This window comes from Lathyrus oleraceus, chromosome 6, assembly GCF_024323335.1.
Source record: "Lathyrus oleraceus cultivar Zhongwan6 chromosome 6, CAAS_Psat_ZW6_1.0, whole genome shotgun sequence".
In the NCBI taxonomy this organism is placed as follows: domain Eukaryota; kingdom Viridiplantae; phylum Streptophyta; class Magnoliopsida; order Fabales; family Fabaceae; genus Lathyrus; species Lathyrus oleraceus.
Window position 1 is genome coordinate 502,255,111 of NC_066584.1, and position 72,089 is coordinate 502,327,199.

At 38.9% G+C, this 72,089-nt stretch overlaps 1 pseudogene; it reads right to left on the reverse strand.

The window, feature by feature from the left end:
- Window positions 1–21,005: 21,005 nt before the first annotated feature.
- Window positions 21,006–60,529, reverse strand: LOC127096443 (uncharacterized; annotated as a pseudogene).
- Window positions 60,530–72,089: the final 11,560 nt, after the last annotated feature.

Sequence of the window (72,089 nt, forward strand, 5' to 3'; positions counted from 1 at the left end):
ATCTCAGATGGGTACGCGCCAGAGCTCGTGAGCTTACCATGCCATATCTTGCAATCGGACCTCTGATTGTCGAACCAAAAGTTGAAGGAGGTGCCCCTCAGATCATTCCTTATCCAGATATGCCTACCAATGTTGAAGAATTGAAGAAATCCTGGATCTAGTTGAGAGAGGAAAGGGATACTTTTGAAACTCAGTTCGGTGCAGAAAGGAAGAAAGTGTTGGAGCTCACCAGCCAGCTTAATGAGGAACGAAGACTCAATGCATATCTCCGCCCAAAAAGAAGCCGTCCCTGGGAGACTTGAGCTTTCATTGTATTTTTATTATTATTTTTTGTAATGAACATTTATTAAATAAATTATTAATAAAAGTTTCCCTCTTTTGGTGGTTTACGCAAAGTTAAAATTCCAAAAGTCCTTGAAAACAGTTCATACATTGCATAACATAACATAACATTGCATAACAGGTATTCTAAAGGGTCAATGTTCTCACGGTCTTCCTTCTAAACAGAAAGATGGCTCTCGAACAAACTGTCAAAGATCTCCAGACTCAGAATGCTCAATTCCAGGAGATGATCTTGAACTTATCCAAGGGGCAGGAGGAGCTGAAGGCTCTCTTGCTCGAGAAGAAGAAAGACAAGAAAGCTGTGAGTTACATTAACCCGGGAAGAAGGCTTAAGGGACAGGCCGCAGGAGTCAAGATTAGAAAACCGAAGAATCAAGAAGAGGAGACAGAAAATGATTCGGAAGAGGAGAATGTTGATCCCTTCAACCCCGAGGACGACGATGAAGATTATGAAAATGAACAGTACTCTCCAAAAGATGATAAGTATAGGTTGTTGGAAGAACGTATGCTAGCTATGGAGGGTCAGGAGGCGCCCGGTCTGGATTTCGAAAGCTTAGGTCTGGTCTCTGATGTGGTCATTCCCCGCAAATTCAAGGTCCCCGCTTTCACTAAGTATGATGGTGCATCTTGTCCTCAGATGCATCTGAGAGCTTATGTGAGAAAGATTCAGCCGTATACCACTGATAGGAAGCTATGGATCCATTTCTTCCAAGAGAGTCTGTCTGGCACACAGTTAGAGTGGTATTATCAGCTCGAGAGCTCTAACATCCGCACCTGGACTGATTTAGCGACAGCTTTCTACAAGCACTACCAGTATAATTATGAATTGGCACCTACTCGGCTACAGTTGCAGAATATGACTATGGGATCTAAAGAAAGCTTCAAAGAATATGCTCAAAAATGGAGAGATTTGGCTGGCAGAGTCAAACCCCCTATGACTGATCGAGAATTAGTGGACATGTTCATGGGTACACTGACTGGCCCATTCTACAGCCATCTATTGGTAAGTTCCTCATCGAGTTTCACTGAACTTATATTAACAGGTGAACGTGTTGAAAGCGGCATTCGAAGTGGAAAGATACAGGTGGCTACCTCTGCAAGCACCAAAAAGTCCTATCAGGGGAGGAATGAATCAAATGCTGTGTACGGTCAAAGGGGTCATAACAAGAAAAATCGTGACCATACTGTTGGAGCAGTTACGATTGCAGCACCGCCATCTCAAAACTTCCAACACAGACAAGACAGGCCAAGAAGACAATTTACGAAGATCAATATGACTTTAGCACAAGCACTGCAGGGTATGCTAAAAGCAAATTTAATTACCCTCAGATCCTGCAAATCCCAACACTACTTCTCCTCGTTATAATCCCAATGCCAAATGTGCATATCACTCCGATAGCCCCGGGCATGATACAAACGATTGTTGGTTGTTGAAGAATAAGATTCAGGATATGATCGACGCTGGAGAAATTGAATTTGATCCTCTGGAGACTCCTAATGTCATCACTGCTCCTCTGCCTAATCATGACAAGACTGTTAATGCTGTAGAAGATGCTGATAGTAATTACGACCTGGATAGCTGGAATTTCCCAACAATTGGTGACAAACTCAATAATTGGAAGGCTGAAGACACTATCCCGATTTCCTTTAGTCAGGAGTAATTGTTATTCCTATTTTAGTGTTTCAAATTTTGTAATTTTTTAAAGCATTGTGTCTGTGCCCGGGGCACAATAGCTAACTTTTTTTAAGGGTTTTGTCATTTTCATAAGCATATTCACATTCAATAAATCAATGGACTTTTTGCATTCAAATATTGCGCTTTTTATCTCTCCTGTCATCTTTTAAACAAGCTATGCTTTCTTACACACACTCACGTAACAAGTTGCAGATCCATATCCACTCTGGATCCTGTTGATAATAATTTTTCTACTATTCATTATGACTTTGAAAATCCGATCTACCAAGCCGAGGATAGAAGTGAGGAAGATTGTGAAGTACCTGGAGAGCTTGCCAAACTGTTACTGCAAGAAGAAAAGACCATACAGCCGCACGAGGAATCCATCGAAATTGTAAATCTGGGTACTAAAGTGGACAAGAAAGAAGTCAGAGGTTTCTTGGGACGCTTGAATTACATTGCCCGATTTATCTCTCATTTGACTGCTACTTGCAAACCCATCTTCAAATTACTGAGAAAAATCAAGAGATAATATGGAATGATGAATGTCAAGAAGCTTTTGACAAAATTAAGAAGTGTCTCCAAGAACCTCCAATTCTGATGCCACCAGTTGAAGGAAGACCTCTAATCATGTATTTGACCGTGTTAGAAAATTCAATGGGGTGTGTGTTGGGGCAACATGACGAGTCTGGTCGAAAAGAGCATGCCATATACTACCTTAGCAAAAAGTTTACCGACTGTGAAACAAGATACTCATTGCTCGAGAAAACTTGCTGTGCTTTGGCTTGGGCTGCTCGCCGACTAAGACAGTATATGTTGAATCATACCACTTTATTAATTTCTAAGATGGGTCCTATCAAATATATATTTGAGAAACCTGCTCTCTCCGGAAAAATAGCAGGATGGCAGATGATTCCAACAGAGTATGATATCCAGTATACTACCCAGAAGGCAATCAAAGGAAGCGGGGAGCCATGATGCTAGCTACAATGGATGACGAAGAGTCCCCGCATCCCGTGAACACGGACATAGTTAAAAAATACTACGCATGTACACCCGGCAAGTCGAAAACCTGAAAAGGCGGCTTGGGCAAAAAAGGGTATCCTGGTGGACTGAAAACCTGAAAAGGCGGTCCAGGCAAAAATTAGGGATTAAAGCGTATGACTATGTCCCGTTCTCGGTCAGCTTCACCCAAATCAAAGGGACTGAACAAGCCAATCACCTCTATCTGACAGCAGGAGATGAGAGGCTTGAAGACATAATGACAGTAGTGGAATTAAAATCAATAGGACTTTTCCTTCATAGTTTTTCTTTGTTTTCTTGACAATTTCCTCTTACTAGGATTTCTGTCTCCTTGTACTCAAATTGCCTGTTTATAGGCCCTCTTTCAAAATCAATACAATTTTATTTCCAAAAAGATGCTTTTGTTGGATTTTCTCTGTTTTGTTTGCATAAACGTCCATTGATTTAATTCGAATTAATATATGCATTTGAACATGATTGATGTTTACTGAAAATACATGCATAAAATAGAAATAGCAGTTACTAAAAGACTTTAGGGTCGAGGATAAAGTCTAACCATGCTTTCCGATGAATCCGGTTGCTAATCCTATTCCCCAGCAAAAACCAGTTACTCCCCAGAAGAAATTGGCATCACTAGACAGACTGGTCATCTCTTCCATCCCCAGCCAGGCTCTGTTGAATGTTTCTACCATCAGACAGAAATCAAGTATCCCCAGCTAAGAAAGGGTCATCAATACAAATGTCTCCAACCAGAATATTGGGATTTAATTTCCCCTAGAAAAACTTTTCAGGCGCATAATTCATTCATTACATCATTTCACAGCATACGCATGCATACAATGTTCGCATTTATTTTCGAAAGCATAAAACATCTCATGCATCATGACATGGCATGAAGCTAACTTTATTTTTCAGGTTAATTATCCTTCTGATACAGTCAAAATAAATATCCATTCAGACGGATATCTTTATCGATTACATTCAAGATTCAAATACATCTTTTAGATATAATCCATATGAACATCCATTCTGACAAGCACTCTGATATCCTCCTAATGGTGGCATCTTTAAGCCCATCCCAGACATTTATTGCAATACAACATATACCAATATTATCAGATATAGCCTAACGTACGGTTCATTCTGATTCAGCCCAACATATGATTCCTTCAACTATTCCAATACGGTCTAGCGTACGACCCATTTGGATGTTCAGTTCCTCAGATACTACCTGGCGTACGGTACATTCCGAGGTGTAGTCTAGCGTACGACTACTTTTTGTCAGATACAGCCTAACATACGGCTCATTCTGCAACTCAGATACGATCTAGCGTACGATCCATTCTGATTCTTACTTCGTCAGATACAACCTAAAGTACGGCTCATTCTGCAACTCAAATACGATCTAACGTACGATCCATTCTGATCTTCATTCCTCAGATACAGCCTAAAGTACGGCTCATTCTGCAACTCAGATACGATCTAACGTACGATCCATTCTGATCTTCATTCCTCAGATACTACCTGGCGTACAGTACATTCCGAGGTGTAGTCTAGCGTACGACTACTTTTTGTCAGATACAGCCTAACGTACGGCTCATTCTGCAACTCAGATACGACCTAGCGTACGATCCATTCTGATTCTTACTTCGTCAGATACAGCCTAAAGCACGGCTCATTCTGCAACTCAGATACGATCTAGCGTACGATCCATTCTGATTCTTACTTCGTCAGATACAGCCTAAAGTACGGCTCATTCTGCAACCCGGATACGATCTAGCGCACGATCCATTCTGATTCTTATTTCGACAGATACAGCCTAACGTACGGCTCATTCTGCAACTCAGATATGATCTAGCGTATGATCCATGCTGATCCTTTATCCCCAGCGAAGTCGACAGCCTAATGGATGACTCACTATACGGTCTAGCGTACGACCCAGTGTGGCACCCATGTCTTCAAATTGGTCTGATGTACGACGCACTCTGAAGCTCTCATCATCAAACTTTCTGGATGGCATATTTAAGCCCATCTCCATCAAGACTAACTTTTAATTAACAAGTGCAAATTTTTGGGGCATTCTAAGTGTTCAATAATCTTCCACCTCCAGACCACGAAAGGCGTACATACCATTCTAACTCTCTCGGTTTAAGAATATTGAACAGGGGCAGCTGTCATACCCCAAAATTTGCCCGTTAATCTTGCAAGACATTTTTCAAGGCACTCCAACTCATTTTTCAAGACATTGATCTTAAAGGAACAAAGACCCAGCACACAGGTGGCCAAATCCAGAAAATGACTTAAACTGGCTTGCTCGCTAGGCGAGCAAAATCCTTCGCCTAGCGAACTCTTCGCTGCATCACTCGCCTAGCGAAGCTTGCGAATACCAGAAATTTTGGGCTTTATTCTGAGCCCATTAGGTCACAAAAACTATTATAAATACCAAGACCTCATTCAAAAAAGAGGACAGACACAAAGACAGAGAGAGGGAACAAGAAAACCCTAACAGAGACAACCGGAAAAACCCTGGAGGCTAGCCAAGAGAATTCAGAACAACCCTAAAGGAAACCCTGAAGGAAACTCATCTGCACAAAGGTTACCTCCGCCCAATTCAATCCGACACCAACCCTAAGAGTGATCCGCCAATTCAACATTTCAATTTAATTGCAAACAGGTTTGCACTACCCCTACCGCTTTATGCTCTCAATTTACATGTGGCATTATGATTGAGTTTATAAGTGTATCTTAGGTTTTGCATGTGGATTTAAGTATGCATGGATGTCTTGAATGTTTAACCATGTAATTTCTGTAATGGATGCCATAGGGTTTGGAGCTTGCTGAAATCGTACTGTTATTAAACTCAAAACCCGCAGCCGTTCGCTAGCACATCGCTAAGCGAACATGTAGCGAGTGTTCGCCAAGCCTTCGCTAGGCGAGGCAGTAGCGAACATGACAGTCGCTGATTTTTTTTCCGTTCTGTTTTGTGCTTATCTGACATGTTCTATCATAGCTATGTATTATTTGCCTGACATTATTACTGTTGCGATTCCTTTGTTCGGTGCAACTATTGATCGCACCCCATTTGGTATTCTGACCTGTTTGCTGAATTTTGTGAGGGCTCACATACTCCCGAAGAAGGTAGCTTGCTAGGTATTCCACTTTATTTGTGGGATACCCTTGTGGAGATTCATCCTAATTACCTAACTGATTACAAATGTTGCCTTTGAATATATGATCTTGGCCCTCTCTTTGTTGCCTTACGGTATTACGGTCATGTCCCACGAATGTAAGGATACCCTTAGCAAAGACCCTTCGGTTAAATCATCATAGTCCCTCGAATGTTGCCTTCGAATACATGACTTTGTCCCTCGATGACCCTTCGTGGTAGCCTACGGTTAAATGATGATCGTCCCTTCGAATGCTAAGGTATCCTTACAAATGTTGCCTTCAATGACCAATCGACGACCCTACGATGTCCCTTTACATCCAAAGGATAAGACTACTTACTTCTCAATAGTAAGGACAGTTTCACCTTCATAAGGATAGGAAATACCCATAAAGACCTTGGGTAGGTATAACTCTTAAATGCTGACTCACAACTTAAAATACTTTTCACACCTCACACTTGGCAAAACATCTATTAGAAAATCACCACTTGGTATACATTCGTGCTAGAATCATTGTCAAGTTATATTTTTCTAAACAACTTTCAAAATTAAACGAGATAAATACTTTGTATACATTCGTACAAGAATCATTACAAAAGTTAAACTCTCTTTTCAAAACATTAAACGGTTCTCAAACACTTTTTCGGACAAGAAAAACATAAGTGATTAAGCAATTAAGAGCCCATGGATAACCATGGATACAAAGGGTGTTAACACCTTCCCTTTGTATAATGTACCTCCCGAACCCAAAATCTAATCAAGGTCTTTCCTGTTCTTTTCCGCCTTTCCTTATTGGATAAAAGAAAAGTCAGTGGCGACTCTTGCTATCCGCGACATTTGCTTTCCAAAGCAAAAACTCCAAAGTCAGTTCACCGTATAACAGGATTCCATGAAACAGTTGTGGGAGAAAAATCTTTCAATGAACTTCTCTTCCAACACATTCCAATCCGTCATGACTGCAGGTGTTTGATCCAAGTACCAATCTTTTTCTTTGCCGAGCAAAGCGTGGGGAAATAATCTTTTGAACAACGGTAGCTCTTGAGCTTGATCAACTCCGGCCGCCAATGCTATCTCATAAAATTTGGTGAGAAAAGCAAAGGGGTCTTCATGGTCCATTCCGGTGAATGGACTTCCATATAGTAGGTTAAGAGTTCCCGTTTTCATCTCGGCTTGCCTTCCCGTGTGGTTGGCAAACTGAACAGTATTCCTTGGACTGTTGACACAAGGTGTGGACATGGGCGGTGGTTGTGGTGGTTGATCCATGATAGGTATGAAAGGTGGTGGATGTGTTGTAGAAGAACTTTCTCCTTGTTCTTGTCATTGTCTAGCTTGTTGCCTCCTTCGTCTTGTTCTGCTATTCAGTCTCCTGGCGGTTCTTTCGATCTCAGGATCAAAAAGAAGTTCGTCCTCAGGAACCTGCCCTCGCATAAAACGAAAGTTGCACACTAAACCAAACAAATTACAAGCACAAGTCAAAAATTCAAAAGTTAAAAATTAAGCAACTATTGTGATGCTCGCAATATCAATTCACAATCCCCGGCAACGGCGGCATTTTGTTGAGTGTAGTTTTGGTGTCGGGTTTTTGTTATCGTCTCCACAGGGATTGTGAGATATCGCCGCCTTTCGACAGTTGTTTTAATTCTTAACTCGTAGTAACAAGGGGGGTTTGGTTTAGTCAAGGTAGCTTGCATAAAAGTGTAAGAAAATGCGGTAAAAGTTTTGGTTTTTCTATTTGAGAAAGATTGTCAAAGTTAGGGTTCGACGATCACTTTGCATGTATATGTTCGATCAACAAAACTTATAAACTCCTTTAGATGACAAACTATTTCACAAAGTCCTCCCAATGTGTTTATCTCTAACACACATTGTGGGTTTTCCCATTTTGCTCCATTGTTTATCTCCAACACAATCTATCAAAATGACAACTTTTTGGTTCAACCTTATGGTGAACAAAATCATTCATTACTATCTCTAGCTAACAAACAAGATTGGATGAAAACCTAGGTAAAAAGTTGGTAAACATCTCTCGATCATAAACCAACACAAAGAGTTTTCAATAAAACAAAGTTTTCACCATATATTCATCATTAAAGAGTTTACAAATGAAGATCATCCCATTTACACACAAAGCTAATGATCATCTACATCTAACCTTGACAAAATGAAAAACTTAGCCACTCATTTTCATGGTGGCTTGCACAACAAGTCTCGGTTGAAGGTTGATCAACATCCAAGTCGAAGAATCGAGATTGGATGGGAATCCACCTTCTTTTTGTAGAATAATGTTAAGAGATGAAGAAAAATGGGTTTCTAGGTTACAAAATATCTCTAGAGCAATGCTGAAAATATCTAAAAAAAGTACAAAGTATGGAAGTGTAAAAGTATGGCTCCAAAAAGTAGCCCCTGCTACTTATAGTGCTGCTACTGAGCTGTCATGCTCGCTAGGCGAGCAGAATGGTTCGCCTAGCGAGCCCCTAAAATAGGCACCAGAGGCATCTGCGCCCAGAGAAATATCCTTTGCCAGATTTGCATGTTCGCTAGGCGAACAAAACCTTCGCTAGGCGAAGCCCACGCTTCAACCTTCGCTCCAGCGAGCTTAGGAGGTTTTGCTACTGGAATTTCTCGCTGGGAGCTCGCTAATGGCTCGCCTAGCGTGTGAGTGCTGGTTGCGCTTTTGACCAAGTCTGGGCGTGTTCGCTACCACCTTCGCTGGCTGCTCGCCTAGCGAGTTTGTTGATGTTTGTACTATAAAATACTGGAGATGTTCGTTGGATGCTCGCCTAGCGAGCACTTCGCCATAGCACTCGCCTAGCGAGCATGCTGATGAATGCTTTCTTCTCTTGGTCCCTTTGTCAACTTTCTTGTGCCTTCATTTTCTATTATTTCATGCCTAATTCATGCACAATAACGCACAAATCAAAGGTACCAAGATCATTTAACATTGTATTGCGATTCATCTAAAACAAAGGCGGTTTCGAACGCTTTAGTAACAAAAAGGAGTGAAAGATGCCCACATTTGATAGCTCAAATAAGCACTTTTGGGCATCTAACAAAGGGGGAATCCAAAAAAAATATTTAACAGGTATGTAAACCGAAATTCACACATTGTAGGGGGTAAAATGTATTTAGCCCTTTCTTTTTCATTAAGTGTTTAAGAATATTTAGCTTAGAAGCAAGTGTTGATGCAACTACTTAGCTCATTATAAGTTAAACTCTTTTATGTTTAGCAATGTAGAGCTTAATATGAATTATTCTTTTGTGTTATTTGATGTGATGTTAGTGGTTGATTTTATCATGCATTATATTGTTATAAATTTAATTCTTTGGTTGATCATCTTATGAAAAGATAAAGGCTCAGTAATGTGAGGAATCCATCAAAAAATGGATCTTAAGATAAATATGATTGAAAATAGTAGGATAGACATATTCACTAGGATAAATACTTTAGAAATAAAGAGCTACAATCATATGGAAAACTTTGAATTAAACTAGACATGCATTAAAGTTAAATGTGAGGCTTAGGAATTTATCCCCTTGCTTTCTTGTATATGTATCGATATTGTAGGAATACACCATAAGATCATGTTTTGATCTTATATGTCACAACATATCACATCATATACACACATAAGATAAATCATATTAAATGGATCATTCACCAACATATATTCCATAATTTATTGAACTTGTTTACTATCATTGTTTACTTAAAAGTTGAACCTGTGACAACCATCAGTTATTGTTACCATTGCTCATGCATATTCATAAAAGATAGTTTTGCAAATTATTTTAAGTTATTACACTCCCTTTAGGGACGATATTCTTACTTTTAATCACTTTCTACTATGAACTATGTCTACTTGTGTGTTTTATAGTTTTCATCCAATATAAGCGTTTGTATACAAAGTTGTGTGAGGATATTGTGATATTTCTTTGTCTCTATGTTAATTACATGTTGGTCATTAGCAACCAGATTAATGGAATTTTAAAAACAAGGTGGTTTATAATTTTCATGTTTAAGACGAAAGATCTTTGACTAGTTGACACTCCTTTTAGGATCAAAGTAAAGTGAAATGGTGGGGTTATGAACTTAGTCAAACACGATATGTTGAGAAAACTTCCACATTAAATATGAAAGATATTAGAATAGTGGACACTCTTTTGGATATCAAAGTAAAGCGAAATAATGGGGGTTTGAACTTAATCAGACACATTATGTTTAGAAAGTAATTGATAAGTTCAAACATTTACATTTCCAGGAAGTGAGTACTCCATGTGATCCTAGTGTCAGACTTTAAAAGAATGATGGAAGAGTTGTGACTCAATTAGAATATGCAAGTTAAATTAGTTGACTAATGTATTTGATACAATGTATTAAACCTAACATAACATTTACCGTTAGTAAAATGAGTAGATTTACTATAAATCCAAATGGTGAGCAGTGCAAGACCATTACAAATAATTTTAGTTATCTTTTGAAAAAAAAACAATTTTGAACTCCATTATAGTACATTTACTGGCCTAAGGATATACCGATAAGAGTTGGATATCGAGTGTCGGAGATCATAAGTCTATAACTAGGTGAATATTTACACTAGTTGGGGGTGTAATTTCTTGGAAAAGCAAGAAATAAACGTGTATCACTCTCTCGACCTTGGAATCAGAGATCGTGGATCTTGCTTCCACTAGTCAAGAAGTTGAATGGTTGAGGAACATTTTGTTGGAACTTCAATTGACTAAGGACAATTTTCAATGACACATAAGTCATAGACATTCCTTTAAAACTAATTATGGATAGAATCATTTCACTCACACACACACACACATACACACACACACACACATATATATATATATATATATATATATATATATATATATTCAAGCTATAATGTAATTGATCCATTTATTAATTCACTGGTCATTGATTTAGTAAAGACCACCTCGAGAGGTGTGAGATTGAAACTCCTGAAGTAAGAGTTTCAATAATGGTTGCAACTCCATCTAACATTAATAAAATATTAGCCTCGAGATTCAATGAATAAGAACAAGTTGTTGATTTGGATGATTATGCAACATTATGTAATAATGTAGACTATTGTATTTGGAAGGTTGAGTTTTTGAACTCTTAATAAAGTTCAATATCGAGAATATGTATCTCAAGTATGGTAGATACCATATGAACTTCACCTATGTGAATTTTGAGATGGTGCAGTCTCAAAGTGAGAATTGGAGTTTCTGTCACGATAAATTCACGAAACAAGAAAAGAACATGACCATAAATAATGCTAGACGAGAGATGTATGGGAAGAACCATTAAGAATGTGTGTAAGGTAACGTTGGTCTAATAACAAGGGATAACAGGTTCAAAGTTTTTCTATATAAAATTACGATTAGACTTTGTGTTATCTTTACTAAGGTTAAGTTCAAATCGAAAGATACTTTACTATATTGATATTCTTTATTTTATTTTTCTAAAATTGATCTTATCATTATTAGAATAAGTGGAGGATTATTGGAATTAATAATAATAATTAATGATCATGGATGTGTTCCAAAATAACAAGAAAATATGCAAGTGAAGTTTTTCTTTTAATTCAGAAATAGGCAACGACTGTAAAGTGTTGTAGCAGGAAAACGGTTGCAACGTTGCTTAATATTTTTTTAAAGCAACGCTTCGTGAAGTGTTACAGTAAGCAATTGAAATAGGAAACGCTTTTGAAATGTTGCAGTAGACAAAAGTTTGTAACACTTAGTAAAAAGTGTTGTTGAAAGGGCGTGTTTCATCAAGGTCACGACCTTGTGAAACAACACTAATTGACATATAAATTAATCATTTTGAATTCATAAAAAATACATAACAAAAGTACATCCTCTTCGCTACAAATTCCATATTTCATCTTTCCTACATTTGAGTTTTCACCGGTCTTACTCAAACTCGAAATAGGCTTAATTATCTTAGGTATTCCTACGTGTTTACTCTAAGATAAATGTAGAGTGCTTGAAATATTATTAAAAAAGTGATCACGTTCACGATTCCAACCTTGATCCATTTAACTATCAATCTATTTCTAACACCAACAACAAAACAACAATCAAATCAAATATAAAAAAAATAGTCTCAAATCACGAAAACTCAAAACCAAAATCTATCAAACACTAATAATAAAATATAAGCACAAACGAGTCACCACTAAGCCAAACATACTCAAAATTTTGGAAAAGCAATCTCACGAGGCTTTATTGATTTAGACAAGGAACATGATTCTTCAATCACTCAATAGAAATACATGAGATACAAAAAAAATTATCAAGATATCATTTCAACTACTTCCATTGCTAACATTATTTTGTTAGAAAATATTTCATAACTTTGATATTTTCAATAGTCTGCACCACAGAGTGTCAAATCATATTCAAGGCAAACGAAACCTTATCCATACCCTCTAGCATCCTAAACAACTCAAACACGTCCCAAGCTCCCTAGACAGAACCTAGTGTCACCCTAACTACTTAAAGATTCTACACCACACACCAGCTGTCACCTCAAAGGCGACCAAAAGATAATGGACATACTTCATCAATTTTTGACAGAATATACATGAAATGTCACCTTGATCAACAATCAACATAAACTTAAAAAGGCTTTTTTTACTAGAGATCCAAAAGAGTTGTCAAGAAAAGACAATAATTTTAGAATAAAAAAAACAACAATCTTTTAATTTAGATGCATAAGTTGACTGACTATATTTGAAGGGAATCGTCATGTAACATGTTAACTAGAAGGGAAAGATATGACCTCAAAAAGGACTTGTTACTTTTTTTTCACATACACATACATCAAGATGTCTATTTGATTTATAAAGATATAAATATCATTTTAATCCATACAAAATCTCAAATAGTAATCAAAATAGTTTATAATTTAGATAAGTATCCTTAAAAATGTCATCGAAACGACTAATTAAATTTACTTAAATAAATTCTTACCTCCGGTTTTATTTAAAAGAAAATTTGTTTTTTAAGTTTATTAAATAATCAATGTATCTAAATTGTATCATGGACCAAATATATTAAATATTTAATGAATCTAAAAAATCATCTGTCTCTTATAAATATGACCAAAAGAAGTAGTATTTTTATTGTCGAGGATCAAATATAGTTGTTGAATTTTTGTTGAAACTAATTTGGATATTTCACTTAAAAAATATTAAAAGTAAATTTTAATATACCCTCTGGTCACTATTATAGGCAACAAATTTTTTTAGATTCATTGAATAATTTATGTATCTGATATATAATAATGACCAGATACATCATTTATTCATTAAATCTAAAAAGCTTTTATTTGCTTATAATAGTGATCGGAGGGTGTAAATATTTTTAAGAGTTTAATAATCAAACATAAATATTACAATTAATGTGAACTAAAAGTGTGTATAATTAAATGATACGAGTTCAAACTATAGTAAAAAGATATAAAATAAAAGAAGAAGATATAACTCAATTTGACCTAAGATCTAAGCATTATATTATAGATTCAATCCTTAGAAATAATAAAATTTATAATTGTGTGACCTTCACCTTATCCCTGTTGGAATTAGACCCAAGACTTTGATTAATTCCGAGTTAATCTTGATGAATAAGATTCAATCGCACTGATCAAATTCCCTCTTGTTCTTCACTCTTCACTCGAGTGAATCAATCAATCTTGGTTGCAAGATCGTATCGGTGCACAATGATGATGAAAACAAGAAAATAAAATTGAATTGGGGAAAGAAAATGGTTAGGGTTTATCGAGAGAGGGAAAAAGATGAATTGATTCTGCAGAGTTTCTCTCTACTCATAAACTGTGATTCTTTATTCCTTTTGCAACTTCAAAACTCAAGTGTTTACAATAATAGGGGTTACTCCCTATTTATAGATTTTAGGATTGCTTGCTTCTCAAGAAAGGCCCAAAACTAACCTAACTAACTCAGTTAAACAAACAAATAAATCCAAGTCTAACATTACTGTCGAGATACTCTTTGACATTTCGACACCTGGGTGATTCAACACTTCCTTGCTTATGTCGAGTAACCTGCTTTGACACAAGGAATTACAATTCATCACACCACCTAATTCATTATGTCTAAGCTACCTACATTCATCCTAAACCTTAACTTCTTAAACACTTCGACCTGCACTCCCTTCGTCACGATATCTGCAATCTGATTCTCAGTTCTGCAGTGTTCCAAGTTTAGCTTCGCTTATGCCACTTCCTCTTAAAGATAATGGAACCTTATTTCGATGTGCTTGCTTCGTTCATGCGCTATCGGATTCTTCGCCAGATTGATAGCAGACATGTTGTTGATCTTCATGGTAATTGCTTCAGGATTCTTCCTTGTAATCTCTTCGACCAAATTCACCATCCAAGTTGCTTGACGTGCACAATGAGAAAGAGCTATGTACTTTTCATCACACGACGATAGTGCCTCTACTAGTTCCTTTATCGAACTCCAAGCAACGGGTGCACCACCTAACATAAACATATAACTAGTTGTGGAGTTTCTATCCTCAACATCACTACACCAACTTGAGTCGGTGTATCCCATTAAATTGTATTACTTTCCTTCATCGGCTACAGGAAATAAAAAAATTTCATAGTCGAGAGTTCCTTTCAGATAACTTAGTATCCTCTTCATCGCTGCTAGGTGTGATACCTTTGACTTCTGCATGAATCTACTTACCATACCTACATTGTATGCTAGACCAGGCCTTATGTGACAAGGGTATCAAAGTGATCCAACGAGTCTTTTGTACTGCATTGGATCAACATCATCTTCATTTGTGTCTTTCGACAGTTGCAATCAGGGCTCACCTGGAGTCGAAGTTGGGTTGCAATATTGTATCTCAAATATTTTGAGTATTTCACCTGCATGTTTTCTTTGGTGCATCATCAAGCCTCTACCAATCTTTTAGAATTCTATGCCAAGGAAATATGAGAGATTTCCCAAGTCTGACATTTCAAACTCCTCACTTAGGTCATGTTTGAAATCTCCGAACGCCTTCTCACAACTTCCTGTTATTAATAGGTCATCGACATAGAGACATAGTATAAGTAATTCACTATTGATTCTTATTACGTATACTTCATGCTCAGTTGCGCACTTCACAAATTCCTTTTCCCTTAGGAAATTGTCTATCTTCTTGTTCCAAGCTCTTGGAGCTTGCTTAAGTCCATACAGGGCTTTATATAGCATGTATACCTTTCTTTGTTCGCCTTGTTTCACAAATCCAGCTGGTTGTACAACATACACTTATTTATCTAAGGGTCCATTCAGGAATGAATATTTCACATCCATATGACATGTGTGTTAGTTGTTCGTGTTTGCTAAACCAACAACCAACCTTATTGTTTCGATCCTAGAAATAGGTGCAAAAACTTCATCTAAGTCAATTCCTTCCTTCTGAAGAAATCCTTTCACCATAAGTCTTTCCTTGTGTCGAGTTACTTCACCTTTGGGATTCAACTTCACCTTGTATACCCTCTTCACATCGATTGTCTTCTTGGCTTGAGGCAACTCGACAAGTGGCCAGGTGTCGCTGTCTTCGATGGACTTCAGTTCCTCATTCATTGCTTTTACCCACTTCAAATTCTTCAATGCCTCAACTATATTGATTGGTTCAACAGATACATAGAAAGTATAGTGTACCAGCTCACCTTTATCATCAACCACATCATCTAATATAATCACACATTCTTGCAATATTACAAGCATATGTCTGGTTCTTTAAGGTTTTCTTGTGCTTGCTTGACCTTCGACTTCTTCCTGTCAAACTTATATTTCGACTTCACTTATTGGTTCTTCACATAAGACTCTCACTGAATCCTTCATTACATTTTTAGTCCAATCTCATTCCTTAAGATCATTTATGATCACGTCCCTGCTGATCAATACTTGCTTGTTCATTGGGTCAACAACTTGTAACCTCCAGCTGAATGATATCCTATTAGGATTATCTGAATCGATTTCTCATCATGTTTTCTTCTCAACTGATCTGGCACATGTCTATGTGTTATAGATCCAAATACCTTCAAATGACTTAAGCTAGGCTTGACACCAGACCAACATTCTGCTGGCATAATTCCTTCTAGCTTCTTCGTCGGGCATCTGTTCAAAATATATGTTGTTGTCGACACAACTTCTCCCCATAAGTCTTTTAACATATATTCTCCACCGCCATCAGTCCTCAGAATCCTGAGTTTTTGACCACTTTGTCTTTCGACCATAGATTTAAACTTGGCAAATACCTCGATCACTTTACTTTTCTTTTTGATCAGGTAAGTCCATAGTTTTCAATTGAAATCATCTATGAATGTGACAAAGTATTTGTTACCTCCAATCGAGTCCACTTGGATAAGACCATACACATCAGAGTATATGATTTCAAGAATTGCCTTCGACTTGCTTCCTGCATCCTTGGTGAAGTTGTTTTTGTGCTACTTATCCTGCATACATTCTTCACACACTTCATTTGGAATATCAGTTTCTAGTAACCCTAAAACCATATTTATTCTTTTTAGATCTATGATGTCTTTGAAATTGAGATGACCAAGTCTATAGTGCCATATCCATTCATTCATGCTAGCTGCAGTTGCAAGGCACTTGTGCTCCATCACAGTAAGTTCAATCCTAAAGGTTATATTCTGAGACACAAGTTCCTTCAATATTAACCTACCACCTGAGTCGAGGACTCTCATCATTTTGTCTTTGATCGACACTTTGTAGTTCTCTTCGACTAACTGCCCTATACTGAGAAAATTACTTTCCATGCCTGGTATGTACAATACATTGGAAATTATTGACCTTTTGCCATCTTTACTCATAATCATAACATCACCAATACCTTCATCTTCTAGAGTATTGTCATTTGCAAATTTTACCATGTTCTTCATTGAGGGTTTTATGTTGATAAACTAATCTTTCCTACCAGTCATGTACGATGAGCATCTTGAGTCCAAGTACCATTGGTATTAGAATCTTTATCCATCTCTTGTTGTGATCATCAACAACATCTCTTCCTCTTCATGCTTTGCAAACTTTGCATCAGTTTCCTGATTCTTCTATTTTTCAGGATAATCACTTGAATAGTGACCATACTTCTGACAATTGAAACACTGAATGTGACTTTTCGTTAGGTTTTCGACCACCACCTCATCCTCTACCTATGACACCGCCTCTTTGGTTACTTTGATATGAGGGTCTTCTCTGATTTGACCAGCCTCCTTCTTGTCGATTTTGACCAGTCAAATTATTGTAGCCTCATTTACCTTTGTTGTCGAGCCATTTCCCTTTGTCTTTCTTTTCTCTTGTTGTTTGCGCCTGCAAAGCCACATCACTCTTCGACTTGCTTGCAACTCTTTTAGCCATTCTTTATTCATGGGATCCAAGTGTCCCTTGAAGCTCTTCCTTTGTCAATGTTGATAAATCTTTCGACTCTTCTATGGCTACTACCACGTGGTCGAACTTTGGAGCCAATGACCTTAAGATCTTTGAAACAACTGATCTTGATGTCAACACTTCTCCACATACCTTAATTTGATTCACCAGTTTTATAACCCTAGTGAAAAAATTAGTTATGCTTTCATTGTCTTCCATCTGAAGCAATTCATACGTTCTTTTGTGAGTTTGTAACCACACATCTTTCACCTTCTCTCCGTCTCCAAACGATTTTTCAAGAATTTTGCATGCTTCTTTCGCTGATTCAACATCACTAACATTTTTAAAATTATCAGAATCAACACATTGATGGATTATAAAGAGAGATATATACTCTTTTTTCTTCAATTTTTTATGTGCAATCTTTTCTTCATCCGTCGCCTTTGCTATAGGTGGTGTCACTCCCTCCTTCACAAGATCCCAAATATCTTGATAGCAAAAGACAACCTTTATCTGTTTTCACCAATTTTCATAATTTTGATTCTTCATAATTAGGAGACTCGCCGGAAAATGCCAGTTCTCATGCTATGCTTCCAAGAATCGCTCAGTCAATGCTCTAGATACCAGGTGTTGGAATTAGACCCAAGACTTTGAGTAATTCCGAGTCAATCTTGATGAACAAGATTCAATCGCACCGATCAAATTCTCTCTTGTTCTTCACTCTTCACTCGAGTGAATCAACCAACCTTGATTGCAAGATTGTATCGCTGCACAATGATGATGAAAATAAGAAAAGAAAATTGAATTGGGGAAAGAAAATAGTTAGGGTTTATCAAGAGAGGGAAGAAGATGAATTGATTATGCATAATTTCTCTCTGCTCACAAACTGTGATTTTTTATTCCTTTTACAACTACAAACTTTAAGTGTTTACAATAATAGAGATTACTCCTTATTTATAGATTTTGGGTTTGCTTGCTTCTCAAGCACCGCGCAAAACTAACTTAACTAACTCAATTAAAAAACAATAAAGTTAAATCTAACATTACTGTCGAGATACTCTTTGACATTTCGACATGTATGTGATTTAACACTTCCTTATTTCTATCAAACAACTTGCTTCGATACAAGGAATTATAATTCAACGATCCCTAAATTGACTCAAACAAACCAAAAATATATAAAAGTATGCCAAACCCTTGTAAGCTTGTGATATATCTTTTTTAAGATAGTGTACAATTTGTCGAACTATACCGTAGACTTTCTCATTTTTTCTAAGTAGGCAATTGCTTTCTTTTAATTCAATGCACCCTATCATTTGAGGACTCAAAATGCTAAAACCACGCACGTGTTGTTCATACCACATATTTTATATATTTATTATGCATAAACCAAAATGAAGTTTGACATTCTTTGGCATACACATCATTTTGTCAAAAAGTTGATGGTGAATCCAAATGTATACCCCATGTTCTTTCTTATTCTTTCCACACTTAACTTCCTTGATTCAAGGAAACCTAACCATAAATCATTTTCCATCACAAAATTTCTAAAAGTAACACTTAAATCAAGGTATCTTTAAACTCCATGTCAAACCCTGTCCAAATCTATGAAATCAAATTGTTTAGAAAAGTATGATAGGGTATTTATTAAGATTAGGTGATACTCTATATAAATTATCTCTGAATTTCATCTACAATTAATGTAATATTTTGTTCCAATAATTTTAGTAGTTATTATCATTTGATATATAAAAAATACATAAATTTGCACTAATTATGGCTAATTCTTGTTGGAAAAGACAATGACCTCTTAATGTCCACTAATTTTGACAAAGTGCAAAATAATTAATTAGGTATAGTTAACAAAAGACAAACAGACGTCAAATTTGAAGTGTATTATTGAAATGTGAAAAAGACATTTGTCCGCTTCTAGAATCATTTAAAATTAATACTCCCTTAATGCTGACTAATGAGAATGAAGTTGCACCATATGATTTTTAGGGAAAATTATTTGTTTTACTAATGTAGTGTATGTTTGGTTTTATTTTTTGAAAAGACAACAAAGATTTTAGAGAAGTATAATTTTTTTATATGTTTGATTTTTTTAAGTCTTTAAAGTTAATTATATTTATAATTTAATGTTATTTAATATCGTAGAGATAATAATTGATTTTGAATTAATTGATTCTAATTAAAATTAAGTGAAACTGTATTTTTGGATACATTCATGCAAAAATAAATTGAATAAAAAATTTCAATGTAGAATCACATTTAAATTTAAAAGCTACTTATCTTAAATAAAATCAAATTTTAAAGACATAATTAACTTTGTTTTAGAATAACCAAACACATCAAAATTAATTGAAAAGCATCTCTACACCTCTAAAACTATTTTTAACTCTTCTAAAATGGCAATTAAACATACACATTTGTAAATTTTGAGTCTAAAAGTTATTTTTACATTAAATTTACCGTTTAACTCATGTTTGCATTATCCAAAAATAAATCAATTTATCTTCGATTCAGTTTTAATCATAATTAATTTTACATAGTCAATTCATTCAAAATCAATATTTATCACTACAAAGCCAAACATGTATTTAATTTATGATAGTCATCGACATAATTGAAATTTTGCGATAATTATATGGTTCTTTAAAGATAAGTGACATTGACTTTATTTTGGTAATTATATAGTTCTTTAAGAATACGTAGGGTTGCTAAAAACATTAGGACTATTCAAGAACCCTAAAAGTATAAATGGTATACAAACATGCCCCATATTTAGGTTTGCCTGTAAAGGCCCACAAAATGGGGCAAAATGGGGTAGACCATTGTGTAGGGCGCGGAGTTAGAATTTTTCCGCGCAAAAAAATAAGTGTGATGCAGGGTAGGATGAGCCTGAGGGCACTGCATCTTTTTAGCCTGAAAATTACAAAAAAAAAATTATGTTAATATCTGCGATCACAAAAGCTCGTAAAAATGGGATGGGGTAGACAAACATATTAGAGGATGTGGGTCTAATATTTTGGTCTGCCCCGTAAAAAAGTGCAGACAAAATGACATGCTCAACGGGTCAAACTCGTTTTTCCACCCTACCTAAAAGTACAAACAACACAAACAAAAAGAGCAACAAGATCCAAAAAACAAAACAAAGAGACAACCATACACGAGTAAATTTGACAGAACACAAGGCAATTAATTGATTCCTAACAAACCAAACAACATCGTAGGCAGTGGCGGAACCAAGAAAAAAATGCGGGTGGACCACTAATAAACTATAATATTTAAATTAAATACAAAAAATATATTGCATATAAAAGGTTAAATCGTAATAAGCATAAAGTTTATTGCTAAAAAAATAAACTACATACTTTAAAATAATACTCTACGTGTATTGAGTGACTTGAAATCATCAATAATGGAATATGAACTAATACATGCACTAATTTCTCTTTCAATGTAAACAGTCATGTTATCTACTAGAAACTGGCATTTCATCTTGTTTTGAAACTTAGTCTTGATAATTTTTATTGCCGAAAAAGATCTCTCAGTTGTGGCAGTAGAAACTAGAAGAGTCAGGATAAGACGGAGTAGTCTATCAATTAAGAAGTAAATTTTATTCATGTTAGTTGCAACCAAACACGAACATAATTTTTAAATAGTTGATAAATTCTTCAAATATGCTGATTAACGGGAATTAAGAAGAAATTATCCAAGCTGAAATTGCAGAGTAATCTTCTCTTGTTCATTGAAATCTATAGGATAATATTTTTCAACTATAGTGAAAATAGTATCAATGTCAAAAGCTTTATAACTACCCTTAGGATTCAAAGCACAACCTAGAGTTAAAAAATCCATTGCTTGCTCACTGAATCTACTATTTAACTCTTGTAGTTGTTGGTCAATAATAGCAAAAAAATATTTTTACTTTAAAGTAATGTTCTAGTGTGACCTGATTCTCTGCAAGACAAGAGAGTTCATATCTTGTGCTGAATGAGTATCATCAAGATTAGGAATCTCAATATCATGTCTCACACAATAAGATGTCACATTATCATACAACTTATCCCAACCATTTTTTCTCAGCTCTTGAATAAGAGTTTTTGTTGCACGAACTAAAATCATAACATTAAGCACATCCTGAGATTCTTGTTGTAAAGCTTGACAACACACATCTGTTATCCTCATAATTTGTTTTATCAAATGCAAGATCAATATAAAATCAAATTCCTTCAAGTAATTTTAACCACTATCATCATCCCCACGTATATTATAATTTTCTCATTCATTTGATAATGTTTTTGAAACACGAAAAGTTGCTTCATACATATTCATCAAGCTACAAATAGAATTAAAATGTGATCTATAATGAGTAGTCCCAACTCGTTTCAAAGTACCAATTTGATTTTCATCTGTACCAGTAATGATATCATCAATCTCCATCAAATGTTCAATTTTTTTTAATTAGGCTTCTTGTAACTCATCATGTCACTTTGGTGAAGAACAAACAACATTGACCAACTAAGTTAGCTTTTCAAAGAATTTATTTATTGGTTTGATTTCTCTTGAAGCATAAACTAAATCAAGTTGCAATCGATGAGCAAAATAATGGACGTGATATGAATAAGGATAATCTTTCATAAATAGTACTTGTAAACCATTTCATTCTTCTCTCATATTGTTTGCACCATCATACCCTTAGCCACGAAGGTTAGAAACATCAAGGTTATGTTGAGAAAGTATATCACATACTTTTTTCTCAAGAGTTAATGTCGTCGTGTCATTCACATGTGCCACATAAAAAAACACCCTTGTATTAAACCAAATTTATCCAACAAACAAGAGTTTTACAAACATTATCCAACATAACTTTTTCTACTTCATCATTATAAGATGCCAAGAGTTTTACCAACTCAAGAAAATTACCTTGGTTTTTTGACTCGCTAGATTCATCATAGCCCCTAAAAGCACAAGCTTGAAGTGTCAACCAACAAACAATGTCAGTTGAAGCCTTAAAACATAGTCAATTCTTCTTTCTTTGATTTGAGCTTTATTTTTGGAAAACAATCTCAATATGTGCCTGTTTACTGTGGAAATTGGTAAACAACCGCTGGTCCTCCCTAGGCTTTAAAACAAAGGGTTACTTGCAGGATCGACCAGTTGATCCCAGGACATGTGCTAGTGCAAGTGAAGCTTGTCCAACTCGACAGAATGACTTTGTGAGTAACGGTTCCTAACAAAGTGTCGAACAAGCGTAGGGTTTTTCCACACAAACGGTTTAGACAATGTTACAGCCTATAGGTGACTCGTGACCGACAGCGCTATAACATTCAAAAAAGGTATACGACGAACACGCTTTTGGTGAAATCTATTATCATAATAGAATTAGTGTCGACAGCGTAAACAACAACGTAAAATGATAACTCAAAAGTAAATGAAATTAAGATAAAATGTTCAACGGGAACAATTGAAAAGTAAGGAAGTTGCATTGAAATAAATAGGAAGTTTTCTTACAAGTGATTTTCAGTACAAAGTGAACACCTTGAGCCCCTCGTGGGATCTTCTATTTATACTAAACTAAAGGAATTGCTCCTAAGCTAAAACTCCTAGAAACCAGCAGATGTTATGTCACACGATCTGCCAAACCGCTGCTCTCACGTTTTGCCAACTGCTCCAGATTCTGGCGCTCTTTATTCTTCTTGTAACCGCTGGCTATTCAAATTTCAAATTTCTCCCGCCCAGATGCTAGGAAGACGTTGTCTTCTACGCCTTTGGCATAAAGGAAAAATTCTTTAAGTTTGACTTCACCTTAATCGACAGAATGGTTTGTCGACCAAAACACGCTCTCCTGTCGACTTCAACCCTTGACTTGTGTTTTTCTCACTCTTATCTGCCTCAGACACCTCTTCATCCCTTGATGGGGTACAACCCCCAAATTCACAGGACTCTATCACTAACTATGCTTTCAACATCCTTTAGAGATTTTTTGTGGCAACAAAATGCCCCCCAGAGATGCCATTTTCGACTGTCGATGCTGGTGAGATGATGACATCTTTGAAATGTCGACTTACTTCTTACTGCCTCCACTTCTACTTAGTGGGTCCTCTGTTTACCCCACGTGGGTGACGTCATATAATCATGACGAACGTTTCCTTTTTCCCTCGAGACGCACAAAATCACGTCTACATCATTTCACGTCTTTATGACTGAACGTGTTTGTCTTTTCGCTTGCCTTCTCTCCTCCACGTGTCTGTAAGCGTGGGAACATGAGAATACGTGTCGAAATGGAAGCTCAACCGCTCCCTCTTCTCTGCTCAGGGTTTAACCTCTATAAAACCCTCACTCCTTCTTCTTCTTCTCTTTTTTCGCCCTCTTGCTTCAGCATTTATTTGTCTCCTGCGCTCTGTGAAAATTCTTCTTCTCCCAAACGAAAATCTTCCATTTTCTCCATGGCAAGCTCTAACAGACCCTCTGCTGCTAAACTCACACATCCTATCAACATTGATGGTAGGGAATATGTTCCTGAGCCTCCGTTTGCAGAAGAGAAGGAAAAAATCTGGAGTTCTCAAGTATTAATTCCTCTTTCTTTGGCTGATGAACCTTTAGCGTTCTTAGGTCCTCTCCCTGAAAACAGACACCCAGAGGTTACCAGAACCGCTTCTTCCCTTTTCCCCTCCAGTCACATTTCTGAACCTGTGATTTCTGCTCAACAACCTTTCTCCCTTCGCTACGTCGACAGGAACTTCAGGACTGCTCCTCCCAGAAATTGTCCTAAGTTTTGCGCTTGGATGGACCGATTGGAATCAGAAAAAATCAACCATTGGAAAAGGACAGGCATCTATACCCTTTTACAGATTGCCCGTTGTGGCCCTCCCCAGTCTTGTGGCATGTTATTAGCTGCCCTTCAATTCTGGGAGAGTTCGACCAACTCCTTCCATACCAAGTGTGGCATGATCACGCCGACACTTCTGGACATTGTTGCCATCACTGGCTTGAAACCGACTGGCGAAGTCTTCGACTGCGAAGCTGTAGCGCCAATTTCCTTGAGGTTCGATGTTGGTGACTCTCGCAAGCCAACATACAACAATTTTATTGATCATCATGCCACCTCTGCAGGCCCTGTGACCGACGAGGAACATGTGGCTTTCTTGACCCTCTGCCTGTCCCACTTTGTCTTTTGTTCTAGATCTATGCAGGTAGCCAAGCATTTTGCTCTCCTGGCAACCCAACTGCACCAAGAGCGTGACATTGCCTTGGGCCAACTGATTTTAGCTTATCTCTATGAGTCTCTATCTGAGGTTGTCTACCAAATTAGGCTCTTCGAACCCGAGAACTCCAGAAAGAAAAACGTGTTGGTCCATGGCCCTTTCTGGATTTTGCAGTTGTGGCTCAATGCCACTTTCTCCAAAGATATAGCCCCCTACGGAATGAGGAGGGTTGCGTGTCCCCCAGAGGAACGACACCTTATCTGGAAACGGTTGATCCCCCTGACGCCTATCGACAAAAACTTCCCGGACCTTCAAGTATTTCGACTTTTATTCAACATCATGTTGACTCGTGTCGATTTTCTACCTTCTATGGACCCTTTCAGTCGTCGAACTAAGGGTCCTGAGTGGCTCACCAGATCTTTCCCTCTGGCTGACGGGGAACATAAAGATGAAACCTTCCTCTTTTGGAGGCGTTTTCTGGTCCCTCGATTCCTGTCGGCTGAGACCTCCAGCAACAATCCTGGCTTAGTGGCTTATCAGCCTAACCTTGTGGCCAGGAAATTTGGCCTTTGCCAATTCATTCCCAAGTCTCTTTTCTCCTCCCAAGAATTGCTTGCCAATATCCTCTGCGGTCAACCTTGGAGCGAGATCGAAGAGGAACTTGAAACCATTTGGAATAACCGACCACGTCTCCCTTCTCTTCCTTTTCAACCAGCCTACTACTGTACCAAAGAATTCCATGATTGGTGGCAGTCGTATTTTACCCTTTATGTTGGCGCTCCTGATGCCAAACTATCTGAATTAATTTAGGCTTTTGTTTGTTTGCAGGCGAAGTCGACCAAGTGTAAGGCTCTTCATGTCAAACAAATTCGTGCTTTCCAGAATTATTTCCAAGTTGTGTATCGACCAGATAATCTTTGTGGGACCATCTGGGAGGATGTGGTCGAACTAAAGGCGAAAGTAACCGACAAGCTTTCAAAACTCAAAACGCCTCTAAGAAAAAGGCCGACAGAGTGGTCCCGACGAAGTATTATCTGCCTGACTACTCGGGGCCGCTTCATATTGATCCTCAATATGTTAGCGTGTTCGAATCCATGCAACTTGGTAACACTTATTTGGAAATTTTAACACTCCCTTCTAGCTGGATTTCGTCGCTCACTTGCATTTCTTTTGTTTATTCGCAGCGATCCCTTTAAATCCTGTAGGTTCTGCATCTGCTAACCAACCTACTCCTTCGACACAGGAGGCTCAGGTTCGACTCTGGCTGAGTTGCTATTTCCTTTGGCTTTTTGTTTTTATTCTTAGCCATCCTCTCCCTTCTTGCAGGTTGTTCTTGAGAAATCCTCTGACGATGATGGGCGCCCTATTGCTCAAGTCTTGAGGAAACCCAGTTCTTCTGTATGCCCCTATCTGAATCATTCCTATTTACTCTTGTGACTTCTTAAGAGAAATACTACGTGGTCTCTAATATCTCACTTATGTGCAGGGTCAACCACGTTTGACAGAACCTACTGTCTCCTCTCACTCCAAAAAATCCAAGAAACACAAACGCTCTGCCCCCACAGGCTTTGAGGTATTTCTTGTCGGCTTGTCTGCTCTTCTGGCTAGAATATCTGCTTATAACCTCTCTTCGTGTCTCCAGCACACTTCCCAGCATAAATCCAAAAACCACCATGGCCACAAGAGGAAAAAACATGACTCTCCCTCCAAGAGTGGCGAAACCAAGAGGAAAAGGCACCATACAATGCCTCCTTCGGAGGCTCCTGTTGAAGACGTCGACACCATTGTGGTCGACACTTCCATCCTTGATACGGTCCCTGATCCAGCCGTGGGAGCTTCACCATCGACTGGCATCTCCCCTGCTGCTGCCTTGGGGAAAGCAAATCAGGATGCAGTCTCTCCTGCGTCGACACAGATATTTACCCATTTTCCTATTTACTCCCTTGGATTTTTGTACTTCTCTTACGCATTTTTTATTTCTGCAGGTTGATGCCTCTACTGAGCCGACTCAACCTGTTGCTGACTATACTCCTGCGTCGCCGGTCTCTTCTCCAGCTCACCCATTTCAGTCTGTCGACACCGCTGGTGAGTTCATTGAATTCCCTATCCAGATTAGTGATAGTGACTCTGACTCAGTCACTAGTCCTGCAACACATCCGAACTCCAGTTCGACTAGTTCTGACTCTAGTCCCTCTTCAACTTCCTTTCCTTTGCAGGATCCACAGGGGCCAGTAGGTGTTCACACCAACAAACAACAACCCTCTCAGACTACTCCTCTGTCGACTGCTTCTCCCTCTTCTCAGATTACTCCTCCGTCGGCTGCTTCCCCTTTGACTTTCCCGGGCCTGGCGATCAAGCCTTCTGCTTTAGAAGCAATTGCCAGGCTCTGCAGTCTGGTGAAATCGCGTGATGCCTCTTCCGACTCTAAGCAGCTCCATTCTGGCAAAATGGGCCCTGAGGCGACGAAGACTAAGGCTCTCATGGACAAAATCCGAGTTCACGCCTTGAATCCTGACCTTCCTTTCATGCTCATGCATGAACCTGCTGTCGGTCCAGAGATCTTGTGCGTGCTTGCCCAACTAAAAGATCTCCAGCTCTCCGATTATGCCAAACGTGCAATGGCGGCTTTAGAACAAATTCTGGTTCCCATGCTGCACAACATCGACAGCGTCCGGGACACTGAACGCCAGATTGCTGCTACTGAGGCCTCCGTGAAGGAAAAATGGGAGTTGATGACGCATGACGACGCGGAGGTTACCAATATGTTAGGGGCTATGGAGGAGCGGAAGAAAGAATTGATCTTCAAACAAACACGGGCCACTGAGATACGTCAACAAATTGATGCCCTTCGGCGTCAAATTGCCACTCTGGACAATGAGTTGGAATCAATTACCAAGGAGGAGTCATGTTTCATCGACGAAGTGCTAAACCTGCCCAGGCCACTGTGGAGTAAACCACCAGTGATGCCTTAGCGGTCGCTGAAGAGCTTATGACCGTCGAAGGGAAGCTTGAAGAGCTCAAAGCTTACGCCGACACCTTGGAGCCTGCGTCCTTGCATTACAATTTTGAGCTTAAATCTTTCCAATCTAAGTTCGGCCAGCTTTGACCGTTTCTATTGTTTGTATAAATTTTTGTAATATTTAAACAATGGCTTCTTGCCACTTTAATGTTATCTCTCTTACTTTTAGCACTGTATATTTATTTTATGTGCCTTTGCAGCTGGTTTCTAACATAGTTATCTCCAACCTTGTTCTTTCGACAGTTATTTAGTCTGTCAAAATTTTGACCTCTTGAAGGAGAGGCCTATATTTTTTCAAGTACTTTCCATTCACTCTTAATATTCGCCTATCTGGTGCCAACTTTTCGACCTCGTAGGTGTTGTTAGAAAAGGCCTGCAAAACCTTAAACGATCCTTCCCAATTAGGGGACCATTTACCCAAAACTCTATCATTTCTGTCCATAGGCAGGATCACTCTCCAAACCAGATCGTCGACAGCAAACACTTTACCTTTCACCTTTTATTTGTAGGCTCAGGCGACTTTCTCTTTCTGCCTTTATAGGGAGTCCAACGCTAACATTCTTTCTTCATCTACGTCGACCAATTCTCCTGTCATCATACTCCAGTAATCTTCAGAAGGTATTTCGTACTGCCTTTGGGTTCTGACCGCCTGGACCTGAATCTCTACTGGCAATACTGCGTCATGCCCATACACCAGTCGAAATGGGGTTGTTCCAGTTACTTCTTTTGGTGACGTTCGGCACACCCACAAAGCTTGGTCCAACGTCTTATGCCAATTTCTTGGCTTCTTTCCTATGTGTTTCTTTATTAGGCTAATGATCACCTTATTAGCATCTTCGACTTGGCCATTCGCCTGTGCGTAATAGGGGGTAGAGGTCAGTAATTTGATTCTCATTTCTTTTGCAAAATCTTGCACTTTTCGACCAGTGAAAACTGACCCCTGGTCGGTTGTAATAGTTTCTGGGATGCCAAATTTGCAGATGATGTAACTCTGGACAAAGTCTATCACAACCTCTTGGTCCACATTTGTTAGTGCTACGACTTCGACCCATTTTGTGAAATAGTCGATACCGACTAACACATACCTTTGTTGTTTCGACGAGGCTGGATTTATTTCTCCTATAACATCCTGAGCCCATCCTCGAAATGGCCAGGGCTTCACAATTGTATGCAGCTCGCTTGCAGGCACATGCTGTATGCCCCCATGTAATTGGCATTCTTGACAGCCTTTAGCAAATTCAATGCAATCTTTCAGCATTGAAGGCCAATAAACTCCTGAGTGCATCAAGAGTCATTTCATATTCAAACCTACTTGATGTGCCCCACACGCCCCGCTATGTATGCTTGACACAGCCACGTACGCCTGTAGCGGTGTATTCGTCGCTATATGATCTATCGATTAAATCATAAGCTAAGAGATACCTTGAAATTTTCGAGTCGCCACCGCACTTTTATTTATCCAAAGGATTGGCTAAAAAGCGAACAAAAGCCTAAGAAGTTTTACACGTAGAAAACTAATAAAAAGATCAGAGAGTCTGGGTAAGGGGTAAATTACGCAATGGGAAGGTGTTAGGCACCCACTACGTCCTAGGTACTCCTAGGGAGCCCTTTTCACACTTGTTATGCAAAATTATTATTTGTTATGACATAAAGATTGTGCAAACATGATTGGGATGATGGGAAAAGAATATACATTTTTATTATTATTGGGTTCGAACGGATGAACCCGTTGCCTACGTACCTTCCATCAAAGGTAAGGATCAGAACGCCGTAGTTCGGCTAAAAGATTTCCAAAAGTTGGTGGATTCAGTTTTAAACACAAGCACTGAGGCTTTTCATTATCAATGGGAGAACACTCGACCAAAAACAACATCCACCATGCGAGGATAGCTTCGACGTACTAGAGGGGTTAGCCCTGTTTGAAGTACGGAAGTCTTACTGTCGACTCACTAAGGATAGGCAAGATTTACATCAACCACAAAGATAATTGAAACCTATGGCTAATGTGAAAAGATTAACAATGGACAGAGCCAAAACAAGTGAATGAGTGAAGTTAATTGATTGTGATTATGAAAAGTGAAGTCAGAGTATGATTAAGATTGATTCAAATAAGTATTATGAAATGGAGTTTTGAAAAAAGTCAAGGACTTGGGTCCAGGTTTTTAGTTAGAAAAACATGAAGATGTTTGCACAACACTTATGTCAAGTTTAAAAGGTATTGTGTGAAAAGGTTTAGGACATAATGAATGATGAATGGATGAAGGACGGATAGTAAAACTTCTTAGAAGGTTCACTTCTTGAAATCATATAGCAGATGATTCAAGTGTGTCCTTTGGAATAGCAATTAATAATAACAAACAAGCAAAGCAAGCAAAAGCGGATATCGGATGCCACTCAATGGTCTTATACCAATCTCCTAAAACAGAATGGGATGTCAGATGCCACTCAATGGTCTTACACCAATCTCCACAGGCAAAGAACTAAAAGGCGGATACCGGATACCAATAGATGGATTTACACCAGTCTCCTAAAACAGAACAGGATATCAGAAGCCACTCAATGGACTTACACCAATCTCCTCAAAAGGAAAAAAAACAAAGATGAAACATGGAAATTAACTGCCAATCTGTCTGGACTTAGGTTAACTCCACAGTATGGTCCTAGGAAATCCAATGCCACATTGCAGGGACTTACAGTGGATCCTCACATACAAGAACAAAAGCAACAATATGATCACAGGAATGCAAATGCCAACTAGCTGGGACTTACAGTTGCAACCTCACATAAAAATCAAACAGATCAAATTATGATCATAGGAAAACAGATGCCAACTTACAGGGACTTATAACTGTATCCTCACATACAAACAGATAAAACAGATCAAATTATGATCACAGGATAACAGATGCCAACATACAGGGACTTATAACTGTATCCTCACATACACACAGATAAACAGAAGATATGAGTGACCAATGAGGTCTTACACTCTATCCTTCCATGTCATAGGAACAAATGCCAAAGCAATGGACTTACAATTGTCCTCAATGGGCAAACAACAATGATACCATCACAAAACAAAATGAGATGATCATGCACTAATGGCAATTGATGATGATGATAAATGCATAGCATACAGGCAAGCAAGTGCATATGAAGCAATCAATCAATCAATGAATATCAAACAGCACACTCTATAGCCAAACAATGGGGGGCTCACACAAGAGGGTTTGACTTTGAAAGTCCACTGTAATAGGTAAAAGTCGCTCTTAACCTGGCCATTGAGGGGCTCAGGTGAAGCAGATGAAAAGGAGATGAGGAGTATGCCTCATTGCTTCTATCTCAAATCAGAGAGAGCATCAAAGAAAGTGTGGGAGTTCAGAAAGTAGGAACTCTCTCCACATTATTGACTCGATTAGATCTTGGGTTTTTATCTCTATGCTTCAACCATGTAATGGGAGCAAAGAGATGACACACTGAATAGTGGGGGATAGATTGCTTATCCCTACCTTCCACCAATTGCCTTACTTGAAGGACTTTTCCTGCTTGGGACAAATATAAACAAACACAGGCATTGCCTCTTAAGGAGGACTTCAGACAGTTTGCCCGGTCAAATAACAGACCGGGTCTCCAGACTACATGAAGAAGAAAGGTTTATACCTCAAAGCAAATGCTAAATAGCAAAGCAAGCAAGTTCAAAGAACTTAAGCAACTAAAGCACCTGCAAAAGTCAAACCAATTAGTAAACAGTTCAACAATTAAAACAAAGAGAAATGAACCAAAAGTCAACCACAGAGGGACCAATTGTGCAAGGCACAAAGACTCAAGCATATGAGTCACCTACAAAACAAATGTTAGCACATGATAAACAAACCAACTCAATCAAAATTGAAAGGTCTTTGGGGCATTGGTGCTCAACCTGAAACAGATGAACTCAACATAAGCTTGAAGGACCACTAGGACTAGCCTAGGGTCAAAGATGAAAGAAAAAGTCAAGGCAGTAAAGAAAAGTCAACCCAAACCAAGTCTAAACATTCAAGAAGCCTTCTCAATTGGATTCATAATTATATCATGCATCATGGTCATTTCATATGCAAAAGGATGCAAAGCATGGCAAGAGAAACATACAAAAGTCAACAGCAAAGACTTCATTCAAAAGTCAACTCAAACAATCTCAAAAATCATGAAATAAATCACACTCAATCCTAACATCTAACATGGTAAGCATGTAAAATTTCAATGCATTTGGATGAGAGGAAGGCAGTCAAGTAAAATCATGAAGTCAAACCAAATTCAAGTAAGCATGGTGAAAGTCAACAAGCATAGGTCAACTTCAAAAAATCATATCAATTTGAAAACAGAAGAGAAATGAATGAGATTAACACCAATGCAAAGCTCAAGGAGTCTAGTTATCACATATGAAACTTCATGATCATACAATAAGATTTGAGAATTTCACAAAAGATTTGGCAATGTATAGCACAAAAAAGTCAACAAATGACCAAGTATGGAAGAAAATTCTCAAATAAATGGAAAACAGCATGATTAATTCCAAGAAAATTCATACACAAACTAGACATGTGATAGATGATTCATGCAAAATTTCAAGTGATTTGGATAAGGGGAAGCATGTGAACAAAAATGGTGAAAATGCATGATCATGGTATGACACCAAATGCAACACATGACTTCAAAAAATCATAACTCTCAATCCACAAATGATAAATGCACAAACTCTATATGGAAATGAAGATCAATGTGTCTAGCTTTACCATAAAAAATTTCAAGCTCATTGGATACAAAATGACAATTTCACAAAAGATTTGGCACAATGTATCATTTATGCATACATGTGAAGAAAATATTTATCAATTAAAATCCAGCCAATGGAAAATTAATTAAAAATCACAATCAAATACTAGACATCTTCATGAGTTCAATGCAAAAAATCTCACAATTTTTGGAGTTAAAATGAATTTAAAATGAATTATGGAAGTTTGATGAATAATTGATGAAATATTGAACATGAAAGCATGGCAAATTGGTCAACTAGGAGTCAACCGATGGCAGACTTGTAATTTCTGCCAACTTACATGAAACGACACAGCATAAGGCAAAGGTGATGAAATGTTCTGATTGGCCACTAGCCAATAGAACAGTAGCTCGGCCAATCCATTGTTCATGTTTCCTGTTTTTTCACATAAAACCCTTAGGGTTTCTAACACAGCATGGCTCATGTTAAACTTCAAACAAAACGATCAAACAAAACCAAATGGACAGCAGCATACAACAGAACAAATATGCAACAATTAAGTAGTCACAAACCACACGTAACAACCACAAACCAATGGATTTCTGGACAGCTCATCATAACAGCAACATCATGCATTCATTTTCAAACAACATCATTCATGGACATGAACAAAAACAAATTCAGCATATGGCCATGAACACTAACAGCAAAACAACATAATCATATGGTTTTTCTAGGCATGTTCACCTTGAACAGCAGGGCAATTGCTCATCATCACAGCAGCATAGCAAAAATTCCAACATGCAATCTCAACCAAAACAAACAACAGCAACAACATGGCATTTGGGAAAAAATCTGGGCAGAGTTTATGGTTTGGCATGGACAGCAGCATGTACATATTAAGCATCATCAAGATAACAACAAAACCAAACACAACAGGTGGAATCCCTGGGCAGTTCATCATAACAGCAAGCAATATCATCTTCATGTTCATCATTAGCATCAAACAGGTTTTGAGCAAAATCAACTCAATGGCAAGGCATATGTACACTCATGATAATACACTCAATATGCTTATACGACATATAACACACAGCAACCAAAATGTATGAGTTGGACTTCTGGAAACAGTATGAGGGTTTTAGCAGCAACATTGGCATTTGTAATCAGCAGCAACACAAAAATCGACCAGCCATTATAATCACAACAAACCAACAATTCGAAAGGATTTTCATGGGCAGGGCTAGGTTCATGTAACAGCAGCAACAACATTCCTCATCATCATCATTCAACCAAACAAAAACAAACCACAGCAAGGTATTATCAACATCAGTTTCATGTTTATGGTTCATCAACATTAAACACGTTTCAAGCACAAAACACACAATGTCATGGCCTTAATGAACGACAAGCAACATCAACCGATAACCAAGTAAACATTACTCATGTGAAAATCTGGACAAGGGAGTTTTGCAAAACAGCAGTATGATATCATCATCATATTCATGGTTTATTAACAGCATGCCAAACGTACATCAAATAAACCAGTTTTTATCATACAATCACAACAGCAGGGCATTGGTATCATGTTCTCATAGCAAGCAAACCAACAACAGCACATCATTCAGCAATACACAAGCATGATCATGGAAAAATCTGGTGCAGGGTAGGTTTCACACAGCAAGGCATTTTATGTAATCCACAAACATGATTTCAACCAAGCATCAAACAAAACATGATTCAACTAAACCACACAACAGTACAGCACAATCAAATGAGGGTTTTTAAGACAAATGTTCAAAGAGTTTCAAAACTGCAGCAAGGTTTTAGCATGGCAGCAGCAACGAGTTCATGCAAATATAAACAATAGCAGGTAAGCAGCATCAACCAACAATTAGAACAAATATGCTCATGGGAGATCCTGGACAGCTTAAGGTTTACAAATAGCAGCATATGCATTGTTTTATTATCAACATTAAAACGCATTCAAGCACCAAAAGGCAAACAGCATGAAAAATGATTGTGATCTGCAAACAGACAACAGTAAGACCAAGCAAGTCTCTGGGTTCAACAGCATGGCAGCTCATGTATTCATTATCAATTCGCAACATGGTTGATAGCATAACAACATGACCACTCAAGCATGAGGGATCTGGACAGGGTTTAAACAGCAGGGCAATTGCTCATGTTCAACCACAGCAAACAAACATGGTTCAACCAAACCACACAACCAACATTATACTGATACAGGCCATGTCAATAAACAAACATAAACATGAAAATCTGGGCAGGGCAAGGTTCAAGCACGACAGCATACATCAATGTGTAACTTGAAATTTCAAAATGTGCAGAAATCCAAATCAAGTAAGCCCATAGCATCAGCACATATCAAACAACAAGAATGTGGTATCATATTTCATTAACTCATCATGTCCAAGCCAACTCGAAGAAAAATGCATTTACACATGAAAATGAAAGTTCAGACTTAACACGATATAGTCAACCATTTCAAGCAAACTATCATCCATTAGAATCAGCATCAAGTGAACTATCTAAAGCATATCATGGCATGGTAAAAGGAGGAGGTCGATTCACTTACCTATTTTGGAAGAACTCGATGGAACAGTGATTATTTGATGGTATTCGTTCAAACAGTCGGAGATTCCAGCTCTAGATGATGGATGATGAAGGTGCTTCAGCTCAAAATTGCTTGGAAATGAGTAACTTGCGAACTGCCATTGAAATGACTTGAAGAAAACAGAGCTTGATAATGTGGTTTCAGTTTGGAAATGAAGTCCAAAAATGCTCCCAAATCGTGTCCAAGTGAAGGAACAATGAAGATTGTTCAAGGGTTTTTTAGTGTTGGTGCAGAAAAATTCAAAAATGCAAAAATGCAAAATGTGAAGGTGATGTGTATTTGGTCTGTGGCTGCAGCTTCTAGGGTTGGCCAATGTCAGAAAAGAGACTTTATATGGTCTGTTTTAGATTGGTTTAAGGAATGATAAGCTGGATTAGCTTAATGAGCTCCATTTGCCAAAATTGCTAACTATGCATAGGTGAAGAATGGAGGTACATGGCTGGTCGAGTTGGGCCTGAAAGGCTGCTAATGGCCTGCTGCAGAATGCTGCTTTGTGGTCTGCTCCTTAATTGCTAACTTTGCCTTGCTTACATGGAGCTGTTTGCACAATTGCTAATTATGTACAAAGTGGAAAATGGGAGGTGCAATGCTGCGAATGGGCCTGCAATCAGGCTGCTAGCAGACCATGTTTGTGCTGTTTGTAGTGGTACATGTACTGCTGTACTTTGCTTTGGTCATATGAGGTAATTGCAAAAAATACCATATTTGCATTTTGGTCCAAAATAGTGGTAGGATGGTGGTATGACCATGAATTAGGACTTGAGGCAAGTTTCAAATGTGATTTTAAACCTTTCCCAATTGGCCAAAGTGAGAAAAAGTGCATAAATCAAAAAGTCAACTGTGAGTCAAACTTTGATTTTTAAAGGAATAGGTCCAAAAATGCCATTTTGAATGGTAAGGTTTTAGGTCATGAAATTTATATTTTTGGAAAGAGGATGAAAAATGTGGTTTGTAGGAAAAAACCCCACCAAATTTGGCCTTATGGTTTGAGAGATATGGCTCTGTGAAGTTCAAAAATTGATGAAAATGATTTGATCATATCTTGACAACCACACATGGGATTTTGATGTTCTTGGACTTTTTGAAAATGGGAAGACAAGATCTTCAACTTTCATGTTGGGCAAAAAATCATTTGAAGCTTGTATCATGATGTAAGTTTAAGATCAAGAAGTTTCCATTTTTGGCAGTTGAAATTACAGGTCCACTTTCTATTTCTGGAAAATTTTCTGATTGGCTTGATTTTCTTCCATGATGAGGTTGAACATGATAGATGAGGTTTATACAAGCATGAATGAGCTCCTTCAGATCAAATATATCCATCAAATCTTTGATTAAATCAACAGTTGACCAAGTTTGACTTTTCTAGGGTTTTGGACTGACTGGACCACTTCTGATGAATTCCAAACCCTAATCCCTTGGGAACTTGACTTCAAATGATGTCCCAAGTTGTATGAACTTTTGATTATTGATCATGATGCCCAAATTCCACAAGAATGGCCATCATCCATTGCTTTGACTGATCAATGACTGACTTTGACCTAATTGCTGATGATTGCTTCAACTGCAAGCAACAAGGTTAGACTGACAATATTTTTGTACTTTTTTGAATGATAAACATATAAAAGCAAAGATATACAAATGCAAAGTATGCTTGATGATCAAGAAACAAACCCACAAGGCAATCTATCCACTAAGAGGAAAGCAAAGGCATGCATTGATCCTTGAGGCCATGATATGAATGATATGGGCCATGAGGGATCTTAGGGCCAAAATTGGGGTCTTACAGATGCCCCTATTTAAGGTCATTCTAGCCGGAGAAGTGAAGTTTAGAAATCTTCATCTCGACGCGGTAGAATGGGCTTAAATAACAGTAATGAGACAAATTTTGGTCCCTAAGAGACCTCATGATGCAAATGTATGTATGCAAAAGACACAAATTCTGTGGGGAATATGATTCACACAGAGGAAAAGACGATCCATCGGAGTAATACACTCACCAGGAACAGAGACTCTAATAAGACTCTATGGGGATAATAAAAGAAAAAGAAATGTGTGAACAATACACGACTCCAAACTGGGGAAAAAACAAAACTGACATAGCGTGGACAAGACACGACTCTGATTAAGGAAAACAGAAAAACAGACTGGAGAACTCACTGGGGAGTGAAGAACTCACACTGGGGAAAAGAATTCCAAAGGAAAATAAATCCATTGGAGAAACACAAGCTGACTCTTGGAGGGAGAAGCAACAAAAAGTTCCACTGAGGGAAAGCGACAAAGAAATGAGATGTTACCAGGCATACGGGTAACAAACTCAGGAAAATCTGACTCCACAGGGGGACCGAGTTCATAATAGGGAGCAGAAAGGAGGGAACACCAAGGATACCGGTTACTGGGTATATAATAGGTGACCGACCAAAGCGTGAATTGGATTTCACTTCCAAAACACTCATCACCCTGAAGAGAGCTAGAAAAAGCAAACTTGTTTATAGGATGGACATTCAATTCCACAAGGAAAATGAATCTTACTCTGAGGGGAAAACAATCAAAAGATTGACTCAAGAGCGCACGAGATATAATATCCATTACCGTCAGAACGTGGATAGAATACTCAGATGAGACATATTATTCATTACCGGCAGACCGTGAATAATATACTCGAAAGGAAAATTATCCTGAACCGGTTACTGGGTTGTTTATAGGATAAAATCCGAAGACGTGAATTGGTTTTCACTTCCAAAACACTCATCATCCTGAACACAAACTGGTTAAAGGATGGACATTCGATTCTACAAAGAATGCGAATCTTACTCGACTGGGGAAGATCAACAAAGGACTCCAACCAAAGAGCGCATGAGACATATTATTCATTACCGGCAGACCGTGAATAATACACTCGCATGGCAAGAAACACCAGGGATACCGGTTACTGGGTATATAATAGGTGACCTACCGAAAACGTGAATTGGATTTCACTTCCAAAACACTCATCATCCGAAAGGAGGGCTTGAAAAAAGCAAATCGACTTACAGGATGGGCATTCGAATCCACAACGGGAAAACGAATCTTACTCAAATGGGGACACAAACCCAAAGAGTGCATGAGATATAATATCCATTACCGGCAGACCGTGGATAAGAAACTCGCATGGTAAGAAACACCAGGGATACCGGTTACTGGGTATATAATAGGTGATCTACCGAAAACGTGAATTGGATTCCACTTCCAAAACACTCATCATCCAAAACACAAACTGGTTAAAGGATGGCTATTCGATTCTACAAAGAATACGAATCTTGCTCAGTTGGGGAAAATCAACAAAGGATTCCAACTAAAGAGCGCATGAGATATATTATTCATTACCGGCAGACCGTGAATAATACACTCGAAAGGAAAAGACACCAGAGATACCGGTTACCGGGTATATAATAGGTGACTAACCAAAAGGAGAGACAATCGATACCAAGCATACGGGTAAACGAAAGACAACTCAAAGGATAAATTGCAAGCATCCGGCAATTATCCAACAACAAAGAAATATTCGACTCTACAAAGGGAAAAAACGAATCATACTCGACCGGGGAAACGCAAAAGGCTTCAACTGAAGAGTGCATGAGATATATTATTCATTACCGGCAGACCGTGAATAATATACTCGCATGGAAGATTATCCACAACCGGTTACTGGGTTAATAAAGGATAAATCAACCGAACAGAAAGGCATCGGGATACCAAATTAGGTATATAATGATGACCAATCAAAAGGAAGCAACAGACATTACCAACAAAAGGGTAAATGAAAGGCGAACTGCTGAGGATAAATTGCAAGCATCCGGCAATTATCGACAGAAGACTAGCTGGGGATGCACTGATAAAGAATCAATGATCCGGGGAACAAATCACTAGCATACGGTGAAAAGACCCACTGGGGATAAAATTGCTATCATACGGCAATTATCCACAAAAGACTTGCTGAGAATATAAGTGCTGATCTGAGCAACTTATACAAGCAAAGGAAAATCATCATCAAATATTGAATAAAGATAACCACAAAAATTAGGGTTTACATCTGCCGGATACGGGGTAGAAGACCAACAACTCCGCGTGGGGATAGAACAAATCACAACTCCGCACGGGAAACCAAAATAGGGTTTTTAACAAACCACAAACTGCTGAAGAGCAGGAAAATAGGATTTACAACTACCGGGTATACGGGTAGAAAACCAAAACTCTGGCTGGAGAATAAAAGGTGTATAACCACAAATTCTGTTTGAAAAAGCCAGGAAAAGATAGGACTTATAACTACCGGTATGAGGGTAGAGGCCCAAAAACATTCCGCTGGGGAACAACCCACTGGGAAGTACCAGATATCTGACAAATAGCCAATTCGGGAACGATCCGAAAAGACAGACTGAATCAAGACACGTCCTAATGAGGATATAACTCAAATAGGAAAATCCATCCCAATATATATGTTGGGAGGAAACGGAAGAAACCGTCATCCACGAGGATAATCTCAGTGGGGAACTGCAGAAGGAAAGACAACATATTTTCTGCTTATGGGGGTTGACTCTATATGGAGAGATTTTTAAACACCCGACATCTGCTTGGGGAGATCTGTAAAGAGATCTATATCACCATAGCAGGAGACACGACAAACAAAAGATATATGGCGAGAAATGCAACATGAATATCTGAGTGTTTATGAATATGCATGAATATGTGTGATTTATGTTTGATGAATGCTGACAAAACAGACAATTCTAACACAAACAGGTTCAGGAACCAGACGTCCGGTATTATACTTCCAGGGGAACAACCAGCTGGAGAGCCAATCTGCGGAGATCCACATGCTGAAAGGCCAAGATCTGCAAGTACTGCTGAGGAAGCAGCGAATCAGAGACATCAGGAAACAACCCAATCAGGGTACAGAAAGTCACAACGGGCGAAACAGCCACCAAGACGAATCTGTAGGGGAACAAGAGAAATCCCAAAGTATCTGCAAGGGATCCCAGTGTTAATTGAGAAACAAAGTGCGTTGCATAAATTGCTGTAGAAGCAAATCCATATAACTCCGCTGGGGAACAACCCACTGAGGGAGAATGATATCATCCAAATAGAATCTAACTGCATAAGCAATTCTATTGGGGAAAACTGTCGGCTACTCTCTTGGGAACAAACCAACTGAGGGAGGACAGATCGAACAAGCAGATTCTGCGACGAAACACTCCACTTGGGGAGAATATACACATCAAATTGATCACAACAAGTAGATTCTGCAATATAAGCCACTCTACTGGGGATCACAAACAGTCAGGAAATCAATCCGTTCACTGGATGCTAGAGCCATCATCCAAACATACTGGGGATTGAGGGAGCAATCAACTGGCGAAACTGCCACAACAAACAATCTGCAGACTATGCTGAGGAAAAGGTGATTGAAAACATTGGGATATCAACCCAAACAGCCACTGAATAGGAAAATAAATCCTGCTCTGCTGAAGAGAATAACTCTGATGGAGCGATAGCAAAAAAAAAATCCGCGGACGACTTCGCCGGGGAAAAGGTAAAGTACCGGGTATCAAACCACTGACCTACCGAGTCTTCAAAAGGAAAACGGTCATGCTGAGGAAACAGACAGTTCCGCTGGCACACTGCATGGGGAAAAGAGGTAACAACTCCACTTGCAACCCTGGTGGGGACATTAATGACAGCTCTACTCGCGACTCAGAGGGGAGTATCAATCAATCAGCTATACTCATGACTGTGCTGAGGAGACAAATAAAGTCTGGAGAATGCGACCCATTGGAGAGAGTGACGGGGCACCAAGATGACAAACCATCAACCGCCGAAACTTCTCAAGAAAACACCCATGCTAGGGGAACTGCTGCTGGAGAGAACGAAGTCTTCAACAACACTCTGTTTGTGACTGTACTGGGGAACAACCCCAACAACAACTCTGTTTGAGGAACAACCTCAACAAAGATCTGAAGAAAGAAAATACCACCAAACCAGGAATACGAACAAATGTCTTACCTGTTGGGAATCACGCCACCCTCGGGAGAGCACTGAGATATTCTTGAGTATCCTTTCAATCTTGTGAATGTTCACTTTGTATAAAACAAATATTTTGAAAAATTTGATTTGTTTAAAACAATGACATTTTATCAATTTAAAACATGCAAACATTTGTTGAATTGGAACAAATAAGAGTGCAAATAATTGGATAAAAAGCTCAAATTGATTTGATGGAATGGTAGTCTGCAAATGGCAAGACTCCATAGATCTGTACAAATTTGAAATCAGTGATATATATTGGAAGAGGGCTACATTGAACATAATGATCCTTTCTCTACCAATTTGAATCTCGATGTATCCGAAGCTTCAGTTGACGACGAATCGAGAATCTTCTGACGAAATGACGACTGTGAAACAGAAAGTCTTGTCAGGATGCAGTTACTTGCCAAATCCCTAATTTTTGCCTAGATTGCCCCAGAGTGAGGTACTCAATCTAGCGGGATGCAAATGTATATTTTTTTTCAAGTCTCTAATTTTTGCCTGAATTACCCTGGCGGGTTCTCCATCGAGACGCTCATTTTTGCCTAAGCCGCCCTTTCGGGTTTTCAACTTAGCGAGCAATTCTGTTTTTTTCATTTATTTTTTCATTTGCATATACTTTTTTTTTAGGCAAAGTATCTCTTGACTGCATCTGAATTCAAAGGACGAGTGAAATCCTCCCCATCCATTGTTGTAAGCATCAAAGCTCCGCCTGAAAAGGCTCTCTTAACAACATATGAACCCTCGTAGTTTGGAGTCCACTTGCCCCTGGAATCGGGCGCGAAAGACAAAACTTTCTTGAGCACAAGGTCACCTTCTCGGAACACACGAGGTTTGACCTTCTTGTTAAATGCTTTCTTCATTCTTTGCTGATATAGCTGACCATGGCACATGGCAGTTAAACGCTTCTCTTTGATTAAATTCAGTTGGTCATAACGACTCTGAATCCATTCAGCATCAGTCAACTAGGGACTTGAGGGTATAATTTTCTTTTTTCTTTTGGAAAAAATATTTGGAAAAAATTTCCTGATTTTTGATTTTTTCATCTTTTTCACCCTCTTTTTTTTTTTTTTTTTTTTTTTTTTTTTTTATTGCATTTGTAGTGCCCCAGTTTGACTGTTTAGCTGATTCTCATGATACAGCTGAATGAGCTTCTTTGGCGCTCAAGAAGGCGGGTAATCGCGTCAGGAATCCCCTTCAACATCATCTTCCTCTGCCTCAGATACAAGGACTTCAAGATTGGGAGATGGCGTTGGATCATTATGTTCAATGGGTTTAGAAATCCCTGCATAATGATTCTGGATAATGAAAAGCTTTTGATATTTAAACAAGCAAATCATTTATGCAGATGAAAAAGCTGTTTTTGTTTTTCATGGTTTTTTGTGATCACTGATTTCATGCAGAAAAGCAAAAAGTGAAAACAAATGGAAAAACAAATGTTTAAGCAATGCATTAATTGAATGAAAACATCATTGTATTAAAATGCTGCCAACAATGTCATCACTTCTCCTTTTGGCATGGGAGAAGGGTTTTGAACAAAGTGAACAAATCACGCTGACTTATGAATGACCGTAGGAACATCCACAGCGACCCAAGTGTGGCAGACACCACCAGGAATAATAAAATTGTTCAGATCTTCTGCATCTTCTTCAATGATAGCAGTAGCTTCTTCTTCAGGTTGATCGGCATGGATGAATCCTCCACTCGTGAACAAACCTTGCTCATTAAGTGCCCCAGAACATCAGCCAATGCCAGCCCGGGATTGGTTAACCAGGAATATATCCATCAACAGGAATAAATCCATCAACAGGAATAAATCCATCAACAGCACTAAGGCTGACAAAATCCTCCTCGGAGTCCACAATCCTCTTGCTCAGGACGATCCATCAATCTGGCAGAGTTGGCTCTGGTATAATACCGGCAAAGTGCATCTTCAAAATAAATGAAGATCGCAGGGTCAGACCACTGGACGGGAGACCGGAACAAAACACCCGCTTATGCAAATGATGCATGAAGTGTTTATGCATATGCTTGTTTTTTATCAAAGGAACCCGAGGGTTTTATTTGCAAACTTTGAAATTTTAAGCATTTTGATCATACATGAGAATATCTCATCAGATATATCAGGTGAAAAAAAATTTCCCGGTTTTTTCATGTTTTTGAAAATTTTTGCAAATAAACTCCTTTGAGCTCCTTGAAAATTCTTTTTTTGATGACATGAATGCGGATGAATGTATGAATGTATGAATGCAACAAACACACTCAAGGATCAAGCAAAGCACACCAAACAAAGGTCGTGGGAAAGCTCTATGTATCCCTAATATCAATCATCCATTTTGGTGGATTTAGGTTTTCACCTTATCGACACCCAAGTTCCATTGATATTAACGGTACATGAGCCGGTTCAAACATTCCTAATATCAACCAGCCGCTTTGATGGATTTAGGTTTTACACCTGATCCGGGATCCATTGATATTAACAATGCTTGAACGACTCAACCACGAATCATGGGTTTGTTGAGAGTCACGAGCATGGAGTCTCGGTTAAGAACGACCCAAAGGGAGTGTACTAGGGTTTAAACCTGCCAGACATGTTCTATCAGAGGTTCCCATAGTCATCGTTCCATCTTTCGAATATTATCGGAGGAACGAATACTCGTATTCCAAGAATATTCTCAAGAGAAACTCTTATAAGTGTAGTATCGCGTAACAATCGTATCAGAACTGACATCTGAACGACCTCCGCACTACGGTCCTAAAAATAGGCCAAGATGGGTTTGGTAAACTAAGGTCCTTGGCTTCTGCGGCACATGATTGAAAGAATAATGCCTAACCACAAATAACTTGTGTGACATTATTAGTTCAACATGACCTCCACCAAGTGAATGGACTCGCAAGTCAACTGGCTAAGGACTACTCCACACCAGTCAACAAGACTATGCCATTCTCCTATCCTAGAGTGCACTCGAGTTCGGGTATAGAACTCATCTCACAGATCACCAAAGCAAACAGCAAATGTATATCAAGCAATTCACACATTACAATCAATACATTCATCCCAAATTGTACAAAAATATGTCAGATAAAGAATAACAATATAGCACAACAAGGGTGAAAAGTAGGCAATACAACCAGGGATTCTGGTTACCTTCTCCCCAGCAGAGTCGCCACTTTTCTGTAGCGGTGTATTCGTCGCTATATGATCTATCGATTAAATCATAAGCTAAGAGATACCTTGAAATTTTCGAGTCGCCACCGCACTTTTATTTATCCAAAGGATTGGCTAAAAAGCGAACAAAAGCCTAAGAAGTTTTACACGTAGAAAACTAATAAAAAGATCAGAGAGTCTGGGTAAGGGGTAAATTACGCAATGGGAAGGTGTTAGGCACCCACTACGTCCTAGGTACTCCTAGGGAGCCCTTTTCACACTTGTTATGCAAAATTATTATTTGTTATGACATAAAGATTGTGCAAACATGATTGGGATGATGGGAAAAGAATATACATTTTTATTATTATTGGGTTCGAACGGATGAACCCGTTGCCTACGTACCTTCCATCAAAGGTAAGGATCAGAACGCCGTAGTTCGGCTAAAAGATTTCCAAAAGTTGGTGGATTCAGTTTTAAACACAAGCACTGAGGCTTTTCATTATCAATGGGAGAACACTCGACCAAAAACAACATCCACCATGCGAGGATAGCTTCGACGTACTAGAGGGGTTAGCCCTGTTTGAAGTACGGAAGTCTTACTGTCGACTCACTAAGGATAGGCAAGATTTACATCAACCACAAAGATAATTGAAACCTATGGCTAATGTGAAAAGATTAACAATGGACAGAGCCAAAACAAGTGAATGAGTGAAGTTAATTGATTGTGATTATGAAAAGTGAAGTCAGAGTATGATTAAGATTGATTCAAATAAGTATTATGAAATGGAGTTTTGAAAAAAGTCAAGGACTTGGGTCCAGGTTTTTAGTTAGAAAAACATGAAGATGTTTGCACAACACTTATGTCAAGTTTAAAAGGTATTGTGTGAAAAGGTTTAGGACATAATGAATGATGAATGGATGAAGGACGGATAGTAAAACTTCTTAGAAGGTTCACTTCTTGAAATCATATAGCAGATGATTCAAGTGTGTCCTTTGGAATAGCAATTAATAATAACAAACAAGCAAAGCAAGCAAAAGCGGATATCGGATGCCACTCAATGGTCTTATACCAATCTCCTAAAACAGAATGGGATGTCAGATGCCACTCAATGGTCTTACACCAATCTCCACAGGCAAAGAACTAAAAGGCGGATACCGGATACCAATAGATGGATTTACACCAGTCTCCTAAAACAGAACAGGATATCAGAAGCCACTCAATGGACTTACACCAATCTCCTCAAAAGGAAAAAAAACAAAGATGAAACATGGAAATTAACTGCCAATCTGTCTGGACTTAGGTTAACTCCACAGTATGGTCCTAGGAAATCCAATGCCACATTGCAGGGACTTACAGTGGATCCTCACATACAAGAACAAAAGCAACAATATGATCACAGGAATGCAAATGCCAACTAGCTGGGACTTACAGTTGCAACCTCACATAAAATCAAACAGATCAAATTATGATCATAGGAAACAGATGCCAACTTACAGGGACTTATAACTGTATCCTCACATACAAACAGATAAAACAGATCAAATTATGATCACAGGATAACAGATGCCAACATACAGGGACTTATAACTGTATCCTCACATACACACAGATAAACAGAAGATATGAGTGACCAATGAGGTCTTACACTCTATCCTTCCATGTCATAGGAACAAATGCCAAAGCAATGGACTTACAATTGTCCTCAATGGGCAAACAACAATGATACCATCACAAAACAAAATGAGATGATCATGCACTAATGGCAATTGATGATGATGATAAATGCATAGCATACAGGCAAGCAAGTGCATATGAAGCAATCAATCAATCAATGAATATCAAACAGCACACTCTATAGCCAAACAATGGGGGGCTCACACAAGAGGGTTTGACTTTGAAAGTCCACTGTAATAGGTAAAAGTCGCTCTTAACCTGGCCATTGAGGGGCTCAGGTGAAGCAGATGAAAAGGAGATGAGGAGTATGCCTCATTGCTTCTATCTCAAATCAGAGAGAGCATCAAAGAAAGTGTGGGAGTTCAGAAAGTAGGAACTCTCTCCACATTATTGACTCGATTAGATCTTGGGTTTTTATCTCTATGCTTCAACCATGTAATGGGAGCAAAGAGATGACACACTGAATAGTGGGGGATAGATTGCTTATCCCTACCTTCCACCAATTGCCTTACTTGAAGGACTTTTCCTGCTTGGGACAAATATAAACAAACACAGGCATTGCCTCTTAAGGAGGACTTCAGACAGTTTGCCCGGTCAAATAACAGACCGGGTCTCCAGACTACATGAAGAAGAAAGGTTTATACCTCAAAGCAAATGCTAAATAGCAAAGCAAGCAAGTTCAAAGAACTTAAGCAACTAAAGCACCTGCAAAAGTCAAACCAATTAGTAAACAGTTCAACAATTAAAACAAAGAGAAATGAACCAAAAGTCAACCACAGAGGGACCAATTGTGCAAGGCACAAAGACTCAAGCATATGAGTCACCTACAAAACAAATGTTAGCACATGATAAACAAACCAACTCAATCAAAATTGAAAGGTCTTTGGGGCATTGGTGCTCAACCTGAAACAGATGAACTCAACATAAGCTTGAAGGACCACTAGGACTAGCCTAGGGTCAAAGATGAAAGAAAAAGTCAAGGCAGTAAAGAAAAGTCAACCCAAACCAAGTCTAAACATTCAAGAAGCCTTCTCAATTGGATTCATAATTATATCATGCATCATGGTCATTTCATATGCAAAAGGATGCAAAGCATGGCAAGAGAAACATACAAAAGTCAACAGCAAAGACTTCATTCAAAAGTCAACTCAAACAATCTCAAAAATCATGAAATAAATCACACTCAATCCTAACATCTAACATGGTAAGCATGTAAAATTTCAATGCATTTGGATGAGAGGAAGGCAGTCAAGTAAAATCATGAAGTCAAACCAAATTCAAGTAAGCATGGTGAAAGTCAACAAGCATAGGTCAACTTCAAAAAATCATATCAATTTGAAAACAGAAGAGAAATGAATGAGATTAACACCAATGCAAAGCTCAAGGAGTCTAGTTATCACATATGAAACTTCATGATCATACAATAAGATTTGAGAATTTCACAAAAGATTTGGCAATGTATAGCACAAAAAAGTCAACAAATGACCAAGTATGGAAGAAAATTCTCAAATAAATGGAAAACAGCATGATTAATTCCAAGAAAATTCATACACAAACTAGACATGTGATAGATGATTCATGCAAATTTCAAGTGATTTGGATAAGGGGAAGCATGTGAACAAAAATGGTGAAAATGCATGATCATGGTATGACACCAAATGCAACACATGACTTCAAAAAATCATAACTCTCAATCCACAAATGATAAATGCACAAACTCTATATGGAAATGAAGATCAATGTGTCTAGCTTTACCATAAAAAATTTCAAGCTCATTGGATACAAAATGACAATTTCACAAAAGATTTGGCACAATGTATCATTTATGCATACATGTGAAGAAAATATTTATCAATTAAAATCCAGCCAATGGAAAATTAATTAAAAATCACAATCAAATACTAGACATCTTCATGAGTTCAATGCAAAAAATCTCACAATTTTTGGAGTTAAAATGAATTTAAAATGAATTATGGAAGTTTGATGAATAATTGATGAAATATTGAACATGAAAGCATGGCAAATTGGTCAACTAGGAGTCAACCGATGGCAGACTTGTAATTTCTGCCAACTTACATGAAACGACACAGCATAAGGCAAAGGTGATGAAATGTTCTGATTGGCCACTAGCCAATAGAACAGTAGCTCGGCCAATCCATTGTTCATGTTTCCTGTTTTTTCACATAAAACCCTTAGGGTTTCTAACACAGCATGGCTCATGTTAAACTTCAAACAAAACGATCAAACAAAACCAAATGGACAGCAGCATACAACAGAACAAATATGCAACAATTAAGTAGTCACAAACCACACGTAACAACCACAAACCATGGATTTCTGGACAGCTCATCATAACAGCAACATCATGCATTCATTTTCAAACAACATCATTCATGGACATGAACAAAAACAAATTCAGCATATGGCCATGAACACTAACAGCAAAACAACATAATCATATGGTTTTTCTAGGCATGTTCACCTTGAACAGCAGGGCAATTGCTCATCATCACAGCAGCATAGCAAAAATTCCAACATGCAATCTCAACCAAAACAAACAACAGCAACAACATGGCATTTGGGAAAAAATCTGGGCAGAGTTTATGGTTTGGCATGGACAGCAGCATGTACATATTAAGCATCATCAAGATAACAACAAAACCAAACACAACAGGTGGAATCCCTGGGCAGTTCATCATAACAGCAAGCAATATCATCTTCATGTTCATCATTAGCATCAAACAGGTTTTGAGCAAAATCAACTCAATGGCAAGGCATATGTACACTCATGATAATACACTCAATATGCTTATACGACATATAACACACAGCAACCAAAATGTATGAGTTGGACTTCTGGAAACAGTATGAGGGTTTTAGCAGCAACATTGGCATTTGTAATCAGCAGCAACACAAAAATCGACCAGCCATTATAATCACAACAAACCAACAATTCGAAAGGATTTTCATGGGCAGGGCTAGGTTCATGTAACAGCAGCAACAACATTCCTCATCATCATCATTCAACCAAACAAAAACAAACCACAGCAAGGTATTATCAACATCAGTTTCATGTTTATGGTTCATCAACATTAAACACGTTTCAAGCACAAAACACACAATGTCATGGCCTTAATGAACGACAAGCAACATCAACCGATAACCAAGTAAACATTACTCATGTGAAAATCTGGACAAGGGAGTTTTGCAAAACAGCAGTATGATATCATCATCATATTCATGGTTTATTAACAGCATGCCAAACGTACATCAAATAAACCAGTTTTTATCATACAATCACAACAGCAGGGCATTGGTATCATGTTCTCATAGCAAGCAAACCAACAACAGCACATCATTCAGCAATACACAAGCATGATCATGGAAAAATCTGGTGCAGGGTAGGTTTCACACAGCAAGGCATTTTATGTAATCCACAAACATGATTTCAACCAAGCATCAAACAAAACATGATTCAACTAAACCACACAACAGTACAGCACAATCAAATGAGGGTTTTTAAGACAAATGTTCAAAGAGTTTCAAAACTGCAGCAAGGTTTTAGCATGGCAGCAGCAACGAGTTCATGCAAATATAAACAATAGCAGGTAAGCAGCATCAACCAACAATTAGAACAAATATGCTCATGGGAGATCCTGGACAGCTTAAGGTTTACAAATAGCAGCATATGCATTGTTTTATTATCAACATTAAAACGCATTCAAGCACCAAAAGGCAAACAGCATGAAAAATGATTGTGATCTGCAAACAGACAACAGTAAGACCAAGCAAGTCTCTGGGTTCAACAGCATGGCAGCTCATGTATTCATTATCAATTCGCAACATGGTTGATAGCATAACAACATGACCACTCAAGCATGAGGGATCTGGACAGGGTTTAAACAACAGGGCAATTGCTCATGTTCAACCACAGCAAACAAACATGGTTCAACCAAACCACACAACCAACATTATACTGATACAGGCCATGTCAATAAACAAACATAAACATGAAAATCTGGGCAGGGCAAGGTTCAAGCACGACAGCATACATCAATGTGTAACTTGAAATTTCAAAATGTGCAGAAATCCAAATCAAGTAAGCCCATAGCATCAGCACATATCAAACAACAAGAATGTGGTATCATATTTCATTAACTCATCATGTCCAAGCCAACTCGAAGAAAAATGCATTTACACATGAAAATGAAAGTTCAGACTTAACACGATATAGTCAACCATTTCAAGCAAACTATCATCCATTAGAATCAGCATCAAGTGAACTATCTAAAGCATATCATGGCATGGTAAAAGGAGGAGGTCGATTCACTTACCTATTTTGGAAGAACTCGATGGAACAGTGATTATTTGATGGTATTCGTTCAAACAGTCGGAGATTCCAGCTCTAGATGATGGATGATGAAGGTGCTTCAGCTCAAAATTGCTTGGAAATGAGTAACTTGCGAACTGCCATTGAAATGACTTGAAGAAAACAGAGCTTGATAATGTGGTTTCAGTTTGGAAATGAAGTCCAAAAATGCTCCCAAATCGTGTCCAAGTGAAGGAACAATGAAGATTGTTCAAGGGTTTTTTAGTGTTGGTGCAGAAAAATTCAAAAATGCAAAAATGCAAAATGTGAAGGTGATGTGTATTTGGTCTGTGGCTGCAGCTTCTAGGGTTGGCCAATGTCAGAAAAGAGACTTTATATGGTCTGTTTTAGATTGGTTTAAGGAATGATAAGCTGGATTAGCTTAATGAGCTCCATTTGCCAAAATTGCTAACTATGCATAGGTGAAGAATGGAGGTACATGGCTGGTCGAGTTGGGCCTGAAAGGCTGCTAATGGCCTGCTGCAGAATGCTGCTTTGTGGTCTGCTCCTTAATTGCTAACTTTGCCTTGCTTACATGGAGCTGTTTGCACAATTGCTAATTATGTACAAAGTGGAAAATGGGAGGTGCAATGCTGCGAATGGGCCTGCAATCAGGCTGCTAGCAGACCATGTTTGTGCTGTTTGTAGTGGTACATGTACTGCTGTACTTTGCTTTGGTCATATGAGGTAATTGCAAAAAATACCATATTTGCATTTTGGTCCAAAATAGTGGTAGGATGGTGGTATGACCATGAATTAGGACTTGAGGCAAGTTTCAAATGTGATTTTAAACCTTTCCCAATTGGCCAAAGTGAGAAAAAGTGCATAAATCAAAAAGTCAACTGTGAGTCAAACTTTGATTTTTAAAGGAATAGGTCCAAAAATGCCATTTTGAATGGTAAGGTTTTAGGTCATGAAATTTATATTTTTGGAAAGAGGATGAAAATGTGGTTTGTAGGAAAAAACCCCACCAAATTTGGCCTTATGGTTTGAGAGATATGGCTCTGTGAAGTTCAAAAATTGATGAAAATGATTTGATCATATCTTGACAACCACACATGGGATTTTGATGTTCTTGGACTTTTTGAAAATGGGAAGACAAGATCTTCAACTTTCATGTTGGGCAAAAAATCATTTGAAGCTTGTATCATGATGTAAGTTTAAGATCAAGAAGTTTCCATTTTTGGCAGTTGAAATTACAGGTCCACTTTCTATTTCTGGAAAATTTTCTGATTGGCTTGATTTTCTTCCATGATGAGGTTGAACATGATAGATGAGGTTTATACAAGCATGAATGAGCTCCTTCAGATCAAATCTATCCATCAAATCTTTGATTAAATCAACAGTTGACCAAGTTTGACTTTTCTAGGGTTTTGGACTGACTGGACCACTTCTGATGAATTCCAAACCCTAATCCCTTGGGAACTTGACTTCAAATGATGTCCCAAGTTGTATGAACTTTTGATTATTGATCATGATGCCCAAATTCCACAAGAATGGCCATCATCCATTGCTTTGACTGATCAATGACTGACTTTGACCTAATTGCTGATGATTGCTTCAACTGCAAGCAACAAGGTTAGACTGACAATATTTTTGTACTTTTTTGAATGATAAACATATAAAAGCAAAGATATACAAATGCAAAGTATGCTTGATGATCAAGAAACAAACCCACAAGGCAATCTATCCACTAAGAGGAAAGCAAAGGCATGCATTGATCCTTGAGGCCATGATATGAATGATATGGGCCATGAGGGATCTTAGGGCCAAAATTGGGGTCTTACAACGCCTCACTTTCTCCTAGGCATTTAAGTAACACTCCTTCGACCGTCTTTCTGAATAATTCATCATTTACCAAGACGTAGCTAAGGGCCCTATATTTTATCTTTCGATTTGTCGACCCCACGGGATTGCGTAAGTAATCGACTAGCGGTTTACGCCAATCACTCCCCCCCCCCCCCCCCCCCCCCCCCCCCCCCCGTCGTCGACAGCCAGAATTTCAAAATGATTTTTATCTATGGCTCCCAACTTCACGATCGCCAAATCTGAAGGTGACAACACTGTCGCTCGTACTTTCTCTCTTACTTGGACCTCTTCATCCTGGTCTTTCGACGTTTTGTACCCTGAGGCCTCCTGCGCCAAATCATTTGCTCTTTGGTTTTCTTGTCGTGGTATGTGTTGGAGATTGACTTGCTTAAACCTCTTGAGTATTCTGATGGTGACCACAAAGTACATGATTAAATTTTCTTTAACACACCTGTACTCTTTTGATGCTTGTTTAATCACTAACTCCGAGTCTCCCATAATTTCGACATTCCTTGCCCCCAATTCTAGCAGTAGTTCAAGTCTGGTGATCAGTGACTCATATTCTGCTTCATTATTGGTGCATGCCCCTTCGATTCTGTATTTGAACTCTGCTGGATTCCATCTGGAGAAATTATGACTCCTCCTATCCCAGATCCATGCTTATGTCTTGACCCGTCGAAGTATAGCCTCCATGGTGCCAAATCTACGTAATTCTGCGCCATTTCGACCATTGAATGGTCGACAAGAAAATCCGCTACTACCTTCCCTTTCATCGCTTTCAAGGGTACGTATGTCAGGGAGTATTCTGTTAACGCTAAAGCCCATTTCCCAATTCGACTATGCAAATTTGGTTTAGATAACATGTGTTTAATAATATCAAAGTGGGAAGATACGTACACATCAACAGGCTTGATATATTGCTTTAGTTTCATACAAGAGAAATACAGGCATAGACATAGTTTTTCTATATCACTATACCTAGTTTCAGGGTCATTAAGCATTCGACTAAGGTAATACACAGATCTTTCGACACATTTTTCATCCTCTTGGACTAACATACTTCCTATAGTCGATTTTGAGGTTGCAATATACAGTCTCATTGGCCTATGCCTAACGTGAGGGGCCAGTATTGGAGGCCTAGTCAAATAGTCTTTGATTTTGTCGAAAGCCTCTTGGTGTTCATCCTGCTACTTGAAATCCTCGTTCTTTAGTCGAAGTAGTGGGGAGAATGCTTTTTATTTGCCACTTAGATTTGATATAAATCTTCTAAGAAAATTTATTTTTCCCAAAAAAGATTGTAACTCCTTTTTGGTCGACGGAGGCTTGACGTCCATAATGGATTTTGTTTTGCTTTGGTTTACTTCAATACCCTTTTTATGCACCACAAAACCAAGGAAGTTGCCTGCTTGCACACAAAAAGCGCACTTTAATGGATTCATTTTTAATCCACATTTCCTCATCCTCAGAAAGGCTTTTCGAAGATGTTCGACGTGAGCATGTTGACCATTTGATTTTATCACAATATCATCAATGTATACTTGCATGAAATCTTCAATAAAATCATGGAACATTGAGTTCATTACCCTCTGGTATGTTGCTCCGGCATTTTTCAAGCCGAATGGCATGACAACCCACTCATATGTCCCCAAGGCTCCTGGACATCGAAACGCCATCTTCGACACGTCTTCTTCTGCAATAAAGATTTTGTTATATCCAGCATAACCATCTAACATGCTTAATCATTCAAAACCAGCGGCCGAATCGACCAACATTTTAGCCACGGGCATGGCATACTCATCTTTTGGGGTGGCAGCATTTAGATCTCTAAAATCAATACATACTCTTAAAGACCCATTTTTCTTTATGACTAGCACAATATTGGCCAACCATTCGACATACCTTGCAGTTTGAATAAACTTGCTTTCCAGGAGTCTTTCTACTTCTGCTTTTATCTTTGCCATGATCTCTGGGGCAAAACGCCTGGGCGTCTGCTTCATTGGCTTTCTTCTAGCTTTTATTGGCAGCTTTAACTCGACCAAATCTCTACTTAAACCAGACATTTCGTTATAGTCCCAAGCAAAACAATCCCCAAATTCTTTAAGTATGGATATTACCTCATACTTTAGTTCTTTGTCGATGTTGGCGCTTATGTATGTTGGCCTTTTCTTGCCATTCTCGCCAAGGTCGACTTCTTCCAAGGGGTCTTTTGGTCGGATTGTCTTTGGTGCCTTTGGGTCTTTTTCAAACCCTAAAGGTTCATTGTCATAAATGCAGTCCAGATGCTGCATGTCGATGTTCCTTTTAGCCAAAGTTGGCTTGTCTGGGGGTTCTGGCCCAATAGCCATATGCCCTTCTTTATTTAACGCACAGGCTTCGGCAACCATGTTTTCTTCAGCCTCTAGAGCCGACTTTATTTTATTCTCGGCAATGTATGCTGAAATCTTTCTTAGAGCTTCTAACTCAGACATCATCAGTGACGTCCCCCTAGCCTGTCGGCCGGATACCTGTGTAGGGTGGATCATCCAGGCGTTCCACATCCCAAATGAAACCGTGAGTCTCGTGCAGAGTGAGAGAGAAGAAAGCTTCACTCAGTTTAGCATATACATCCTCAGCTGGAAAGCAAGGAGAGATGTTGGTCAGCTTTCTTTCAAACTCCTTCTTGCCGACATTATTCACGTCAGCCATAAAGTACCCTTGGTCGGCTTCGATATTTTCAGCCACCCCATCTTCTCTCCAAATCACCAGCCTTTGATGCGCTGAAGATGGTACAGCTCCGACCCCATGTAGCCACTCTCTGCCAAATAGCAAGTTGTAACTTGGCTTAGCGTCTATCACCATGAATAGTGTCGGTCTGGTTACTGAACCCACCGTGATATTCACCATAATCACTCCCATGGTGCTTTTCGTCTTTCCTCCGTAGTTCGACAAAACCACGTTATTAGATCTGATGTCGGTATCATACTTGCCAATCTTCCTTAGAATATGGTGCGGCATGATGTTGACCGTGGCACCACAATCGACCAAAACATTGTTGACAGTTACGCCTTCCACTTTTGCCCTTATCAGCAGTGGTTTCAAATGATTTTTCATGTTCATCGTTGGTCTTTCGAACACTGCCTCTTGGCTTTCAGCAGACCCATCGTTCAGCATAAAATAGCATCTTGGTTGGTGCAAAGCCATTTCTTCAACGTCAGCATTGTCTACCAACTCTTCGACTTCAGTCACACACTTGTATTCTTGTGGTAGGATTGACAACATGTTGACCAGGATGTCCAGACTTGCTTCAGATTCTGAATTGAAGTCATCAGTCACTTCTTTAGAACATTTTTCAGTTGGTCGACGGACGTACTCTCTTATTCGTTCCTTCGCTGCTGTGTCGACTTTCGCAACAATTTTCTTCCCATCATTCGCCTCGCTGGTCATGCCTCTTGCAGCTTCTCTTTCGACCTGTTTACGCCTCTAAAAACGTCTCCATTGAGTCCTCGACATGGGGTTCTTCCCCAAATAGTTTTCAGAGACATGAGTCCTTTTTTCCGACTTAAACTCACGCCTGTAGTTAATTGCTAGACCTCCTCTAGCAGCAGCAGCAACACCTTGTGGGGTGTCTTGTTTTTCCGGAGGTTTGATCGAAGTACCTCTAGGGGCACTTGCCGACGGTACAAAGCTTTTAGGCCTTGCTTGGTTATTTCCCATAGCCTTTTTTGAGCCTCTTTCATTCTGGTAACCCCTGGTCGGCACATTCCTTTTGCTTTTACCTAATTGCAGTTTCTGGAAATTTTCCGCCGCTATTTTGTCGGTGACAACACCACACCTCAGGCACAGGCACACTTGTGACCCTTGTTCTTGCAGCGATACAGAAAATCCACCAAGTCTTCATCTGCCCTTGGGTAAACTTCAGTTATATCAACATCTGGGCTTTCCCCAGTTTGCTCCAGCATGTTGGCCTCATCATATTCGGTGATCTCGACCATGTTGATCTCGACTGGCTCCACGAACAAGGCTTCCTCCTGGTGAAGAGGATCAGCGTCGATCTTCATTCTACGGCCATCAAATTTCAGCCTGCCTTCTTGAATCTCTTTCTGAACCAAATCCCTGAAAAGGTAACAATTAGAGGTATTATGACCAAGATAGTTATGATATTTACAAAACCCTCTTTTCTGTCTATGTTCTAACGGTGGTATTTTAGTACCAAGAGGTACCACCATTTGCCCATCTTTGACCAATAAGTCAAAAATTTCCTCACATTTCGACACATCGAAAGTATAAGTTTTCGAAGGGAATTTTGGGTTGTGTTCGATAGGATTTTTTCCTTGTGCAGGAAGCAATGATCGACACTCATAGGCGGACCCTAGCTTTAGTTCATCCACGTCGATTTCTAATTCGGTCTATGAAGCATAATCAGCTTCACGTATTGGGTCTATCACGTCGTAGTCGACAAACGCTACCTTTTCTTTCTTAGACTTATTGTGCCTAACTTTTTCTAACCTTAGCTGTTCTAGATGTCAGACTCTATCAGCCAGTTGCAACATACTTTTCACAAAAGTTGGATCTATCTTCTTCCTAATGGAATAATCTAAACCTCCTGCAGCCATTTGAACTAGTTCATGTTCTGGCACTTGCGTAAAACACCTAGCCTTTAAGGACCTAAAACGATTCAGATAATCATCGATGCTCTCAGTAAACCTTCTCTTGATACTAGACAGTTCTGCCAAACTAATTTTGGAGTGTCCTTCATAAAACTATTCATGGAACTTCTTTTCTAATCTGGCCCACGAATCGATTGAACTTGGGGCCAAAGAAGTAAACAATGTGAAGGCAGCCTTAGTTAGAGAGGAGGGGAAGTTTTTTACTCTCAAACATTCATTATGAGCTAGATCTCCTGACTCTGTTAAGTATCTGGCAACATGCTCTATTATCGATTCACCAGACTCTCCCCCAAATTTAGTGTACTTATGCACTTTCATCCCCCTGGGCGCCTCGGCTTGGAGAATAAACTTAGCTAACGGGGAGGCGTATAATGGCCTTTGCAATGTAGCACCCATGCCATTTCTAGCCACAATCCTTTCGACAATAGTTGTCAAATTATTTTCCACTGCCAAGTCTTCTTGTCGATGTTGATCGACAATTTGATCAGCATCCTGGTGTCGGTTAACCATTACCATCTGGTTACGTCCCGCGACTCCTGATTCGACGCCTTGATTTTAAAGGGGTCTAATGATTTGTCCTTTGTGGACTGTCTCCTCCTCCGCTGCCCCTATCTCCATCTGCACAGGAACAGTCGGTCTAATCATTTACGTCATCTGTCAAGCCAGTGCCCCCAGAAAATTGCACAGGCGTGTCAATTGGTTTGCCACCTGCCTATTTGTTTCAGCAGATTCTTGTATTAGTGGATTAAAGACTGTGCCCATCTGGTTGGTCAACACGTTAACCAATTCATGGTTACTATCATCCATTTGCTGTCTCAACACCGCTACTGAAGTGTTCGACAACGACATGGTTCTGTTCTGAGTATTATTCCCTATGTTGCCCCCTTGTGCCGATCCTTGCAAGGGAGGATTTGTATTTGAAAACAGTGTTGCGCTGGATGTCGACTGATATCCTGGCATTAAAGAATACGACATTCCATAAAGAGGATTTGTGGTGCCAAAGCGAGGCACATAAGGTCTGAACGTCGTTATCGTTGATCCTGAACCCCCCGGTGGAGGCTGAGGAATTGATGTTCCAACCGCACCCGTAGTCGACATGGTTAGGGCTGCACTTGTCATCGGTGGCAAAGTGGCAACCTGTGAGATTACTGTTTCTGTAGTGGATAAAGTTCCTCGTGGCACTTCATCCGTGTTAGTTTCTGACATTTTCACAATATTTTGTGGCTTACTATACAGTTTGCCACTTCTAAGTTTCATGCAATTTCGCAATTGCTCTAGCACGGTCCCACTGGGCGTGCCATTTTGTTTATTGTGGAAATTGGTAAACAACCGCTGGTCCTCCCTAGGCTTTAAAACAAAGGGTTACTTGCAGAATCAACCAGTTGACCCCAAGACATGTGCTAGTGCAAGTGAAGCTTGTCCAACTCGACAGAATGACTTTGTGAGGAACGGTTCCTAACAAAGTGTCGAACAAGCGTAGGGTTTTTCCACATAAACGGTTTAGACAATGTTACAGCCTATAGGTGACTCGTGACCGACAGCGCTATAACATTCAAAAAAGGTATACGACGAACACGCTTTTGGTGAACTCTATTATCGTAATAGAATTAGTGTCGACAGCGTAAACGACAACGTAAAATGATAACTCAAAAGTAAATGAAATTAAGATAAAATGTTCAACGGGAACAATTGAAAAGTAAGGAAGTTGCATTGAAATAAATGGGAAGTTTTCTTACAAGTGACTTTCAGTACAAAGTGAACACCTTGAGCCCCTCGTGGGATCTTCTATTTATACTAAACTAAAGGAACTGCTCCTAAGCTAAAACTTCTAGAAACCAGCAGATGTTATGTCACACGATCTTCCAAACCGCTGCTCTCACGTTTTGCCAACTGCTCCAGATTTTGGCACTCTTTATTCTTCTTGTAACCGCTGGCTATTCAAATTTCAAATTTCTCCCGTTCAAATGCTAGGACGACGCTGTCTTCTACGCCTTTGGCATAAAGGAAAAATTCTTTAAGTCTGACTTCACCTCAATCGACAGAATGGTCTGTCGACCAAAACACGCTCTCCTGTCAACTTCAACCCTTGACTTGTGTTTTTCTCACTCTTATCTGCCTCAGACACCTCTTCATCCCTTGATGGGGTACAACCCCCAAATTCACAGGACTCTATCACTAACTATGCTTTCAACATCCTTTAGAGATTTTTCGTGCAATAGTGCCTCTTTATTCAACAAGTCTTTATAAGCTTTCATTGCATTGTTGTGCGTCGAGCAAAGATCTTTCCCTATATGCTTAAGAAAAACACAATTCTTTCCATCTCTCACTCTTTTCCAACCTCTAAAACCTGTAGTAATAAAGGGATCAGATCTAGAATTTCCACTTGGTCCTTTGTTAAAATGATAACATGGAAAGCAATATGCGGCATCCTTTGAAGGTGAATATTCTAGCCATGAATAAAATATATCAAACCAAGTTTCTTGAAACCGTCTTGGATGATCCTCTTTATCGGACAAAGGATATTCTTCTAAACGGATTTGATATGGACCCCATTTCATATAAGCTCTCTATATTTTATCAACTTGATTTGGTGAATATTTCCATATTGGAGGATGCTTTCCAAGATCACATTCTAAAGATTTCAAAATATCATCTGAAACTTCAATTGGTTGAGGGATAGTTGTTGATGATCAAACTGATCCACATTAACATCTTGCTCCACATATGCCTATTCAAGAACTCTCTGGAGTGCTTCTATGTGCGCTTCAGAATTCAAAAGCAGAGACAACACGAAAATCTTTGAGGGAGTCTGGAGCAACTGCTCAGCCACATTAAATTCACTCCTCTTAATCAGTCGGAGTACCTCATCATCATCGTTGGATTTCAAATTGTTGGATTCACCAGACTTATCTCTTGAATAACCAAGATCTACACTAGGCACCTCCGCCTTCTTACCAACAATCAACTCTTCTTTATTCTCCGGGAACACCGGTCCAAAAACTCGACCATTGCGGGTCACCTTCGTAACATCTGCAATGCTCACCACTGAACTGTTCGTGGGTAATGGTACCTCTTGACCTTTCTCCATTATTGTAGCATTTTATTGATATGGTACATCCTTATTAGATGCATACGGGACTGGGCTCGCTAACCGTATTAACAACGGCGAAACTGATATACTACTGACGTTCTTGTTACTGATGTTGTCATACTGAATAACCAACCACTCTTGTTGCTTGAAAATAGGCACTATGACATTAACGTCGTCATCTACATGACGGGATTGAACAATCTGGATCATGCCTTCATCCATCAAATGCTGGATGTCCCTTTTCACCACAACACAACCCTTTGGGTTCACACTACAAATATCACAACTATCGTGATGATGTTCACAGTCACTCACCAAACAGATATCTTTGTGCATCTGCACCAAAGATCTTAGGATAAACCGAACATCAAAAACCTTGAATTCACCAGGAAAACCGTTCACCATATTCACTGAGGTGTTCCCATGAGCGGGCAAAGGATTAGCTTTCACATTAGACGCGCAGTCTTCAAAAGACACCATGCCACTCTTCATAAGCTTTTGCACCTCTTACTTCAACGGATAACACTTCTCAATATCGTGCCCAGGTGCACCCTGATGAAAAGCACAGCGAAGTTCAGGTTTATACCACCAGGGAAGTGGTTCTGGGATCTGCGGTGGATTCCTCGGTTGAATCAAATTTTTGAGGACCAGGGATGGATACAATTCTGCATACGACATAGGAATCGGGTCAAAAGAGACCTTCTTCCTCTCGAAATTTTGTTGCTGGTGATGATTGTTGTTGGAATTATTGTTGTTGTAGGTGTTCATTCTTTGTTGCGGTTGTTGTTGTTGACGTTGATTTTGATATTGATGTCGTTGTTGTTGTTGAATTGGTGTTGTTTGCTGATTAGAGAATACTGGAATAATGGATGATACTTGGTGATGATGATGTTGATGGGGTGGTGGATTTCTTCTTGCTTGAGGCCTCATTTGCCTCCCACTAGAAATTGCATTGGTCTCATTATCCTTCCTCTTGCTGAAACTGCTCTCATACTTCTTGCTCGTTGACGCCTCATCTTTTGACAATCGTCCTTCACGAACCCCCTATTCAAGTCTCATCCCCATATTTACCATTTCGGTAAAATCATTGGGGGCACTGGTGATCATGCGTTCATAGTAAAATGAACTCAGGGTTTTCAGAAAGATTTTTGTCATCTCTTTCTCCTCCAAAGGAGGAGCGATCTGGGCAGCCAACTCCCTCCAACGCTGGGCATACTCTTTAAATGTTTCCTTATCTTTCTGAGACATGGACCTCAGCTGGTCCCTATCCGGCGCCATATCCACATTGTACTTGTACTTCTTCACAAAAGCCTCACATAGGTCATTGAAAGTGCGAATGCTTACACTATCTATCCCCATATACCAACAGAGTGCAGCACCTGTCAGGCTATCATGGAAGTAGCGAATCAGCAATTGATCATTATCTGTCTGGGTTGACATCTTGCGGGCATACATCACAAGATGACTGAGTGGACAAGAGTTCCCCTTATACTTCTTAAAGTCAGGAACTTTGAATTTTACTGGGATTTTCACATTGGGCACTAAGCACAGTTCAGCAGCACTCTTCCCAAACAGATCTTTGCCTCTCGGCGTTTTCAATTCCTTGCGCAGCTCAAGAAATTGGTCCTTCATTTCATCCATCTTTTCATAGACGTTCGGGCCCTCAGATGGCTCGGAATGATAGATGGTGTCCTCTACACGAGGCAAAGTGTGCACAACTGGAGGTGGCACGGACATGACCGGGCTAGATGCCGACATGGAAGCAAATGTGGGAGCGAAACCTTCTGGCACAAAATTCGGAGGCATTCCCCACGGGAATCCAGCAGGCCAGTTTGGTGCAAAGTGGGCGGTGGCAGCAGACATAGTAGAGGTAACCACTTCAGAAATGACAGTCCTCGCGGGAGGAGTTGCAGGCGTTGGAGAAGCTTGGCTCTGGGCAGCAAGAACTGACTCCATCATGGCAGTCATCCGGGCAATCTCCTCTTTCAAATCTCGGTTCTCTTGCTCAAGGTTCTCCATGATTCTTGGACGATTAGCTCTGGTGTTGTACCGGTGAGTCAGCTTGGCTAAAACACAGAAGAACACCAATCGGACACCTGGCAAAAACCTGCTTATGCAAATGATGCATGAAATGCAATGCTTGATTATTTTTTTATTTCCAAGGAACTTACTATATCATTTGCAAATATATATAATATTGAAATGGCAATTGCAACAATTTGATATGACCAAAATCTCTTTTCATTTATATAAATTGGAAGGATTACACTGAGTACAATTTAGGAAACCAAAATAAAAAGATACAAGAGAAAAGGAGACTAGTCATCCTAAGGATCCCTAACAACAATGTCAGAAGATCTGGATGAAGGCACGTACTTCCTTCGAATGCGACGAATCTCGGTCTTAAAAGAAGCCTTCATCTGAGTCTTCTCGAGGACAAGCTGGTCAACAATCTTATTCCAAGCAATGGAAGGCTGAGGCATGCTAGAAGATGAAACCTTTGGCTCTCTTTGTCTCTTTGTTACTCGGTCTTCAAGTAGCTCAATCAGTGCATCTTTGTCCTTAGACTCCAATTGCAACTCTTCATGCTTCTTGCTCAAAGCATGGAAACGCTCTTCCCACATATCCTTCTCTTGCTTCATCTTGATGAGCGCGTCTTCCAACTCCTCTACATCTTGGTTAGGGAGAGTTAATGGCTCAACCACAACCACAGACATAGGTCTTTCACAAGGATAAAGCATATTCAACTCCATAGCCCTCTTCTTCACCCAAAGAGTGTACGCTTCCAAAGCTACACAATTGCACGGACCAAGCTCGAATCTTCCTTTTCTATGCCCATTATACCAAGCATGTACAAACTTCTACTTTAAATGTTGGGGATCTTTACCCTCCTGATAGAAAAGACCTTCTAACAAAGTGTTATTAGGTTTGTCTCTCAAGGGGAACCCAAGTTGACGACGAACCAAAGCAGTATTGTAGCTAATTCCTCCTTGTGTACCAATGAGAGGCACATTAGAGAATTCACCATAACTATCAATAATCTCCTAACTGCTTAAGGATGAATCATACCAAACTATATCATCATTAGTGAGAGACATAAGTCTCTGAGACCACCTTAGACATTGTTTGTTCTCCACAAAAGCAGGTGTCTGAGGCAAGTGCAAAATAAACCACTTGTACAGAAGAGGAATGCAACAGACAATAGTTCCACCACCCTTAGAATTCCTTAGATGCAAAGAGAAATACATATCACGCAACAAAGTAGGCACATGATTCCCAATCAAGAAAAGTCTAATGGCATTAACATCAACAAAACCATCAATGTTAGGGAGCAAAGCTAATCCATAGATGAGCAACACAAAGATAGCTTCAAAAGCATCCACACTACCAGCTTGAGCAAAAGTGGTAGCTTCCTTGATGAGGAAAAGAGATGGTAACCCAAATAATCCTCCTTTCTTCACCCAATGAGCCTCTATCTCAGACTTCTTCAAGTGAAGAGCTTCAGCAATAACACTAGATCGGGGAATCTCCTCCAATCCACTAAAAGGCACTCTACTAGAAACAGGTATACCAAGAAGATGAGAATACTCCTCCAAGGTAGGCACAAGCTGAAAATCTGGGTAAGTCAAACAATGGTAGAGAGGATCGTAGAACTGCACCAATACACTCAAGAGTCCTTCAACTACATCAGCAGACAAGATGGACAGAAGCTTCCCATGACATTGTTTGAAGACCAAGGGATCTAATACAAAAGATGCTAGCTTCCTCAACTCTTTCAAGTCTGGACATTTGAAATTGTACTTCTTAGTGTTCCTTCGTCCACAATCCATGGTCTGAAAATATTTTCAAATGATACCTTAGTTCCTTGAAATTTTGTGTGATGAATGTTATGATGCGCATGAATGCATGAATGCAACAATCACAAATAAGAGATCACACACAAGGCAAACAAAGGTCAAGGGATGAATCAAGTCATTGTCAAGATCAATCATCCATTTTGGTGGATTATGGTTTACACCTTATCAACACCCAAGTTCCATTGATATTGACAAGACTTGATTGGATCAACCAAGAATCAAGGGTTTGTTGTAAGTAACGAGCATGAAGTCTGGGTAAGAACCATCCCAAAGGAGTGAACTAAGGATAAAAACCTGTAGATCATTGTAGCGGTGTATTCGTCGCTATATGATTTATCGATTAAACCATAAGCAAAGCATACAATGATTTTCGAGTCGCCACCGCATTTTTATTTATCCAAAGGACTGGCTAAAAAGCGAACAAAAGCCTAAGAAGTTTTACACGTAGAAAACTAATAAAAGATCAGAGAGTCTGGGTAAGGGGTAAATTACGCAATGGGAAGGTGTTAGGCACCCACTACGTCCTAGGTACTCCTAGGGAGCCCTATTCACACTTGTTGTACTAAATTGTTATTTGTTATGACATAAGTATTGTGCAAACATGATTGGGATGATGAGAAAAGAATATACAATTTTATTATTGGGTTTGAACGGATGAACCCGCTGCCTACGTACCTTCCATCAAAGGTAAGGATCAAAACGCCATAGTTCGGCTAAAAGATTTCAGAAAGGTTGATGGATTCAATTTTAAACAATAGCACTGAGGCTTTTCATTATCAATGGGAGAAAACTCGACCAAGACCAACATCCACCATGTGAGGATAGCTTCGACGCACTAGAGGGGTTAACCCTGTTTTCAGTACGGAAGTCTTATAGTCGACTCACTAAAGATAAGGTGAGGTTTACATCAACCACAATGATAATTGAAACCTATGGCTAATGTGTGAAAAGATTAACAATGGACAAAGCCAAAACAAGTGAATGGGTGAAGTTAATTGATTGTGATTATGAAAATGGAGTCAGAGTATGATTAAGATTAATTCAAATGAGTATTATGAAATGAAGTTTGAAAAAAGTCAAGGACTTGGGTCCAGGTTTTTAGTTTGGAAAACATGAAGAAGTTTGCACAATATCTATGTCCAGTTTGAAAATTGAAGTGTGAAAAGGTTTAGGACATAATGAGGATGAATGGATGGATATGGATTGTAAAACTTCTTAGAAGGTTCACTTCTTGAAATCATATGGGAGATGATTCAAGTGTGTCCTTTGGAATAAGCAATAGGTAATAATAATGTAAACAAACAGGTGATACCGGATGCCACTCAATGGTCTTACTCCAATCTCACAAACAAAAAGCAAAAAGCGGACACCGGATACCACTCAATGGATTTATACCGCGATCCTAAAACAAAAACTGGATATCAGATGCCACTCAATGGACTTACACTAATCTCCTAAACAAAAATGAAACTTGGATACCGGATGCCACTCAATGGTCTTACACCACGATCCTAAAACAAAACAAAAATGGAAGTTGGAAGCCAATCTGTCTGGACTTATACCAATATCCAACATATGATCACAGGAAAGCAAATGCCAACTTGCAGGGACTTACAGTTGCATCCTCACATAAATAAACAAAAGCAAAACATGGATGTCAGATGCCAATCTGTCTGGGCTTACTCTAACATCCACAGTATGGTCCTAGGAATACAAATGCCAACTTGCAGGGACTTACAATTGCATCCTCTCATACAACAAACAACGCAACATGTGATCATAGGAAAGCAAATGCCAACTTGCAGGGACTTACAATTGCATCCTCACACACAATAACAAATACAAAATAATGGATGTCAGATGCCAATCTGTCTGGGCTTACTCTAACACACACAGTATGATCCTAGGAAAACAAATGCCAACTTGCAGGGACTTACAATTGCATCCTCACATACAATCAAACAAGACAACATGTGATCATAGGAGAGCAAATGCCAACTTGCAGGGACTTACAGTTGCTTCCTCACATACAATCAAGTAAATGCATCAGGCAAAGATAAGATGAGTGGCCAAGGTGATGGTCTTATACTCACTTCCATATCATAGGAGCAATGGCCAATGGATGGTCTTACAATTGTCCTGAATGGGTAAACAACAATGATAATGTCACAAAGACAAATGAGATGATTATGCATTGATGAGCAATTAATGATGATGAGTGCACAAAGCATGAAAGCAAACATGTGTATATGAGGCAATCAATCAATCAATCAATATCAAACAGCACACTCTATAGCCAAACAAGGGGGGCTCACACAAGAGGGTTTGACTATGAAAGTCCACTGTGATAGGTAAAGGTCGCTCTTAACCTTGCCATTGAGAGGCTAAGGTGAAGCAGATGAATAGGAGATGAGGGGTGTGCCTCATTGCTTCTATCTCAAATCAGAGAGAGCATCAAATAATAGAAAGTGGGGGAGTTCAGAAAGATGGAACTCTTTCCCCTTTATTGACTCGATTAGATCTTGGGTTTTTATCTCAATGCTTCAACCATGTAATGGGAGCAAAGAGAGGACACACTGAATAGTGGGGGATAGATTGCTTATCCCTACCTTCCACCAATTGCCTTACTTGAAGGACTTTTCCTGCTTGGGACAATTTTAAACACACACAGGCATTGCCTCTTAAGGAGGACTTCAGACAGTTTGCCCGGTCAAATAACAGACCGGGACTCCAGACTACATGAAGAAGAAAGGTTTATACCTCAAAGCAAATGCTAAATAGCAAAGCAAGCAAGTTCAAAGAACTTAAGCAACTAAAGTACCTGAAAAAGTCAAACTTATTAGTAGACAAGTTAACAGTTCAAATCAAAGGAAAATGAAACAACAGTCAACCACAGAGGGACCAATGTGCATAGCACAAGACTCAAGTATATGAGTCACACCTACAAAACAAGGGTTAGCACATGATATATACAATCCAACTCAATCAAATTTGAATGATCTTTGAGGCATTGGTGCTTAACCTGAAACAATAGCTCAATGGTAAGCTCAAAAGACCACTAGGGCTAGCCTAGGGTCAAAGATGAAAGAAAAAAGTCAAACAGCAAAGAAAGGTCAACCCAATTCATGTTCAAACATTTAAGAAGCTATCTCAATTGGATTCACATTCAAATCATGCATTATTATCATTTCATGAACATAGGAAGGCAATGCATGGCAAGGGAAGCATACAAAAAGGTCAACAGCAAGACTTCATTCAAAAGTCAACCCAAACAATCTCAAAAATTATCAAATAAATCACATTCAATCCTAACACCTAGCATGGCAAGCATGTCAAATTTCATTGCATTTGGATGAGAGGAAGGCAGTCAATTAAAATCATGAAGTCAAACCAAATTCAAGTAAGCATAATGAAAGTCAACAAGCATGGGTCAACTTCAAAAAATCATATCAATTTGAAAACAGCAGAGAAATGAGTGAGATTAACACCAATGCAAAGCTTGAGATGTCTAGTTATCACATATGAAATTTCATGGTCATACAATAAGATTTGAGAATTTCACAAAAGATTTGGCAATGTGTATCACAAAAAGTCAACAAATGACTAAGCATGGAAGAAAATTCTCAAATAAATGGAAAACAGCATGATTAATTCCAAGAAAATTCATACACAAACTAGACATGTGATAGATGGTTCATGCAAAATTTTGGATTATTTGGAGGCCAGGAGACATGTGAACAAAAATCAAGAAAATGCACATCATTGGTGTGACACAAATTGTCACACCCTAGTTCAAAAATTCATATCTAGCAAACCACAAATGATAAATGCACAATCTTTATACCAAAATGAAGATGAATGAGTCTAGTTTCACCACAAAAAATTTCAGGGCCAATGGATACATCATGACAATTTCACAAAAGGAATGGCAAAGGGTGTCAAATGTGCATACTTGTCAAGAAACTAATTACCATTTAAAATCCAGCCAATGAAAAATTAATTAAAAATCATAATCAAATACTAGACATCCATGTGAAGATGATGGAAAATTTTTCATGATTTTTGGATGAATAATGAATGAGAAATGAATTGTTGAAGTTGAGTGATAAATTGGATGAAACATGATCAAATGACATGGTTTAATGGTCAACACAAAGTCAGCGCATGGCATTATTGTAAATATCCGCATCACTAATTGAAACGCACAGCTTTGGCAAACAAAATGAAATGTTCTCATTGGCTGTTGCCAATGGAACAGTAACTCGGCCAATGAGTTCAAAGTTTCTGGATTTTTTAAAACCCTAGGGTTTATGCAGCATGGCTTTCAACATTGTGTCATTACCAACATCAAAACAACACTCAAATAAACAGCACGGCATTCTGGCAAACAGCATCATGTAACTTTAAGCAACAGGGAAACCAACATGATGGGGAAAGAAATCTGGAAACTAGGGATTATGAACAGTCATGAACTTCATCATCAATGTTCATCATTAAACAACAACTTTCAAACAGAACCACTCACACAGCAGGGCAATTAAGAATGTTCTTCATGCAAACACATCATAAACAACAAACCAAAACAAACAATGAGAAATTTTCTGGGCAGCTTAAGGTTTCAAAAACAACAGCAAGCATTCATCATCATCATTCAAACATGAAATTTCGAAATGTCCAGAAATCCATACCACTCATGCTAGTATCATCAATAAACATCAAGCAACACAAATCCAACAAGCATAATCATTAAAAACACAACCACATCCAAGCATCGAGCAAAACAAGTTCATGCATACAAATGTAAATCCAGATTTCTTATGATATAGTTGACCATTTCAAACGATTCAAGTTGTAATGGAACGAGCATGGAAAGACCTTTCATAAACATAGCATAGCAAGGCAAATAGTGGAGGTCGATTACTTACTTGATTTTTAAGAAATGGAGGAAACAGGGACGATTTGATGTTGTGAGTGCAAACAGATGAAGTTGAGGGTTGATAATGAAGGATGCTTGAAGCCCTTTAGCTTAATGGTGCTTAAAATCCTTTAAATCCCAACTTGCCATTTCATGTTCATGAAGAAAACAGAGCAAGAAGATGGCTGTGTTGGTAATGAATAATGCTTGAATAAGCTTCCAGATGTTGTTTAGAGCATGGAGGAACCAAGGGTGCTCGATGTTTTTTGGAACTTTTGAGCAGAAATCCAAATCGAGTCAAGTTGCAAGAATGAGAGAGTGTGTGTTTTTTGGTCTGTTATGTGTGTTGTGCTACTGCTCAGGCCAAATGGTTTGTGGCTGCTAGTTTCAAAATGGTGAGAGGATTGTGAAGGCAAGGCAAGTTAGGTTTAGGTGCCTTTTGTTTTGGACAGAAGAAGTGAGATGCAAAATAGCAGGGTAAGAGCAGTTAGGATGAGTTGGAGTGAAGTTTTTTTTTTTGGTTTTTCCTCTGTTGTGCTACTGCTCAGGCCAAACTGTATTCAAAGATGACAGAGAAATCTGATGCATGAGGTTTTTGTTTTGCTGTTCCCTCTGCTGTTGGCCATTAGCAGGATTTTATTTCTTTTTGAAGTTTTTGACAGCTTTTTGGTTAAAATGGCCAAGGATCATTTTCTACAGAATGAAGTTTTTTCTGTTATGCAGCCAATAGCCCTCAAAATGATAGAAAATAAGATCCATAAGATCTGCTATGTGAGGTAGTACAAGTATGGTTCATGGATTGGATTTGTTGCAAACATGTCCTTTCTCCCCTAATTCCAAGCAAGTAAATATGGCCATATGTACTATTGGAGTATGGCTGCACAATAAGGCTTCAAAAGTGACAGAAGAATGATCAAGAATGCTGCTAGAAGTACCAAGCATGGCAAGGTCCATGGGAGTATGGTAGTAGCATAGTGAAACTTGTACTTTTCTTACAATTCAAGCAATCAAGCAATGGCCTCATGTACTGCACATTTTGACTTTGCAAACACACTTAAAATGACATTTCTGGGCTTTCCCAATTGGCCAAATGTTGAAAAAATGTTTATATCAAAAAGTCAACTCTTGGTCAAACTTGCATTTAAATGAGAAATGTCAAAATATGCCATTTTGATTGGTGAAGTTTTGGCTCATGAAATTTATATTTTTGGAAAGACGGGATCAAATGTGACTTGTAGGAAAAAACCCCACCAAAATTGGCCAAACGGTTTGAGAGATATGGCCCTTTGAAGTTCAAGATTTTCTGAAATCGATTCGATCATAACTTGCCAACCACACATGGGAATTGAGAGTTCTTGGACTTTTTGGAAATGGGAGAACAAGATCTTCAACTTTCATGTTGGGCAAAAATTCATTTGAAGCTTTTATCATGATGTAAGTTGAGGATCAAGAAGTTTCCATTTATGGCAGGTTTCAGTTACAGGTCCAGTTTCCATTTCTGGAAATTTTCTGTTTGACTTCAAATTCTTCCATGATGAGGTTGGACATGACATATGAGGCTTGTATAGACATGAATGAACTCCTTCAAATCAATTCCATCCATCAAATCACTGATTAAATGGCCAGTTGACCAAGTTTGACTTTCTGTTGACTTTTCTAGGGTTTTGCATGATTGAACCACTTCTGATGAATTCCAAACCCTAATTCCTTGAGACCTTGATTTCCAATGATGTCCCAAGTTGTATGAACTCTTGATTATTGGTCATGGTGCCCAAATTCTGCAAGAATGGCCACCATCCATTGCTTTGACTGACTGTTGACTGTCTTTGACCTAATTGCTGATAATTGCTTCAACTGCAAGCAACAAGGTTAGACTGACAATATTTTTGTACTTTTTGGATGATAAACATATGAAAAGCAATAATATACAAATGCAAAACATGCTTGGTGATCAAGAACCATACACACAAGGCAACCTACCCACTAGGAGGGAAGCAAAGGCATGCAATGATCCTTGAGGCTATGATATGAGATGATATGGGCCATGAGGGATCTTAGGGCCAAAATTGGGGTCTTACAGATGCCCCTATTTAAGGTCATGCTAGCCGGAGAAGTGAAGTTTAGAAATCTTCATCTCGACGCGGTAGAATGGGCTTAAATAACAGTAATGAGACAAATTTTGGTCCCTAAGAGACCTCATGATGCGAATGTATGTATGCAAAAGACACAAATTCTGTGGGGAATATGGTTAACACAGAAGAAAAGACGATCCTATCGGAGTAATACACTCACCAGGAACAGAGACTCTGACAAGACTTTAGTTGGGGATAAACAACACTGACACAGCGTGAACAAGACACGACTCTGATTAGAAGATAACAGAAAACAGACTGTAGGCCTCACTGGGGAGTGAAGGACTCACACTGGGAAAAGAAATCCAAAGGAAAATAAATCCATTGGAGAGACACAAGCTGACTCCTGGGGAGAAGCAACGGGAAAACTTCACTGAGGAAGCACCAAAGAATGAGGTGTTACCGGTATGAGGGTAACAAAAAATCAGGAAGGAACACCAAGGATACCGGGTTGTAGGTATGTAACAGGTGACCGACCAAAGACGTGAATTGGTGTGTGTTCCAAAACACTCATCATCCTGAAGAGAGCGAAAGCAAACTTGTTTATAGGATGGATATTTGATTCTGTAAAGAATGCAAATCTTACTCAGTTGGGGAAACAAACAAAGTGTTCGACAAGAGAGTGCATGAGATATATTATCTATAGCCGTCAAAACGTAGATAATGTACTCGCATGGAAAGTTATCCTGAACCGGGTTGTAGGTTGTTTGTAGGATAAAGTCCGAAATCGTGAATTGGTTTGTGTTCCAAAACACTCATCATCCTGAAGAAAGCTAGAACAGCAGACTTGTTTATAGGATGGACATTCGAATCCACAACGGGAAAACGAATCTGACTCTGTAGAGAAAACAATCAAAAGATTGACTCGAGAGTGAACGAGATATAATATCCCTTACCGTCAGAACGTGGATAGAATACTCACAAAGGGAGATTATCCTGAACCGGGTTGTAGGTTGTTTGTAGGATAAAATCCGAAGACGTGAATTGGTTTGTGTTCCAAAACACTCATCACCCTGAAGAAAGCTAGAACAGCAGACTTGTTTATAGGATGGACATTCGATTCCACAACGGGAAAACGAATCTTACTCGACTGGGGAAGATCAACAAAGGATTCCGACCAAAGAGCGCATGAGACA